Source organism: Malania oleifera, chromosome 3, assembly GCF_029873635.1.
Source record: "Malania oleifera isolate guangnan ecotype guangnan chromosome 3, ASM2987363v1, whole genome shotgun sequence".
Lineage (NCBI taxonomy): Eukaryota > Viridiplantae > Streptophyta > Magnoliopsida > Santalales > Ximeniaceae > Malania > Malania oleifera.
This window is the reverse complement of record NC_080419.1, coordinates 48,928,573-49,000,661: the sequence shown is the minus strand read 5'-3', so window position 1 is coordinate 49,000,661 and position 72,089 is coordinate 48,928,573. Positions and strand designations below refer to the sequence as shown.

At 35.2% G+C, this 72,089-nt stretch overlaps 1 protein-coding gene across 8 annotated transcripts; it reads right to left on the bottom strand.

Annotated features, from left to right (window-relative positions):
- Window positions 1-15,511: 15,511 nt before the first annotated feature.
- Window positions 15,512-41,979, bottom strand: LOC131152083 (high mobility group B protein 15). 8 transcript variants are annotated; one of them, XM_058103709.1, is made up of 7 exons: window positions 41,851-41,979; window positions 40,148-40,409; window positions 27,535-27,613; window positions 17,723-17,885; window positions 17,535-17,645; window positions 16,419-16,816; window positions 15,512-16,332 (listed from the first exon to the last, which is right to left on the bottom strand). In XM_058103709.1, exons 2-7 carry the CDS (start codon window positions 40,375-40,377, stop codon window positions 15,886-15,888), a joined length of 1,428 nt encoding a protein of 475 aa, XP_057959692.1. In that variant the 5' UTR covers window positions 40,378-40,409; window positions 41,851-41,979; the 3' UTR covers window positions 15,512-15,885. The 8 variants fall into 8 exon arrangements, with proteins under 8 accessions (XP_057959692.1, XP_057959689.1, XP_057959690.1 ...); XM_058103706.1 differs by having other exon boundaries at window positions 41,669-41,857; XM_058103707.1 differs by lacking the exon at window positions 41,851-41,979 and adding an exon at window positions 41,406-41,580.
- Window positions 41,980-72,089: the final 30,110 nt, after the last annotated feature.

The window sequence follows — 72,089 nt, the reverse complement described above, 5'->3', positions numbered from 1 at the left end:
AAATTCTTTTGACTTTCATTGTTTTACTGTTAGTTCCATTATTTGTTTTCCATTCTCCTTGGACGTTAACATATTTTTTCTTTAATGGGCAATTAAACATTATATGACCTTTAGTCTTGCACATATAGCAAGTGGTGTGTTAACGTTTGTTATTTGATGAAGTGCTAGCATAAAACCTCGCTTCCTTATTAAAGTATCCCATGTATAGCTTTTTATTCTTTTTATTTGTTTTACCATTGTAGCATATTCCTTCTTTGTTTCCATGAAACTTTTGCTGTCCAATCATCTTTTCAAAGTTCTCTTTACCTTTAGTAAAGTTATAGATAATCTTTTCCTTATCCTTAACTATCTTTTTGAGTTCATTTATTTCTAAATCTTTCTTATTCAAACCATCTACATGAGTTGTATCTAATTCTTGTTTTATTTCTTCTTCCAGCTTCTTAATATAAGTATTTCTTTCTTCTTCAATAACTTTGAATGATTCTAGTTGCTTTACTAGTTCTTGTTTCTGATCTTTCAAAGTTATATTTCTTTTATACACTTTTATAAATCTTTTATGTAGTGAAAATAATTCAGTTTGTAATTCCTTGTAAGAAGGCAAACTGTCACATGACTCATCACAAGACACTTTTTGAGATTCTGTTGAAGAGTAATAAGAATTTACCTCTTCATCATTTGCCATGAAGCATATATTTGTCATCTCTTATTCACTTGATTCAGTTTCAGTTTCACTCGAGCTTAAATCGTCCCAAGTAGCTTTCATTGCTTCCTTCTTTTCTTCTTGTCCTTCTTGAACAATGGACACTCTGGTATAATATGTCCTGGCCTTTTTTGCAGTGATAACAAATTGGTAATTCATTCTTACCTTCATTTTCTTTCTGACTTGTATCTCCTTTTTCAGTTTTCTTTTTGTAGAATTTTCTAGGAAACCTTTTATTTCTTCTATAGAATTTTCCTACTCTCTTAGTAATGAATGCCAATTCATCTTGATCTAGGTCACTTGTTTCGCTTTCTTCTTCACTAGAGCTATGGCTAGATGCCTTTAGAGCTATGGATTTTTTATGCTTTGGTTCGGGGTTTCTTTCTTTCACTGCCATTTCATATGTAAGAAGTGAACCTATAAGTTCATCCAAAGACATAGTCTTAAGGTTTCTACCTTCCGTGATAGCTGTGGCCTTTGGTTCCCAAATAGAGGGTAGACCTCTTAGAATTTTCCTAATCATTTCGTATGTAGTATAGGTTTTCCTAAGGCACTTAAAGAGTTTATTATGTGGGTAAATCTAGTGTACATGCTTGATATTGTTTCTTCAGAATTCATTTCGAAGGCTTCGTATTCACTTGTTAGCATATCTATCCTATTGTTTCTAACATCGACGGTTCCTTCATAAGTTACTTCTAACTTATCCCAAATTTCCTTAACTGTTTTGCAAGCCATGACTCGATTAAACTCATTAGCATCTAATGCACAATATAACGCATTTATAGAACTTGCATTTATCTGAAGCATTTTATAGTCTAAGTCTATCATGTCTTTCTTTTCTTTTGGAATGTGTTTTCCATCAACTAACTTAGTGGGAATAAGATTTCTATCCATAACAACTTCCCAAGCTTTCTAATCCATATGTTAGAGATATATTTCCATTCTCTTTTTCCAAAAAGTGTAATTGTGTCCACAAAAGATTGATGGACGGGTTGAGGATTGTCCTTCACCAAAGGGTGCTACTCCAATGTTTGCCATTAGATCTTTTTAGAGTTTCTTGTTAAGAATTTCTATAACCTGGCTCTGATACAAATTGAAATAAGGAATAACTTCCCAAGAGGGGGGGTAAATTGGATTCTTTTTAAATTTTAATGATTTTTAAGCTATTGAATTTAATTACCCAGAAAACAAGATATATAAACGATAACTACACTTAAAAATACTGAAATTTAAATTCACAAGTCAATTAATGAAATCAACGTAATTCAATCACTCAACCAAAAATATTAAAGCTTTAGTTGATTTTTCTGTAAACTCTTAGTATGCACTTTACTTGATCAAGATTTCCACAGATTAATCAACGTACTCCCTTTTTGGGTTTCCACAAATGATTAATCAAAACATACTTTCTAAATATCAGGTACCTTTGTTTCTTTTTCATTTAAGAATCTACAACCTACACATTTAAATCATATCACAATAGCAAGTAAATAATATAAAGTAAAGCAGAGAGAAAGACACAAGATTTTTACGAGGTTCGGCTTCAACACAGCCTATGTCCTCGCCTTTGGCAAAACACCAAAGGATTCCACTATATCAATTTCGTTACCTGGTGGAACAATACCAATTTACAACCACTCCTTCTGTCAGGCTAGAGCCCGCCTCTCCAAACAATAACCCCTTGTTTGGTCCAACGATTCAACAACTCTGAATCGTTTAAGAATGATGATAAAGAAATTTGTGTACGAAAGAGAACTCTCACAATAGAGTAGATTAGTACAATGATCAGCTCACTTATACTCCAAAGTAATTCAAATATAAGAAATTTGAAGCTCAACGCTTAGTATGAATTACCAAATGATTTTTAAAGAAAATGAAAGATTCTGATTTTTTAAAGCTTTGTTTCAAAAATATAAATCAATATCAGATCAGAAAGTTTAAGCACAAGAAAATTTTAGATCCTTTGAGAAATTTGAATATTTGAAGATCACTTGATCTAAAAACCTTTGAAAAGTAGCTTGATCTAAAAACCTTGAAGGTTGCTTGATCTTAAACTTTGAAGATTGTTGGATCTGAAACTTTGAAAATTTATGGATCTGAAACTTTTGAGAATTGCTTAATTTCAAAAACCTTTCAATATTGCCTCTATGATCATTATTTTAAACCTTTGAAGCTTTTGACTATTTATAGATGTTTTTAGAAGCCATTCATTACTCCCAAAGATTCCTAAAATTCAATTCCAAATATTTTGAAATAAATATGATTAAAAGCATGGTTTAAAAAAATCTTCTCTTCTTAAGCCCTTTTTATTTATAAAAAAAATACTTTTTAGAGTATATATGTTTAAAAAAAATATTTTTGATTTTCTATGAGCTTCAAACCACTTTATATTTGAGTTTAACCTTTGAAGTACTTACATTAAGAACATCCTAAAATATAATTCTTTAATCTTCAATCTTGTTCTTCCATCAACTTTGTTGTTTCAATCTTTTATTTGAGATTTTCACTAATATAATTTTATTCCTCATGCTCTTTGTAATCCATAAGCTTTTCTTTGTGTTTTTCAAGGATTCTTTGTAATCCATAAACTTCTTTATGCACTTGGGCTTTGTCACTTTCCTGAAAAAATTTTACTTAAAACATATTAAACATATCATTGATTTGTTATCATCAAAATAAGAATTGTAAGCCTTATTAGGCCAACAATCAGTACTTGGACCAGTTTATTGTTGTATTCATTGATGATATACTGGTCTACTCGAGGAATTTTGAAGAGCACGAGCATCAATTGAGGTTGGTATTGCAAACATTGAAAGAGAGAAAGCTATACGCAAAGTTCAAGAAATGTGAATTCTGGCTGAGGCAAGTTTCTTTTCTCGGCCATATGATCTCTGAGGCAGGTGTATTAGTTGACCCAAGTAAGATAGAGGAAGTAGTGAGTTGGGTAAGGCTAGGGAATGTCCAAGAGGTTAGAAGTTTTCTGGGTTTGGCAAGCTACTATCGACGCTTTGTAGACGATTTTTCTAGTTTATCAGGTCCAATAACGCGACTTACGAGGAAAAATGTGAAGTTTGAATGGATTGATGACTGTGAGTAGAGCTTTCAGGAATTGAAGCAAAGGTTGGTCACTGCCCCAATGTTGGCTATTCCATTAAGGGAGGACGGGTTTGTTATATATAGTGATACATCGTTGAAGGGTCTTGGATGTGTGTTAATGTAGCATGGAAGAGTCATTGCATATGCATCTAGACAGCTTATCGAATATGAAAAGAACTACCATGTGCATGATTTAAAATTAGCTACTGTGGTTTATGCTTTAAAGATCTGGAGGCATTACCTATATGGTGGAAAGTGTGAAATCTTCACATATCACAAAAGTTTAAAATATTTCTTGACCCAGAAAGAGCTGAATATGAGGTAGAGAAGGTGGCTAGAACTCATTAAAGACTATGACTGCACTACTAGTTACCATCCAAGAAAAGCAAATGTGGTAGCAGATACTTTGAGAAAGAAATTAATGAGACCAGCATTGGCAGTTATAGGGGTTCAGCATTCGATCCTGATAGATTTGGAGAGACTTGACATAGAATTGGTAGAGGATAATCCTCAAGCATTTATTACCAGCTTGGTTGTGCAACCTACACTATATGAAAAAATTAAGGCCTCTGCAGAATTAGCAGAGGTAATAGCCAGAGTATGGGATGGTCAGGGAGAGGAATTTAGTATCTCTGATGATGAAGCTCTAAGGTTTCACACCAGGTTGTGTGTGCCTATAGATGATGATATTAGAAGAACAATTTTCAAAGAGGCTCACAAATCACTATACACAGTCCATCCCGACAGTACTAAAATGTACAGAGATCTGTGAGAGTATTTTTGGTGGAGTGGAATGAAAAGAAAAATTGTCAAATTTGTACAGCAGTGTTTGACGTGCCAGCAGGTTAAGGCTGAGCACTAGAAACTGGCAGGGCAGTTGCAGCCACTCTTTATTCCAGAGTGGAAATGGGATCACATTTCTATGGATTTTATTATTGGGTTACCACCAGTGCAACAGGGGCTAAATGCTATTTGGGTGATCATTGATCATCTGACAAAAACTACTCATTTCATCCCGATTAAAGTTGGTTATTCCATGGACAGATTGTCAGCAATATACGTTTAGGAAATAGTTCGAGTCCATGGTGTACCGGTATCCATAGTCTTAGACTGAGATCCTCGGTTTACTTCACGATTCTGGAAAAGCTTTCAAAAGGCTATGGGCACACAGTTTGCATTCAGCACTGCTTTCCACCACTAGACGGATGGTCAAACTAAGAGGACAACTCAGACATTAAAAGATATGCTTCAAGCATGCATGTTAGATTTTGGGGGTAGCTGGACCCAGTTTATGTCGTTAGTTGAGTTTGCTTACAATAATAGCTATCAGGCCAGCATCGGCATGGCACCTTATGAGGCACTATATGGTAGGAGGTGTTGTTCTCCTCTTTTCTGGAATGAAGTAAGCGAGAGGCGAGTTTTGGGTCTAGAGATAGTACAGCACGCATATGATAAATTTTGGCTAATTAAAGAAGGAATCAGTACCGCTCAGAGTCAGTAGGAAAGCTATGCAAACACTCACCGCCAGGAGTTAGAATTTGATGTAGAAGATCGGGTATTCTTGAAGATAGCTCCTATGAGAGGGGTTATGAGGTTTGGGAAGAAGGGCAAGTTAAACCCTAGGTATATTGGCTCTTTTGAGATACTAGAGAAAGTGGGGTCAGTTGCTTACAAGTTAGCTTTGCCACCAGCTTTATCTAGAATACACGACGTATTCCATATAGCTTTGTTGAGGAAATACATCCTAGACCCATCCCACATAATTAGTTATGCAAAAATAGAGCTTAAAGATTCATTAGCCTATGAGGAAGTACCAGTAAAGATCTTAGATCATAAGACATGGGAATTGCGCACCAAAGAAATTCAAGTGGTGAAAGTTTTGTGGAGAAACCATGTTATAGAAGAAGTTTCATGGGAACTTGAAGAGGAAATTAAATAGAAATATCCACACTTATTTAATGAACTATAGTATTAGTCAGTATGGTTAGATAAAAATAAAGTTTGTTTAGTATAAAGAGATATTATATGTTTGTAGTTTAGATTATAGGATAGGTAATGTTTTGGTTTTGGGAGAATTTTCTTTTTAAGTATATGTGTAATCTCCCAAAACTTAAAATGTAACCACGGTATTCCTCGACCATGAGTGAGGGTAAGTAATAAAATAAGTACACAATTTTTCTTTAGAGAATAATGTATAGTATAAATAGTAAATTTCGAGGACGAAATTTTTATAAGCAGGGGAGAATGTAGAGACCCGAATAATTATTATAATTTAATAATAGGAGGAGGAGAAAAGGAATTAAAATTGGAAAAATTAAATAGAGTCTCATCAACAAACACAGGGATTCATCGATGAGCACATATGAAGGTCTCATCGACGTCGACGAGAAGATACTAAGAGGATATATCTCAATTTTGAATTTTGTCAACGAGGGTAAGCATTCGTCGACGAACTTCCTTCTTGACCTCGTCGACGAAGTCCAGTGTATAAATAGCCTAAACTTCATTTTTCAGCTGGAAATTCACGCGCAGAATCCCTTTTCTCTCTCATGTTCATCTTTTCCACCTTCTCTCTAAGTTTTCAGGCTGAATTCTTGCCGATTCGACAATCCGAGGCCACCACAACACTCTTAGGGAAGTTCTCTTCAAGTCTGCTAGAGTGGATCGTTGGTGGGGCTGCCTTGAATTTCAACCTAAATTCAAGGTAAGATCTTTTATACAATATTTGGCTTTACCATAGTTATAAGAAATGTAGTACACAGAGAAATACTAAAGTTTTGTTCTGGGGGATGTTGTTTTCAGGATGTTTAACGGGAAACCCTATGGGTGTAGGGCCAGTCATATTTCCAGTAGTCAGGTAAGGGAAATATATTATGTTAGGAATTTTTAGCAAAGTTATCAAAAATGTTATGTATACTTATATATGTCAGTTTATTATCCAGTTTTCTAGAATATGAGTTTTTAATATTTGTGTGGCCTGAGTAGATATTTGCCTAATACAGAATTTATATAGTTTTTTTCTAGAATATCATAGTTTACAATATGTACAGATATAGATAGATATTTAACAGAAAAATGTTATAGATATTTCTTCCAGATCAGTATGTTGCAATAATTATAGAATGTCATGTTTCCTAAAACCATAACACTCAAATTTACACATTATACAATCAGATATACAGTTATAACAATCAGTTACTACAAATATGTTATACAAATGTTACAGTGTTTCTAATTCAGATTCATAGTGTTATGATTACTTTGGAAACATGATGAAAATAGTAGGAAGATTATAGTAGTATATATATATACAGTATCAGATCCCTAATGAAATATTTCAGACAAATTTAGTTAGCAGAGCACGGTACCATTGCTATTTACAAATCTGAGTGCAACCATATATCTCAGATAGTATGTGGATTCCGTCAACAGCGCTCGGAGAGCTTGCAGGCTCCCCAGAACTCTGGGTTGAAGGGATCCTGTTTGACGAGGTAGTTTTTCCAATCATGTGCTTAGGAGTGGATGCATTTTGGCCAGACTAAGAAAAGGTAGAGTATAGTGACTTACCTGGTAGGCCAATCAATGTTAAATCCAGCCTACGAGCCACACAACCCAGTTATAAGGGGTCAAATCATGACATACAGTTTTCCAAGGAAAAGTCTCAATTATGTATATGTATATAGATTATAGCATTTAATGAATATAGTATGATATTAGAAGAATGAATGGTAGAAAACTCAGATGATACAGATATGTTTTAAAGTACGATGGATGCAAATAATACTTTATATTAATTTACCAGCTGATAAAGTTTTGGATATTATTATAGTATTTATACAACTCGGTCGCCACACACAAGTAATAACATATTTCTACTTACCGAGCGTCGTCTTACCCCATTACTCTAACATTTTTCAGGTGATCCAAATAGGCGAGCAAATCAGGCTCGCAGATAGAGTGACCTTTTTATTTTCCCTGTTGATAGGGTAGTGTATTTTGAAGTTTATGTTTTGAGTAGGTGGTATCAATGGGAAGTGTAAGAATGTATCTATGGTTTATAAACACTAGATTCTGGTATTGTATTTATTTATATGGGAGTACAACTTTATGTTTTCCACTGCATAGGTGTGTTTATTATGTACAAAAATACCTCAGAGCTCTTTGGGGTATGAGATGCTATAGCAGGGGTATTAGAGTAATCTACCCAGTAATCTATTTTTTTTTTTTTAAATGAATGTAGTTTTTGGGTTGTTACAGATATGTACTACAATATAGTCTTGATAAATATGCACTTATAGATGATAGTAATTATGCTCAAAGCAAATTAAGTGTGCTAATCACTCAATATGGTATAAATACACAATCAAGTCCTAGAGTGTATCTCCAAACAAACTTTGAAACAAAGTATCAATATTAATCAATCACAGCAGGTTTCAAAGAGTTTCAACAAGAGTATTCAAAATATCTCAGAAAATATTTTCTCAAAATATTTGCTCAAGAGATATTTGAAATATCAATAAGCTTGTGAAAAAGATTTAACACAATCAAAAACACACAAACTTGATGAGCCTTTCAACAAAGAAGTAGAGACTCACTAGCTAAAAAAGTTTTCCCACATAGAGATTTATTAGTAAAAATCGGTGAAAAACCTTATGCTTAACTCTCTATCCAAAAATCAAATATACAATTACAATGAGAGTTTCTTAGCAAAGAAAACAATGTATAGCCACTCAAAGAACTCTCACAAGGATTGATTTATCAAAGGAATAGCAAAGGGAGAGTGTATGTGGGTTTGTATATGAAAAATGAGCTCTCAAAATTTCAGAGAAATTTTCTCTTAATGATGATACTAATCACTCATTAATTGTGCAAATGAACCCATATATATAGAGAAGACCAAAATTATAACCATTGGGTTCACATAGGAAATTATTAAAATTATGTAAAATAATTTAAGAAAATTAACCCTGTTTAACCTCAATTAACTGTGGTAAAAATTTGGTCAACCCAAGAGTTTTGGTCAACCGAGCCATAGATTTGGTGGCCCAAACAGACACAGCAGGAAAAGTGAATTTTGAACTTTGGGTGCCTAAATAAGGGTTCGATTTTCTAACCAAAGCGATTTTCCAATTTGTCCAAGGTTTGAGTGCTTGGTCTCAAGTTCAGTTTACCGAATTTGAACATTCACTCGTCCGGGGGTATTTTGAACGTGAAGTTCGGGAGCCCAAGTTGTTGGAAAAAGTAAGGGCTTGAGTTCGGTTGACTGTGGACACTCAGTTCATTTGAGTTTGGTCACCCGAAGTCAGGTAAACTTTTTGACCATTCAATGGTTTGATCGACTGAGGCAATTAGACTTGCATGGTTCGGTCACCCGAAGCCCTTATGATTTAAGCCTAAATTCCATTTTTTAGTTTAAATTTTACCCCTGATGAGATGTGAGTGTAGTGGGGTCTTGTGCACTAAATGTATAGGAACCTAAGGTCAATCTAGGGCAACCTGAGCATAAAGTCCTATCATGCATGATGCAGTTATTACAGACCATATTGAATTACAAACCAATGAAGAATATAAAAAATATAGTTACAAGTTAAGCATATTATTCTTTAGCCTTCCTTAGAGTCACCATATGCCATCATGATATAGAAATCTTTTCAACCTCGTGCGTAGTGTGAACCTACATACAAGCTCAAGGCAAACATCAGTACCAATGTCTTTGTCATTATCAAAATGGGATATGTCCAATTAGGTCAACAGGGTCTTATGTATTGTTTAAACTGCAATGATTTGTGAATATTTCTAGTTTGACCTGGTTTGTTATGTCATTTTAAATTTAAATGACCAGGTATACTATTTTGTGTATTCAATTGCCATATCTTTTTAAAAACACTTATATTTCTATATTCCCAAATGTTGTATGATAAAGAGAGAATTTTTCTACACTTAAATGTTAAAAAGGGGGAATGTTTTTCAAACAGGGAAGTTTCTTTTAAGCTAAGTTTTTTTTTTTAAATGACCAAATTTGTTTCACTTAGCTTAACCATTTTACTAATGAAAAAAGAGGGAGAATTTATGTGAGCAAAACGTTAAATCTTTCTTTAACCAAAAGGGGGATTTTGTTTAAGGTAAATGTTTTAATAGGGTAAATATCTGAGCTACATGCATGTATGCACTTGGGTTACAATGATAAAACTAAATGCATATTATTTGAGATGTCTTCTTTTGTGATTATGCTTGACCTATATTGTTTATTTTCAAACTATGCATATTCTTAGGGGGAACCTTTTCAGGCTTATCCCATTTTGATTTTAGGTGTTTGTCATCATCAAAAAGGGAAAGATTGTTGGCTTTTTGAGTCCGATCTCTGCTTTAATTCTGACGAAACACCAGTATCTTATGTGTATATTTAGTATGTGAACATGTTTAATTTTAGCACACATAACGAAAGGGAAAATGGAAGTTAGAATAGAACTTAAAAACTCACATCATCTAGCATATTCCAAGAAGGTAGTAGAGCAAAGATGAAAAAGAAGACTTATGTTTTTAATTTGAAATGCATTTTATTTTATATTTGGTCTGTAATAATGCATGGCATGCATGATGTGAATGATAAGCTCAACATGACCATAGATTGACTTTAGGTCCCCAAACATCACATGACAAGGCCTCTATAACTTTGAAATTACAATTATGTGAACAATGGTGACTTTAAATGTCAATTAGGGCTTAAATGCACATTTTTAGTGTGTTCGGTTGACCGAACCCAAACTTACATAGAATATTCGATCGACCGAACCTCCTAGGGTCAATAGGTTGACTATTCGGTCAACCATTTTTAAAATGAACTTCAACTGTCTGGTTAATTGAATTGGCACGTGCCTGATTTCCAATGCCCTAGTCAACCGAACTTCTGGTTGAAAAATGAGCTAGTCAACCGAACCTCTAAATTTGGTTAACCGAACATACCCTGGTCAACCAAACCTCGGAGGGTTCAAAATCATCTTAATATGGTCGACCAAAACCTTAGTTCAAAAATGCTTCGGTCGACTGAACTCAATAATATGGTCGACCAAACCTTAAATATGGTCGACCAAACCTCTCAGGTTGGTCAATTTTTTTACCATAGGTAAACGTAGTTAATTTTAATTAAATTTCATTAATCTTTTTTTCTAAAATGACCTCTATATCCCCAACAGTCATATTTTTCCCTAAGTCTATATATATCCCTACATTTGTCTTAATTAGGAGCTTATTAGCAAAATCTTTAAGAAAAATTCTCTCAAATTTTTATACTTATTTTTTATCCTCTCTTTATTATTACTTTGAAAAATCTACTTTCAAGAGAGCATTATATTTATCTTAGGCATTTGTTTTTACAGATCATATTGTTTACTCTCATATCTTGTTTATTCTTTCAAATCTTATTTTTTTTAGAGTAAATCAAAGTTTTCTTCATATATATTCATTGATATATATCTTTGGAAAAAACTTGTTTATTACTTGTGAATCTTGCACACATATTACAAGACTTCAAAGGCTCATATATTTTTCATTACAAAATTATTTTTGTGTAAGAATCCTAGTTCCCCTAAACTTTATTTGAAAAACTAGTTTTTGGGAAAACTCTTGACATATTGAAAAGAGTACTTTGAGCATATTCTTATTTTAATATCTTTACTTGGAAGGTCTCTTACTCTTGTCAGTAAGAAAATCATTTTTCACACTCGGTCTTTATTGAGAAATATTTTTTAGTGAAAAATACACATTCTCACATTGAGCTTTAATTCATATCATACGTGAATGTATTTCTAAGCTTATTGTTGTACACATCTGCTTGTATTAAAAGCACATTTGTTTATATGCAAAAATTTATTTGATTATCTATTGTATTCCCAAATGGTGGTTGGAAGAGGGAGACTAGCCCTATGAATAGTCCCGAACTAGTTCAGAACCGATTAAGAGAATTAAGTGCATCATCCTGGTAAGGTGTTGTATTAGGTGTCGTTCCACCCATTAAGTGAGTTTTAGTAGAATCCTCTTGCTTGTTAGCTTGACCCGGGGACGTAGGTAATATTGGCTGAACCTCGATAACATTTCTTGTGTCTACTCTTAAATTCTGGCACTTTAATTTCCTGCACATATATGGTTAAATTTAACTAATTATGAATGTGTTCATGATTTAAATATTGTGAATGATTGGAAAATATTTAGACAGACCTTAGGTTGTGGTATACTGTTGTTGGATTAGTTCAACCTATGCATGATTTGAATATTGCAAATGATTGGAAAATATTTAGACAGACTTTAGGTTGTGGTATACTATTGTTGGATTAGTTAAACCTAGGCATAAATTTATAAATACCCAATTCACCCCCCCCCCTCCCTTTCTTGGGAATACACCATGTTGATTAAGGTGTAATCCTAAGAGGGGGGGTGAAATAGATATTAAAAAATAATTCACTTAATTTTCTGTTACACACTTCTTATAAGTTTACCAACTACTTCTAGTTGCTCAATTATGTGTGAGTGTGGCAATCCTATCTATGCATGCAATATACTCAATTTAAATATAACGCGGAAAATAAAGAGTAAAAGGAAGAGAGATGACAAACGCGATTTTATGAGGTTCAGCCGACTTGGCCTACGTCCTTACCTTGAGCAACCACTCAAGGATTCACTAATAACCCTGCTCCTTAAAGTGGGACGGAGCTTCCCTTACAAACCGCTGCTTACAAGAGGTACAGCTCCCTCCTTATCCACTGCTCACAAGAGGTACAACTTCCTCCTCACATCCGGTTCACAACCCGAACTGTGTTTACAATGAAATATGAAAATAACACTCAAAACAATGCTTTCAACAAAAGCTCGTGAGTACAATTCAATTTCCTAGTACATTATCATATGATATACCTTGAAGCTCAAGAATGTATGAAAAACAATACAATCGTTTGATGTATGATATATGTTAACACACAAATTCGTATTTAATCAAAAAACTCCCAAGTGAAAAAATATTTGGAATGCTTTGGAGTTCACTAGGGTTCTTGATTCACTTTGTAAAGATGGTCAAGTATATTTGAAGTGAGCTATTTAACAAAAATTTGACTTGAATACAACTCAATCAAAAATCACAAAGTTTTCCTTCAAGTTCCAATATTTTAATCAAAGTAGGTTTTTTTTAATAAAAAGCCCAATGAACAATATATATAAATATGTGTTTATCTACTTCTTGAAGTTCAAATCAATCAACTAAGCTAACAAGTTTTTCTCAAAACATGATCTTCCCGAAATTCAGTTTTTATATATGAATACACACTCAAGATCAAAACCTCTTTCTAACGATAAACAAGTAAAGAGATGAGAAATTCTCGAAAAATTATAACTTGACAGATCAAACCTTAATACTGGATCAAAGTTTAGTTGGATAAATGAATGCTCTTTTGATTTCAGTAGAGATTTTCCCAAACGAAGATGGAAGAAGATTGAAGTGCAGCAAACCGGCTCTAGGGTTCAAATCTTGCAATGAGAAGTATGTCTTTCTTGTTGTGTCCCTTAGCTTATGTTCTAGGATTTATATATTCATAATATATATTATGTTTATTTCATAGGATGTAAAGAGTGAAGGTCTTAGGTGCGTGAATTAGATCAGCATGAGTTTGACATCTTTAACACTTCTTAACGACGTCGTGACAATCCTCATCCATGGTAGGCCAGTAGTCACCTTGCCGTAGGATTTTCTTAGCATACCCCCAACTCCCTATAAAGCCTCCACAGACACCAGCGTGGGCTTCTTTACCCTTAGAATTAATCTCAGCCGTTGGATCAATAAGATACTTTGCGTGTCTTTTTAATAAAGAGCTTATTTTTAGGCTTTCCCGTGAGTTCAGGCAATTGAACTCGACTTCAGACTCCTGAAGTGTCAACTTCAAGCGCCTGAGGTTCCAAGGTCAGGCGACCGAAGAGCCTCGGCTAGGTTCTGTCTTCTCCATTTAATTCTTCAAACGACTGAACTTAATTTTCAAGCAATCGAAAAAATTCTTCAGGTTATTGAAGTTTGAGTTCAGGCGACCGAACTACCCATTCTCTCAAATGTTTATTTCTAACTAAAAATCTGCTTGGCTTTTTTTTTTTTATCTTTCATAAAATATATTTTTCATGATTTTGAATACATTTCAAGGTCCATGAGAGTTTCCTAATGATGTACATGAAATGTATGAAACCTAAAATCATTCTAAATTATAATGAGCTTCAAAATAAATCATATGACAATGTAAATACATAAGCTCTAAATACCCTCTCCCATGATATTCTTGAACTTTACCGCTTGCTTCTTGATTCCCGTACTCTTCGAGTTCCATGGATCTTGCCAAGATTTGTTAACTTTCCGTGCATGCTTAGTGTAAGTCCTGTTCACAAACTCAATGCACAGATCAAATATCAAGTGATTTGTCATTATCAAAACAAGATTGGACTCGTAGAGTCAACACACCAATTCTAACAGAGTTTTTCAAATAATTATTAAAAAATAAGATTCATATTAAAGAGTAGAAAGCAAAGAGTTTATTTAAATGTGCAAAATATTTTTTTTATTTTTTATTTCTAGATTTCAAAATAATCATAGAAAAGAGACAACCTGTTTACTAATTTTTTAAAATTTCTATGATTATATTATATTTAAAATTATTGACTTTGAAGCTTGAATTGGGATCCTATGGATTTAGTAGAAACTTTATTCATATTCCACACAAATTAAAGTTCAAAATCCGAATTCAATACTCTCATACATAAAATAAGAATTAGAAATATAGAAAAAAAAAATGAAAAGATATTTTCCAACTTCTCTCTATACAAAAATTTTGAATGAAAAATAAATAGCATTTTTTAATTATTTAAAAAAAATAATATTTAAATTTATATAGAAAGTTAAAAATATATATCTTGTTATAATTTTCTAAATTTCTAATTTCTTATTGGAATTTGGAGCGGATTATATAGACTTTCTCTCAAATCCAGTCTATATCCCAACATAAAATTCATGATCACAAACACTCCCTTATATATCTTTTAAAAACTATTAAAAAAAAAATTTGTTTTACAATTTTTAAAAATCTAGAAATAAAAAATAAAAAATCTATTTTGTGTGACTAAAACTTTTATTTTCACTAAGAAAAGGGAAAAAATAAAAATAAAATAAAATATATTTTCCACAACCATAAAGAATAGAAAAGAAAATTTCCACTCATGTCCTAATCATGGCAGACCAAATATTAAGATATCCATTTTAATCCCTAAAACCAATCCAGCAAATTCCACCCACGCGAGGGTTCTAGTAGGGGGCCTTGCCTGCGGAGAAATTTTGATTTGGCCTGTTCTTCAGGGTTCGTAATTATTTGAAAAATTAGAAATAAAAAAAAATAAAACCGTTTCCACAAGCAGTAACTTTTTATTATTTCTATTTTTATGAAAATGTAGTAAAACAGAAAAATTATCTAATTTTTTTGTAATTCTTGGTAACAACTTAAATAGAATGATGGACAGTTTTTCAACGACGCCCCTAAGACTTTGTAGGTATACAGATGGAAAAAGAAAAAAATCAGCTCATGATCCCATTCTGTGTCAGACAAACATAGGACAAGGCAACCATTCAATCCCCACCCAATCCTACAGAATCCAATTCTACAAACACAAACACATCCACAGCTCTAGATGGTGCCTTGCTAAAGAGTGAAGTTAGGTTCCTTGAGTTTGCACATAAATTCGATCTGTTAATGGGCTAGTTGGAGTTGGGCATAACAAAAATTAGCTGTCTGTGATGGGTCAACCAACTGCAAATGATTGAAAAAACCTAGTCGTAGTGCTTTAATGCATCAAATCTGCACTTTACTACAAAAATGCCAGAAGCAGACTCAACATAGGAACCATTTCCAGAATAGAAAGGAGACTACTTGTAACAGCATTGCGGTTCCACAGAGAAGCAGCAGCATATTGCTGGAAAAAGTATGAACTACCATATTCCAATGCTCGTGGTTAGACTAGCTACAAAGAACAGGAAAGAGTACCAACCATGCACCCACCTCTTGCAATATATAATTTTATTGATCTTCACTACGCACAGATGGATCTTTCTGGGTCTCTACCAACAGACTGCCCAGGCTTTCTTCGCCCTCATCGCCAACCTTATGAACCCTCTTCCTCAACTCGAAAGACTCTTCCTCAGCCGAAGTCTCCATTCCAGCAGCGCTAGAGTCGACACCAACTCCCAAATCAGGAGACATCTCCATCTCTGAATCCTTATCCATGGTCTTATCCTCCTCAGTATCAGTCTTCCCATAGCTACTCTCATTTTCTGGAGTGTGAGGAGATTCTCCTTCTCCAGTTTCAATCTTGGCATCTGCTTCCGCCATTTCCACATCCAGCTCAGGAAGCCGCTGCTGAATTGGCACCGCATCACTGATAACTTGACCCCTCAATCTCTCCCTGTAACCTTCCATTTCTATTCTGTATCTTTCTTTGTCTTGAATGGCTATCTCCTGATAAACCTGAATTCCACAAATAAAAGCAGGGTTGAAGATCATAAAGTAGGTTGAATATACAAACAAAATAGCAAATATACTATGGTTCCTACCGCCTTTTCATTTTCTTTTAGTTTGGTCCACAATTCACCAATCATCCTACTAATCTCCCTGTCCTTCCCAGGATGAAGTGGCTTCAGTCTGGCATGCTGCTCAGCAAAGAAAAAGTTGTACCCACTTCTATTAGGCTTTGGATGAGCAGGATCCCTCCTCTTTATCTCAGATTTCCTTCTACGCCGACGACGGGTCACACCCCTTGTTGAGATACTGTCATTATTATTGACAAGAACACTAAAATATTGTGGCACTTGGCATGCTGCATTCTGTGAAGGAGCCTGATAAAGGACGCCTTTTAACTTTTCTGAGCCAATTGTAACGGTAACAAGATACCCACTCTCAAATTTGCCATCAATAACACCTATCACTGGTGAACCTGCAGAAGGTAGACTCGCTGCGACCATATAAGAGGTGGCATTAGTTACACTACCAGTCAGGAAACAATAATATCATGCATATACTCCCGTTACACAGATACGTGTCAGAATTCCAATACAGTATGGCCAATAGTCGAATAGAAAACCCAAGAAATATATGAGAAACTGCATAGTAGATACAAATAAGACGCATGGAAAATTTACATTAAGCTACACAATAGAAGATTAAATATGAAATTCCGATCAATTGCGGAATAAGTATGAAAATTAATGCAAAATTAAAGTTCATTCTCATTAGATTTTACAGCGAATTGTTTGAGTGGTGGTGACATAATTCCACATATTCTTTTATTTCCCAGGACTCCCTGTGAGCCAAACAGTCATTTTGTTGAACTAGCAATAGAAAACCTGGAAGTTCACTTTCTTTTGAGTAATAAAATTATAAATGACAAAAAGAAGAAACCTTCAAATACAACACTTACATTTCAATCAGAAAAATATATCAAATCCCAGTAAATTATCATGCCTCATATTATAAGTGTGCCAATCATCTAAATCACAAATTTACAAGCATAATTGTATCAAAAATACTCCATAAAACAAACATGTTTTGCTCAGCAAGAAAGATATATGTATTCCCCAACTACACACATACATTGTAAACAATCTCAAACTAAAGATGACAAAATGCCTCTCTGAGGGCAAAGAACAGGAAGAAGACAAAAAAGAAGAGACCTGCAGGCAAAAACTCTCTAGTTTTTATCCTACGCTGTTCTGGTGATGGCACTGCATGTTCAATGGGCACATGGGCTGAAGTTGGTGTTACACATGGATTCTGCAAAGCATCTGCATAGGGATTGGGGAACAACATGAATAGGCTGACAATATTAATAGAACAAGTGTTCATTGTTCTCTACACGCACCAGCAGTAAAGGGAGTCCAAACCCGGGCCTTAAAATAGTAAATTTGCTCATAGTGGTGAAGCAAAGAACCATAGTATTTGCGCAGCACAAACGATGCATTTGTTGCAGTAGAGGGGAAGCTGAAAACAGCAGTCACTTCTTTCCATCTTCTCTCTCTAATAATCTGTTAACATGGCAAGAAAAAGCAGAGCCATAATGGGGGAGTCCGCATTATCTGTAAATATTTTAGAGAGAGAGAGAGATGAAAGTTCTCACATATACATATTCCTCCCCCCCCCCCCCCCCCCCCCCCCCCCCCCCCCGCCCCCTCTTTTTTCTTTTCCAAACTCAAAAGATAAAAAAAAAATCAAAATATATGAACAGGTTCAGAAAAACAAGGACAATTAAAAAATTTTTGATAACTACTGCAACTCCAACTGTAGTTAGATTCCAATTTTTTTGTTTCTTGTCATCAACCTCATCAAACACACCCGCACAACTCACACCACGAAGGCAAGCTAATTTACTCTCATGCCTGCTCACTAACTTTACAATGCTGGGAAAAAAATATTGGAAATGATAAATTTCCCAAGCCCAGAATAGATACAATAAAATGAGAAAAGTTAAATAGAGTAGAGAAAATGACACCAAAGAATTTTTACGTGGAAAACCCATAAAGGGAAAAACCACAGGAGCGTAGTCCACTTTAAACTTCCACTATGATGATAATTGGGTTACAAAACTTCATCCTAAGGTGGATACCACTCACAATACAAAAAATTGTATTCTTCAATTTGTGGATAACGACCCTCATAAATTGGCTACCTCACTATTTATCTTTAAGAGTATACTGAATACTCTTAGCTTTCTCTGAATTTCTCTGATGCATATGAAGCATCCTACGTGCAGAAGCTTCTGCTTTTGTCAACAGTGGTGGGTTGTTTTCTTCCTTCCCACCATGATAGGTATGGTAGGTGCTGGCTCACCCACCATGATAGGTGGCAGTGGCTCACCTACCATGGTAGGTGGCCGTCATTCACCAACCATGGCGGTCGTTCAAATTGCTAGCCATCATTCACCAACCGTCTGCTGCTTTTGTCAAAGTGGGTAAGTTGTAGAAGTTTTTCTTCTTCTGCAATTTGTCAAAAGAAAACAATTCTCCTACCCTATTCTACCAACTCTTTGACACATAATGGCCACCTTTACATGAAGGGACCCATCAAATCTCCCCCTCCCGACTATGTGGAGGGTTCCATCAGTCCTGTAGTAGCTTTGCAAATTTCCAATTTTTCTCTAGGTAGAGATTTTGTCATCATTTCAAATCCGTTGTCGTTGGTATGAATTTTATCAAGTTGTAATAGCTTGTTCTCCAACACTTCATGTATCCAATGATACCTGACATCAATGTGTATGGATCTAGAAAAGCTGGATTCTAGCTGAGATGGATTGCACTTTGACCGTCACAATATAGGACATACTTTTCTTGGCATTGTCTTAACTGTTTTAGGAACTTTTCATCCGCAAGATTTCCTTACAGCCTTCAGTAATTGCGTTGTACTCTGCTTCTGTGGTGGATAGAGCAAAACACTTCTGTAGTCTTGATTGTCACAAAACTGCTCCCCCTGCAAATGTCATTAGATATCCAGATGTGGATTTTCCGATATCCACATCAACAGCCATATATGCATTTGTGAAACCTTCAAGTAGAGAATTAGCTAGACCTGGAAAAATGGGTAAAAATCTGTTAATCCGGACCAAATTCGACCCGCTTTAACCAACTATAATCGAACCGTTTGTTAAATGAGTCGAATATGGTTTTCCATTTATATCCGCCCCCTTAATGGGTCGGGTCGGGTTTATCCGACAGATATCCACCAACTCGCTTAAAAGCCGATTAATGATTAACCCATAAAGCCCAACACCCCCCCAACCCACTTACCCACAGCCAATTCTCAGCACAGGCCACAGAGAGCACACAACACTAACGTGACTACGTCTCACTCATCTGAATCTTTTGATTCTTCTCTCATTCTCTACGTTCTCACTTCCCAGTTCCCATTCACTTACGTTTAGGATTTCATACTTTCATTTTTCGTCGCCGTCGTCGATTGTCGCCCATCGCTTGCTCACGGAGCCTTGTGAGTATGTAACAAGCCTCGCCTCGCGGTGTTGCCGTACCTTGGCCAATTCGTTGTTGACCCATCGCTCTCTCACTCGAATCACTCGCCGTTACAGTGTACACTCTTACTCTGTGTACACACTACACTGCACAGACAACACTTTACAGTTTGAAATCTGAATCTTCTCTCATTCTCTGCACTCTCACTTCTCATTCACTTTCGTTTAGGGTTTCACTTTCATCGTCGTCGCCGACTACCGCCCATCACTTGCTCGCTACTTCAGCTTCGCGAACCACAAAACTAGGTTCAACTCTCTCTCTTTTGGAGAAATTTGTCTCATGAGTTCTGACTTTTGAGTCGTTTGTTGGTTTCTGATTTTTTTTTTTTTTATTTTTCTGATTTTTAATTTTTATTTTTGGTTTCATTTCTATAATTTTTGACAATAATACCAATCAGCCCATAAAAATTGTCTTAAGTTGTATTTGAGGTAATTGATTTCGAGCTTTGTACTTGGATGGTATTCAATATAATTTCACACAAAATACAAATTTGACATCCAAACTTTATGGTTCCAAACATGTGTTTAGAGTTACGTTATTGTAAAAAAATAGTAAAATTATGTTTTGAAATTGGAAAATATTTGGACAAAAAAGGGAAAGTCAAAATATTTTACTTTTTTTATGATTGGTTATGATACTGTGTAGAAGAGGAATTAGCCATATAGTTTGGTTCTATTTTGAACTAGGGAAAAAATTTAAAAATGAAAGAAAATATGAAAGATTCTACTTTTATGTATTTAATCACAGAGAAATTTGAAGAAAATACAATAAAATTTTGAACAAATTTCTCATTTTAAATTTTATCTTAGTTTTTAATCTTATTTGAATAATCTTTATTTTTAATAGTATTAATATAGAGAGAAAATACAATGAAAAAAATTATTTTCTTATTATTTTATTTTCTTTTCATAGAATCCATCTACTTTTTCAATTATTATTGTTTAATATATTGAACATAACAATATTTTCTATTGGTACAACTCTTTTAAGTCACCGATAACTCTCCTTTCTTCCATTAAAATTGAGCCTTAAGTGTCTATTTTGAGTTGGATTGGGACTAATTTATTATGTTTTAATGCTTACAGTTTTACTTACATGAATAAGAAGTTGTTAATTAGTATAAACAATTGAATTATTGATATAGTTACTAGAAAAGTTAATACACAAACTAATCACAAGTTGTCGTATACAACTTAAATTATTATGACACAATGTAAATTATTAATAAAATTATATTTGAGAATGGCCGATTATCCGCCCATCCGCGATGAATTATCCGACCCGAAACCGCCTAATCCGCCACTTAAATGAGTCGAATATGGATTATGATTTTTTCACTCGATAATCCGCCTTATCCGCCATGGATTATCCAACCCGATCCACTTTTCCAGGTCTAGGATTAGCATTACCAAAACATAAACATTGATTGGTTGTACCTCTAAGATACCTAAGTATCCTTTTGACAACTGTCCAATGTTCCTTATTAGGATTTGAAAGGAACCTACTCATCACACCAACTGTGTGAACAATATCTAACCTTGTGCATACCATGGCGTACATCAAACTGCCAACTGCCGATGCATAAGGAACTTTTGTCATTTCTGATTTTTCCTTCACATTTGAAGGACACTGTCTAACACTCAGCTTGAAATGACTAGCAAGTGAGGAACTGATAGATTTAGCATTGTTCATATTGAACCTTTCAAGAACCTTTTTAATATATTGTTCTTGAGATAACCAAATTTTTCGCTTCTGTCAGTCAAGACTAATTCTCATGCCGAGAATCTACTTAGCTGGCCCCATGTCTTTCATGGCAAAGGACTTGCTTAGCTCCCTTTTAGCTTGTTAATTTTGCTGACATCATGACCAACAATTACCATGTCATCAACATATAGTAGCAAAATTATAAAGTCACCATCAGAAAATTTCTTGGTGAAAACACAGTGGTTTGTAGTTATTCTGTTGTACCCATTTTGCTCCATGAATGAGTTAAACCTTTTATACACTGTCTTGGTGCCTCTTTCAGTCCATATAGACTCTTTTTCAGTCTACACAAGTTTTTCTTTACCTTTAGCTTGGAACCCTTCAGGTTGGTCCATATAGATCTCCTCATTAAGATCACCATGTAAGAAGGCATTTTTCACATCAAGTTGTTCAACCTCCAAGTTTAGGTCGGTTGCTAAGCCAAGAACAACTCGAATTGAAGGCATTTTTACCATGGGTGAGAATATCTCATCAAAATCAATGCCTTTCTTTTGACCAAAACCTTTTACAACCAACCTTGTCTTGTACGACGGTTGTAAATTGTTTTGTTCATTTTTAACTTTAAATACCCATTTGTTCTTTAAAGCCTCTTTACCTTGGGGTAACTTTACCAGGTCAAATGAGTGGTTCTCATGCAAGGATTTCACCTCCTCTTGCATGGCTTTTACCCATTCATTTTTGTGTTTATCATTAATGGCTTCCTGGTAACTCTTTAGTTCTCCCCCATCAGTCAGCATCACATACTCACTAGGAGAGTATCGACGACTTGGTTGTCGCTCTCTAGTGGACCTTCTTGGTTGTGGTTCTGTTGGAACCTCTTCTAGGATTGGTTCTAGTTTAACACTATCATCTGTCACAGTATGATCATCAGATTTTGATGTTGCTCCCCTGTCAACAGAACTTGTAGGTGGGGATACGGGCTCCAGCTTGACTGGAGCTTCATCTATCTGTGACTTCTCTGGTTTCTCGAAATATTCAATTGTCTGATCTTCTAGAAACACCACATCTTGACTTTTGATGATCCTTTTGTTGATAGGATCCCAAAGTCTATAACAGAACTCTTCATGAACATAACCCATAAAGATACACTGCTTGGCCTTTCCATCAAGCTTTGACCTTTCGTCCTTTGGGAAATGAACAAAAGCCCTGCAATCAAATACTTTCAGATGTTTGTAAGAAATATCCTTGCCTGTCTAGACTATTTCTGGTACATAATAGTTCAATGGAACTAATGGAGAAAGGCTGATTAAATCAACCGCTGTCCTCATTGCCTCTCCCCAAAAAGGTTTTGGTAGTTTTGCATTTGAGAGCATACACCTAACTCTCTCACAGATGATTCTATTCATCCTCTCTACAACACCATTGTGTTGAGGTGTCTTTGGCACTGATTTCTCTAGTTTGATTCCAAAGCTTCTACAATATTCTTCAAATGGCCCACAGTATTCACCGCCATTGTCTGCACGTACACACTTTAACCGCCTACCAGTTTCTCTTTCAACTTTTACATGAAATTGCTTGAATACATCTTGCACTTGATCTTTAGTTTTCAAGGCAAAGGCCCACACCTTTATAGAATGGTCATCAATAAATGTTACAAAATAGATAGCACCACCAAGTGTTTTGGATCACATTGTACATACATCAATGTGTATTAAATCTAGAATATTAGCTTTTCTCCATGGTGCGGTGCTACGAAAAGCAACTCTGTGTTGTTTCCCCCATGATGTAATCAACACAGGTATTTAAGGGTGTACCTTTGATTCCTGGCAAGAGTTCTTTCCTAGAAAGGATTTTAATCCCTTTCTCGCTTATGTGAACGAGCCACTTATGCCATAGCTAGGTGGGAACTTCCTTTCTTGCTGTATTTACCTCTCCTCTAGATAGCTTATTTTCTGTAATATAGAGGGATGTGTCTTTCTTGCCTTTGGCTACCACCAAATTACCTTTTGTGAGTTTTCACTTGCCTTCACTAAAGTAATTACTGTAGCCGTCATCATCAAGTTTTTTGGTCGAAATCAAGTTGAGGCGGATGTTAGTAACATGCCTCACATCTTTCAAAAGTAATCTACATCCAAGGTTAGTTTCTAAATAAATATTGTCGATTCCGAAAATTTAAGATGTACCTTCATTTCCCATCTTCACATGTCCAAAATCACCGCTAGTGTAAGATGAGAAAAAATCCAGCCATGGGGTTACATGGTAGGAAGCACCTGAGTCAACTAGCAATGTTAAATCTTGACTTGCAAGATTGACACTATTGTCATCTCATACAATGACAACTTCATCAACGATGGTTGTGGTGTCATTTGTATGGGGCTCATCTTTGTTATTTCGGTCCTGATTTTTGGACCGTTCCGCCTTTAATTTCCTACATTCTCGAATGAAGTGTCCAGGCTTACCGCAATGATGACACTTCTTGTCGCGTCTGAAGTTTGACTTTGATCATCCCTTTGGACTTTGGCCACAAGAATTTTGACTTTTTACTTCTATCGCGCCATTATGGCTTTTCTTGATTTTCTGTGACAAGCGCGTCAAACTCGGGAGTACATCCCTCGTCTATTCTCTAAGACTCTTCGTTCAATATTTTGTCTTTTACCATTTCCATGATAAGTTTGCCGTCAGGAGCTAAGTTGCCGACAAACACAACTAGTGTCCCAACTCTTGGTCAAAGAACTTAGCAACAATAATGCCTGCAACTCATCATCTACCATCATTTTCATAGAGTTGAGTTGATCTACAATACCTTGGAACTCACTCATGTGTTCTAAGACATTGTTCCCGTCTTTGTACTTTAGGTTCACAAGTCGTTGCATTAGATTTGCTTTATTCTGTGCGGTTGTCCTCGCATACATTTTCTCCAATTTTTTGCCAAAGAACGTAATCATCGTGTTTGTTGGCAAAATTTTGAAAAATGCTCGTCAATCCATTGGCAGATTTGAGCGGTACAATTCCAATTTAGCACCGCTCAATCACGGTCTGCAGATGATGGAGGTTTGCTACTAGTATCGATGACGACCAGCATTGTTGATTTGTCACTGTCCTCCAAATTGCATAGTTAAATGCTGTTACGATGGGCTTCCACGGATCTTTAATATATAAAAGATTCTCCATCTTTGGCCTCCAAATTGCATAGTTAAATGCAATCAATCTGATTATGTTGTCGGTGCTCTCCTCCATTTAATTTGTAGAAATTGGGAACCTCGCTCCGATACCACTTTGTTGGGAAAAAAATATTGGAAATGATAAATTTCCCAAGCCCAGAATAGATAAAATTAAATAGGATAAAATAAATATAGAGAAAATGACACTGAGAACTTTTACGTGGAAAACCCGTAAAGAGAAAAACCACAAGACCATAGTCCACTTCAAACTTCCACTATGAAGATAATAGGGTTACAAAACTTCACCCTAAGGTGGATACCACTCACAATACAAAAATTATATTCTTCAATTTGTGTATACGACCATAACAAATTGGCTACCTCACTATTTATCTTTCAGAGTATAATGAATACTTTTAACTTTCTCTGAATTTCTCTGATGCATATGAAGCATCCTATTTATAGGCAGTGTGCCTACGTGCAAAAGCTTCTGCCTTTGTCAACAATGGTGAGATGTTTTCTTCCTTCCCACCATGGTAGGTACGGTAGGTGGTGGTGGCTCACCCACCATGTTAGGTGGTCGTCATTCACCAACCGTGGCCGTCATTCACACTACTGGTCATCATTCACCAACCGTCTACTGCTTTTGTCAAAGTGGGTAGGCTGTAGAAGTTTTTCTTCTTCTGCAATTGTCAAAAGAAAACAACTCTCCTTCTGCCAACTCTTTGACACATATTGGTTCCCTTCACATTGAGGGACCCATCATACAATTCCATGTCATTTGGTACATTTGCTTTATTTTATAGCATGTAATCTTAAAGCTGCAGTCAGAATTTAAAGTAAAGCATGAATTTGGAATTATTTTTAATATGCATTTCACATTAACAATTGAATTGTTCCTATGGCTCTCAAACTAATGAACTATATTTCTCAATTGCAACATCATCCATGCAATTTTTTATTAAAATTTTTCATACAACTCCGATTATGAAAATCAATGCAATTTTTCATTAATGACTTCCAGTCACATTTATCTGGACCCATCAAACAATTCCATGTCATTTGGTACATTTGCTTTATTTTATAGCATGTAATCTTAAAACTGCAGTCAGAATTTAAAGTAAAGCATGAATTGGGAACTATTTTTAATATGCATTTCACATTAACAATTGAATTATTCCTATGGCTCTCAAGCTAATGAACTATATTTCTCAATTGCAACATCATCCATGCAATTTTTTATTAAAACTTTTCATATAACTCTGATTATGAAAATCAATGCAATTCTTCATTACTGATTTCCAGTCACATTTATCTGGAACAAGGAAAAAAAAAACTAGTAATTTTGGTAGTTTTATGAAAACCTCCTGCAAAACAGTTCTGGGGACTGACAGATGAAATTTATTGTTTTCCATAGAAATTCATTGAAGATCTCCACTCCTTAGTACATACAGACCATATGGTTTACTGGGTATCCTGGGATCACACTGCATTCAAATTTACCAAGCTGAAAACTCTTTGAATGAATCATGTTTTATTCCAACAAGCTCGACAGGCAGAAAACCGCAAAAGTGGAATTTTATCTTCTCATGGAAGATGGAAAACATGTCCTGGCCTTCTCCAGCCTCCAAAAGCAGCAAACTCTAGAAGCTAGGTTCAGAGATTGAACATTCTAAGCAGAAACCTGCCTTAGGGATTGATTGTTGAGGTGGACTCAATACACTAATAAATAAATGTGTACTAAACAATCAAGCCTACAAACTGTGTGCAAAGTCATACAACATAAAACACAAAATCAGACTATTTCATTTTCGTGGGACATTTTACTGCTGCATACATTTGTCCTCATATGTGATGAACTTCAGATGTCAACACATTTTTCTAATTTACACATTATCCACATGCATCCACTGAAACTTCTCTACTTAAGCTTTAGGAATAAACATCTTTGCAGCTCTCCCATGGAGAACTAGGTATCACTCTCTTCCCAATTACATTTATTCCTCAACCACAGTTGCATCTCAGAAAATGTTGAAGACCCTAAAGCACAAAGTAAATCAAAACGCAATCCATGTGAAAATCCATACAACATGTAAATTGTACTCAGAACTCCAAAGTTCCACCACAAAACTTGATACCAAGCTTCGAACCCAGTCATTATCTTGGCAAGGTCGAAAGGTAGAATGCACAGGGCTGAAATTTTTTCTATAAAATAGCTGTTAACAGCTAGAATGCTTGATTCAACACATAGTATTTTCTGCCTTGATACTCTGGCATGTCATGCTTCTATGTTAGAGACATTATTTTCCATATCTTGACATCTTACCACCTTTATGTGAGTATCTCCCAGGATCAACCAGCCAAAAGCTAAATATACTATCTATGACTAATTCACCTCACTCTGCAAATGCAGCAAATACCACTCCATCTCCAGTAACTTGCCATGGATCAGGAGAAATACTTCCTATAACAAGTTGAAAACTTTCAAACAGGATGCATGGAAAATCACCTGCTGCTTTGCACAAAATGAAAATCTACAGCGAGACTCCCTAAGCAATTAAAACACTAAAATGCAATTTTTTATTCTATTCTATACTTTAAAATGTTTACATACTTTTTAACGCACAGATATTGTATGACTTCTTTTTGTTTGTAAGAGAAAATATCAGGCATAGCCATTGGCATCCAATTCCCAAGTACTTATGGCAGCAACACTAAATCTTTTTCTTTCCATTTGCCTCAAGTATAATGTACCACAGAAACTGATCAAAAGAGAATAACAGTCTAACCTTCTCAATGCCACCACGAGAAGTTACCTCCACAAAAAGCCGATGCAAGTCTAGTTCCTTCCCCCCTATTATAGGAATCCTGCAGTTGCCAGAACAAAATAATAAATGTCAGAGAAAGCATGGACTCAGATATAAGAACAAACCCAGATGCTAACACACTACATGTAGTGTTGCCTCTAACAGTACTACCATCATATAACAACACACTACATGTAGTGTTGCCTTTAACAGTACTACCATCATATGACCCTTCTGAATTCATATAGATCTTGCTGATGGCTTTAATCAATATTGATTGATAAAGGAAGTTTAGAAGAGTTCAGTGTGGGATGAAAAAAAATCAGTAAAACGATATTATTTTCCCACAGATAGAACCTTTCTGCTAAATCAAAATTAAACTCCTCACATATTTCTCCTCTCCTTTGGGCTCCTTTCTGCTAGCAGGGGGAAAAAAAAAAGAAAAGAAAAGAAAAGCCTTAGATAAGAAAATCTTCCACCATTAACCTAATTTTCTAACAATGAAACTTAGGAGTCCCAAGCACATCCACTGATTTTCAACCTTTTTCTCCCCATATGCAGCAAAGATGCCAAAAAAAAGTCATATTGCAAAGCATCTTTGCATCATTGTAACAGCCAAACAGAGATATGAAAAATAAGCTTAAGCATCCTTCATGATACCCCTGTTTGAATCATTCAAACTACAGGCTTCAGACGAAAAAGGACCAAGTAATAAAATATCAGAGATAGATGATCAATAGATCATCAGTGCTTGCACATTATGACATTAGGAACATATGAAAATGAAATATGTCCCACTTGCCTTAAACATGTCACATATAGCAAACATTAACTATTAGAAAGTCCACAATTTACAAATGTATTCAATGTTAGGGCTATAAAAAAACAGATAAGCACATCAATAAATGATGATTTTCGGATATTTTCAAGAGATGTAAAAGAATAAATGAAGAAACATTTGTAAGAACCATTAAACTGGACATAATTTCAATTTTTATTTTTGGATAGTTGCCTCTTAAGTCAGCTATTAAAAAATTCATTACTAAGAATGATTTCAAAATTCCAAAAGTGACTGGACTTAACATAAAAATTAAATGTTCCAACTTAAAAATAAAAGTAAAATATCAAATGAAAGCAAGATAATTTCAGGTCCAGTAAAACATTTTTTTGCCAAAGCTAAATAAAGACATTATAATTTCATCTCTAACTTAGTCGTATCAAATGAAAGCAAGATAATTTCAGGTCCAGTAAAACATTTTTTGAACAAACCAAATTAAAAACATTATAATTGCATCTCTAACTTAGTCGTAAAATATAAACAGATAAATGGAGTGCTAAAGAAAGGTCTGTCTCAAAGAACAGTTTCCAATGAAACCCAGTCTAAAGGAGCAGCAAAAAAAAAGAATCAAATCTTGAATGTGTCAACTGCTGAAAGAGGAAAAGAATGAGAAACAACCTTGCACATGCATTGATGTGTCTCCTTCCACAACACTGGCAAGCAGCTGAAGGAGACACTAGGTTCTCCAGAATCCAGATTATATTGTCCAAGGGAAAAAATGTGGACGTGATTGATGGAGAATCAACTCACGCCAAACAAAAAATGTGAGGGTGGTTGAGGGAGAATCAACTTCACCAAACCAACCATAAGAAAAATATAACTGAAAATGCATTGCAGTCAGATATGCATCTAAAAAACAACTAACATAACTGCACAAGTTCAATAAGCACCACACTCAACACACCAATCATAAGCACAAAAACAAAGCTCGTGCTGGAAAATTCATAATCACCCAAAATAAAATATTAGAATGATAGAGCCTATTTTACTTTTGTAAATGCGCAAAATTACCACTTTGCCCTAAATTATCAAATTGATCAATGTCAAACATGGATGCACATATTAATCAAATTAAGTGTTAATTATATCATGTTTGCATTCTTGCAAGAGGTCAATATTGACCATAGAGACACTTGGCAAGGTCTCTAACAATCCTGGTCTTGGGGCGTTCCAGAGAGTCTTGGCTTGGTGGGCTTAAGTCAAGGTTCCCTAAGTGGGTCCCTACCCACTTAGCCTTCTCCTAAGTTGCTCAAGCCTCCGTGCGTCAATAATGACGCGTTTTTGTTTCCTTTCTTTCTTCTCATTCGAACCATGTGTCATTGCCAGATTCATTCAAATAAAATATCTTCTTTTTCATTAATTGAGATGCTTTGTGTCAATCCATTATTGGAATCCTTAGTCCCACTAAGTAGGGTCAGCTATATGAATCCTTTTCTGCCAACTTATGCGATCGTGTACCATTTCTTTTGATAGATTCAAGGATATTAAATCCTTACTCACTATCTCCTCCCAAATTATTTTAGGTTTACCCCTACCTCTTCTGTTGCCCCCCACAATAACTATGTCACTCTTCCTCACAGGTGCACTATGTGGCCTACGTTGCAAGTGTCCATACCATCTGAGTCGTCCCTCCCTTATCTTACCTTCTATAAGAGCTACACCTAACTTACCACGAATATGTTCATTCCTTAATTTATCTTTCAATGTTATACCACTCATCCATCTAATCATTCTCATCTCGGCAACTTTTACTCTTTGGATATTATGTTTCTTCGTCGCCCAACATTCCTATCCATATAGCATAGCTGGTCTTATAGCTGTCCTATAAAACTTCCCTTTCAATTTTAAGGGTATTCTACGATCACATAGCACACTTGAAGCACTTCTCCATTTTACCCAACTTGCTATAACTCTATGCATTACATCTATAACATGTTTGCATTCTTGCAAAAGGTCAATATCATCTGCGCATGCTAGGATTGGCCATAGAGACACTTGGCAAGGTAATCCCAGTCTTAGGGCGTTCTAGAGAGTCTTGGCTTGGTGGGCTCAAGTCAAGGCTCCCTAAGTGGGTTTCTACCCCCTTAGCCTTTTCTTAAGTTGCTCAACCATCCGTGTGTCAATAATGACACGTGTTTCCTTTCTTTCTTCTCGTTCGAACCATGTGTCATTGTCGAATTCGTTCAAATAAAACATTTTCTTTTTCATTAATTGAGATGCTTTGTGTCAACCCATTATTGGAAAATAACATCTTGTGTCAATTTGTCTCCCCTCTACAAATAACCCCTCACGGGGGACTTTTTTTTTATGTTTTGTCTCTCTCCCTTGATAATTGCGTCGTTGTGCCTAGCCTGTGACGACTCTCAGCCACATGGATAATTAGTAGGTTCAATTCCTATTGGATGCACGCCCTCTCTCTCTCTCTCTCTCTCTCTCTCTCTCTCACACACACACACACACACACACTCTTTGGATTCTTAATAGTTCCCCTACAGCAATCAAAATATCTTCATCCACCATAATCTAGGCTTCAGCTTCTCAGGAATTTCCCTAGCTCTCCTCTCAAGGCCCTCTCCAGAACTCCATTACTTGTGCACAACAAGCCTCTCCTCCCTTCTCAAGAACCACCTCCACAACTTTAACGTACAAGATGAGTACAACATGGGTGTTCTTTTGTAGCACATGATTGACCTAATTCTCTTTCTTGATCTTAATTTTGGAAAATTATAATTTCATCCTAATTCATTATCTAAAATTAAAATAGTTATATCAGATAATAATTGCAATGGCTTTTTTCAAAACACTCAACAGAACAGCACTATGACTTTGCTTTATATATTTGAATGGGACTATGGGTGGAGGCTTGTACTTGAAGTCTTAAACAGTTAAGACCCCAAAAATAGTCCATACAATAAGTAGACATGTTGTTGCAATTTACTTTTCCCTTTCTGCCTCGTGTAATTAATCAAAATGCTGAATTCCACATGCAGAACTTATATTTGCAAGTATTTTCCAATAAATTTGCCAAAGATAATATAGTTCCATTGCAATGCTACAAAACATGCCACTTTTACCATCACTCTTTCATTTTATGCAAGGCAACAAGGAATAAGTGCTGTCCACCCCACCCAGATCTTAATGTACAGTAACACGCCCAACTGGAGAAAAAAAAAATGACAAATACACAGACGCCATTTGTGCTAAAACTTTGCACAAAACATGTATGACGTCCATTATGATCATTAGGGAAAAAAAATTAAGCTCACAGCCACTCCCCAAAATAAATGTTGTTATGTGCAATAGCAAGAAACCTTTCACCTACCATGACCATTTCCATTGGATCAAAAGGTTTAATCTCAACAGCAACCTCAAAAAAATCATTTTTATAGAAAAACCTCTCCATTGGCAAGGCAGGTCAGGCTAAGACTTACTGAAAACCATGTAGAATATCTCCAAATTAAGTAATATAAAGTTGAATAATATTTGTTCAATACTATCTTGCTACTATAAATTTGTTTATGAACCTTGTCACAAACTAATTTACAGTTTATGCTAGAAAAGAAAATGTAGAGGAAGAACTGTCCTTATTTGTGTACATCTTGTGACAGCTTAGATATTCGTTATAGCATGCATCAACTATCAAAATCTAATTTACTTTGTTTCTTGTGCAAGTGTCATGGTCCCACATAGTAGGAATTATAAGGATGGTTCAGGCTCCCAATTATGTGAGGCATCTTTTTAAGGACAAAACTGCGAGGCCAGCAGCCCAAAGTGGACAAGCAAGATGGGAGAAGTGAATTTGTTGACTTAACTGGAGTTTTCAATCCTATTTTGATGATAACAAAATGAAGGATGCTTTAACATATGATGTTAAGTGATGTGTTTTAGGTAAAAGAACTCTCAAGGTTGATAAGTTGAAGCTCAATGTTAATCTAGTGAAAGCACCTCAGAATATTGAAGGCAAGGAATAACAAATGAAGAAGCTTAAGGATAAGCAAACCCAAAGTCAAAAGTAAACCTCAAAAGGTTGAAGGAGGCTGAAGGATTTAAGAATACCATAATTAGAAGAACTGTTGTAAGTACTTCAAAACCAAATGTCATTTAGATATGTGAAGCTCTTATAAAATCAAAAGAAACTAAGAAACACTTTGTTTTAAAGAGCTTAAAACATGTTTTTGAAATTAAAGTAACAAAGGCCTTAACGGAAGGAAAGTGTTCAAAATAAAAAGTGAGTTTCTGATAAGCAGTGCACCTGACAGATAACTGTCTGTCTATGGACAGACGACTGGCAAGTTAAAGGGTTTAATAAAAGTATTTTGGGTTTAAATTTTAACTATGATAGATGACTACTATGTCAATAAAAGTATTTTGGGTTTAAATTTTAACTATGACAGATGACTGCCATGTCATGGCAGACGACTGTCACGTGGAGCAAATTTTAAATCTCAAAGGGAAGCTTCTTTTAAAATTTTGAATTTTAAAGTTTAATCAACAATTTAATGTTTTTTCAAAGTTAACCTAATTTGATATGGACAACATCTTTCAAAGTTTTGAATTTCAAAATTTAATCAACAATTTAATGTTTTTTCAAAGTTTACCTAATTTGATATGGACAACATCTTTCAAAATTTTGAATTTCAAAATTTAGTCAACAATTTTAATGTTTTTTCAAAGTTTACCTAATTTGATGTGAATGTTGATCTTTCAAAATTTTGAAATTCAAAATGAAATGTTTTTTTCAAAGTTTACCTAATTTGATGTGGAAGTTGATCTTTTAAATTGCCTATAAATACCTCGTTGGGTAATGAAAAAACACAAGACTAGAAAACACAAGAAAAGAGAGAAATCAGACAAAATTTGAAATTCATCTTGTGCTGAAATTCTTCTGAAGCTCTTCTTTGCTCACATCTTTTGCTAGAGAGGAATTCTACAACTTTGGTAGATTGAAAAAATCAAAGTTCGGTTCTGGGTTGCAATTCCATTTCTCTTTTAAACAAACCATTGGTGACTTCTAAAAACTTTAGAGCTTCATATATTCTATTTTGCTTTGGTTTTTTGAAGTACAATTTACATTTCAATTTGTACAACCTGCTTTAAATTTTGGGAGTATTTTTTGTACGCAGAATTTATATTATATTCTTGTAGATTGTGACGATTCCAGGTTTGCTGGATCGTTGGCTAGGCGAGGGATTATTGCTTAGAGAGGTGCTCTAGCCTTCTAAAGGAGTGTATAAAAGTATTGTTCCACCCGGTAAAGGACCAGGTTTAGTGAATCCTTTGGTGGTTTTACCAAAGGCGAGGACGTAGGCTGTGTTGAAGCCGAACCTCGTAAAATCCTGTGTCTCACTCTCTCTTTCCCTTACTCTTTATTTTCAGCATATTTATATTGCGTGGATGGTTTAAATTTGAAATCATATACACTACGTTTATTTGGAAATCAAACAAACTTAAAGTTTAATTTTGATTTGGGTTGCGGAAACCGAAAGGGAGTACGTTGGTTAAACCATACTTTGCGGAAACCATACGGGAGTACGTTACTTGGTTAAAACACCTAAAGAAAATTAACTAAGAGTTTATTTGAATTCTGAATTTTGGGAAGAGTGTGGATGTGTGGTTGTAAATCATATAAAAGAAGCAAATTTATTTTAACAAGCATATCATTCAACTATAAGGCTTGATTCATATTTATAAGGCATACATAAACAAATAACCATCCTAATTTCTTACTACTGTATATCTTAATTTTGGTTTGGTTGTTTGCCTTCAAATTGTGTTTGGTTAGTTTGGATAGTGTGGTTAATTGAAAGGTTGATTGGTGATTTAGTTGTTTAAGTGCTTGTGTTGTTGATTCTATAAAAAAAAACCAAGTTATTGTTTGACAAATTAAACAAACAAGTAAAAGAATTAGATAAACAATAAAAGAAGTTAAGTATTCTTAAAAGGAATTAAAAAAAAAATTTTTAAATTCCCAATTCACCCACCTCTTGGGAAGCTATCCTAATTTCAGAATTCATATAGTGGACCCCACATAGTGTGGGCTTATGACTTCATAGTTGTTATGGGAATGATGAAACCATGCCTTAAGACTCCACAGAGGTAAGAGGAGCCACAAGACTTCAAAGAAGACAATCATACTCGGTCAAATAATCACATATCACTTACTAGTCAATCAGAAATTTTAAATCTCCTTAGTGTTAGCTGGCATATTCTAGAGTACCAACAACAGAGGATATGTCTATCCACATAAATGCATATATGAAATTAGTTATCTGATCTGCATAATAGAATTTTGAAAAAAGAGTGAAGAGAAGGAGCGTCAAGTGATTTTATCCAAAATATTTGAAATTCCATTGCAGAGAAAATTTTCATGGGAGGAAAATAAGTACCAGAAACATTTTGAACAACACAAGGCATTCAATATGTATCTAACTTATAAAATAATGAACGCTGGAAATGCCTCAGTATGGTCAAAGCTACGTAGGCCTTTTAGTTTGGTCAAAATTTTCAAAGAACCATGATGTATATTTAAGACCCAAATGGCTTAAAACTCAGCTTATTATCCAAATTTGGTCAAAATTCTCAAAGAACCATGATGCATATTTAAAACACAAATATCTTAAGACTCTGCTTATCATCCAAATAAACTTAGAACACTTGTGTCTGTCATGTTAAAATATAAAAAGGTAGAAGGATCAGGCATTTCATTTGCAAACCAATAGGAAGGTACTAAAGAGAACTAAAAAAAATTAACTAAAAGATAGAAAACATAAACAATAAAGAAATAGATAAAATGATTTGAGATTCCTTAGCAATATTCATGCACATACTGATTTCTTGCAACTAGATACAAACAATAAAACTATAAGCCACAACAGTCTTAAGCTTTTAGGAAGATCTTACGATAACTAAACAATGTACCATTCATTTCCAGATAGAAATAATGGATATACAAAAACTGCCAGGTACCATGGGAAACAACACTAGTAGAACTTTTTAATCTGTTTTCATATTCAAATTCAACTAAGCAAGTTGTTATCACATTATTTGAAACTGCAAGCAAATGGAATCCTGAAGCTCTCAATAACTACTAGGAAATGAACAGAAAATAGATCCATCGTTTGAAAACAAATATGGAATTCTCATCACAGTAATCACATGACAGATTGAAACCATCCAAATGTAATTATCAGTAGTTAACAAACATAGCTGAAATCCCATAATAACCAACAAATTCCATATTCAGCACAAACACATATAACTAATAGTAGTCCTCCAAATTTCATTCACTAAAGCTAGATAAACTTTTCCATAATAACCTATGCTTTCTTAGATATTATATCAACTGGAAAAAAAAAAAAAAGAGTTATTTATAACACAAATAAACGAAGGAAAAAAAAAAAGCCTAATAAGCAAATTTATTAGCAGCTAGCCTACAAAAAACCGACTCAAGAAACAGTGGCAAAAGGCTAAAATATTCATTGGTGAAACATATGATGTTCTTAGCAAAGTTCTTAGCACTTGATATTGCAGTTCTTAGTACATCATAAAAAAGGATAAAATCTTTGTAAATCTGTTTGGGATAAAATCTCTGTAGTTCTGTTTGCAGTATAAATTTTAGATGAAATTAACAAAATAAAGAAAAATATATACCCAACATTTTACTCCCATGTAAACTAGATTAAGAACACTACAAGGTGATGCCATGGAGACATGGGACAGCCAGTGGGCCGAAATTCAATCTTTACCATATAAAAAAGTACAAATAATGTAAATTATTTTGCAGACAAAAATATCAATATTTTTTAAAGCACAACAAATAATACAGAAAAAAATTGAAGTATAACTAGAAGTACATAAACAGAAATTACTTTAGACAGCAATATGAAGTATGGTATTCATTGGAATGGGTGGCACACTAAAGGGGTGGAATTGGTTCTCAAACATATCCTGGAAATTTGTCTCTCAGGTTTGTGGCTTTTTCTTTCCTCTCCCTCATTTTTCTGTTGTTGTTGGGGATAGGGATTGCTTTTGGGAAGATATATACGTGGGTGAGACTTTGTTCAAATACCTTGTGCCTCAATTGTATAGACTTTCATCTAAGAATAATGCTCCTCTTTCTGAATTTTTTTTCTTTGAGGCGTATCTTGGGACTTCCATTTTCTCAGGAGTCTCAATGAGAGAGAGATAGAAGAGTTCACCTGCTTGTTGAGTGTTCTGAATTCATTCATTCCCAAAACCAGGGCAGGTTGTAGGCTTTGGATGGGGGACTCTACCGGTTGTTTCTCTTTAAGTCTTCTTTTGTTCATTTGACTAAACCTATTATTCCCTGTCCCTTTCATCTGGATATAGTAGTCTGGAAAGCTGTTGTTCGTTTTAAGATTCGAGCTTTCATATGGACTGTGGCTGTCAACAGGGTTAACACAAATGACTTGCTTCAGATTAGGAGGCCATATGATGCTCTCAGTCTGATGTCTTTTTTATGTGTGGCAAGAAAAGTGAGACTAATTGTCATTTATTTCTACATCGGGGAGGTGGCAAGGGTGTTGTGGAATAATTTGTTTTCCTGTAGCTGTGAGGATCGGGTGGCTCCAAAGACTACTTATGATTTCATATTGATACAGGTTGGGGCTTCGAAGGAAGAGAAAAAAGAAAAGGTATTGGTTTAATGTTGCTTTCGCTGTATTGTGGATTATTTGCCTTGAAAGGAACGCCAAGATATTCAGAGATCAGAAGACTCCAACACATTTGATTTGAGAGAGTTTCATTTTTGGCTGCATTTTGGTCTTATTCTTTTGGTATTTTTAAGGGTATTTCGCAGTCCAATATCCAGAGGGATTGGAGGTAGCATTGATGTAAGTAATTCATTTCTTTTCCTTTTGTTTTTGCTGTAAAGGAGGATCGCTTGTCTTTTTTCTATAATTTTTTCTTCTTTCTTACACTAATGAAGTTTATGTCAGCTAAAAAAATTTACCTCACAGAGGTTAAGCCTAAAAAACTGTGTATGGCTTCTATGTGCTCCCTATACCAGTCGGAAATACCATGTTTTTATGATGGTGTATTGATTATCTTTTCACACCAAATGCTTCCATGATCTATTATTCATTTTTGAACTTCAATAAGGATATGTACTAGTTATCATTCATCATTGCTATCAATCAAAATGTTTGATTCACAATTTCACATCAAAAGGTCCAAAAAATGTACATTTGGCTAAAAAACAAAAGAAGAGCAACAACAACAACAACAAGCCTTAAGTCTCACTAGGTGGGGAAAAGAAAAGCAACAATTGCACAAATTTTAAGTGGACAAGTCCACAAGATGTACCCAAAAAAAAAATGGGGATTATGTAAACCCCTCTGGAATTTTTAATGTACAACTATTGTAAAATGTCTAATATCATTCATATGAAAAATAAACTTGACTAACCTGACTAGTGGAAAATAAATATTATGAATAAAATCATATACCTCAAAATGCCCTCACAATAGAAAATGCCAAATTTCTTTAAAATTAGAACAAACTAACTAATTGACCACAAAGCAAACAAAAGCAAAAGAAATAAAGTAAAATTGTCAGTTATTAACTTGCAGAAATGTTACAAAAATTCATCATAGCAAACAAAAATACCCTGAGTATTTCAAAATGACTTCCGTATGTCTATCACTTGACAAGCTATTATATCTCTACATCTTTCAAAATATTTAAGGACCACGCAAACTGCAATTGGTAAAAAGATAATAGAATTACAAGAAATTACATGGTTCGGCACTAGGCCTGCGTCCACAGTCAATCCGGCAAGTTTACTATCTAGGCATACAGAAATTACAACAAGAGAGTGTCACTCCTCTCCCCCACCATTGTCAAAAAACCACAACCCTTTCCTAACTCAAGAAAAGAAATTTATGTTGGAAGAAGAACCCTAGGTGAACACCTTTTACAATTGACTCTCTTTTGAACTTACACTCACACTCTTAACTCTCTACCCACAGTGCAGCAAGATCCACTCCTTATATAGAGACCCTACATGCATATTATGTCCAATCACCCAATAAATAACCATGCCACCCTAAGTCAAGACATGACTGGAAAATATGCTCTAGCATCTTTGGAAAATTAAGTCAAACACATTGTGCAAGGAGTCTACAAGGAAGAAAGAACCAAGTTGCAAAAGTCAACCAAGCATGGCTTGGAAAGATGTGTCCACTTACCAAGACTAATAAATAACTCTTGAAAACAAGCTTAGCATGGCAAAGAAGCATTTATGCCCCCCATGCAAATGATCAACTTCCAAACACTCTAAATTTCTTCTTTACATTTTATTTTTATTTTTATATTTTATCATTTGTTTGGGTTGGGACCCACCACATGAGTTGGACCAAACCAACAATATTGTACCTATATACCTCTTAGTTATAGGCTTATGGCTAATTATATTTATGCATGCCTATCATGTAATCGCTCAACACTAACTTGATTCGACTTTTCTCACGTCAATTAAAAGAAAAATGGGACCTATTAGTATATGTACTATAAAATGTAAAATCGAAACAAGAGTGATAGTGACAAAGTACATTTAATATATTCAAAATATCATGTACTCGTGTGATGAAATTTCAATTTTTTTTTTTAATAACCTAGGTAAACTGTTTGATATTTTTAGGATTATAATAAAAAATTTAAAAAAAAAAAATCATTGAGATATATGTTATAAGTACCACATTTTGGGTCTGGTATGCAATGAAAAATATAAATTCCTTTAAATAATTTCCACTATGCTTGGAATAATACCTAAATAGGATTCAATTTAATTCAGTTCAGTTCAATTAAATTCAATTCAATTCAATTCATTTACCAATCCAATAATGCTAGTTGATATAGAAAGAATTAAAAGAATTCTCTTAAATTATTTTTCTGTATTGCAAATGGAAAAAAAAAATAATAATAATAATAATAATAATTGTACTCATTTTTTCCTATTAAAGAACATTTAAAGAAGGATTCATAAATTGGGCCAACAATAGTATTTCATCCCTGATTCTCACAAATTTTTACGTCTGACCACTTTTGGTCAAACTCATAACATGCATCTTTTTCAGGATCATAATTCTGGCTAACTCTATTTCTTGCATTCCAAGTACTAGATTTAACAAAAAAAGAAAATTACAAATGATGTGATCTACAGATCCTTTCATTCCAAACAATGCATCCAAGTGTGTGTAATGAAATCAGAAGCATGGTTCAAAAAAAGTAATAAATTATACTAGAAACTCCATCTCTAAAAAGTCAAATAAATTAAATATATTTTTTCCGTACTATTCATTCCCTTGTGCTAGACAATATTTACTAGCCTTCAAAAACAGGTAATACTTTCACTCTTTAAAGAGCAAAATAGCAGAAATCCAAGGGAATGCTCAAAATGAGGTAGCTACCAGCATGATGTTTAGCACACCACAACGTACAGTCCATAACAAATACAGAAACAATTCCCATATGTCCCCACTCAAAAGGATCACATCCTAATCATCAAATCAACAAGAACGTTTAGATTTACAAACGATTTTTCCTCTCTCCCCCACCCGTGCCCTCTACCAAAACACAAACATCGTCTTCTCTACATAAAAATTTGAAAAGATTCGAGGAGACAGTGGAGGTAGACAGTGGAGGTTTAGTGGGCAACAGAGATTTTAAACCAAATTAGCCTCTTGCACACAAAACAAGAAAAATAAAAAATAAAAGAAATTCGAAAAAGAAGCTTACATGAACTTGGTTCCCATAGAGGAATGGAGCTTCTCCAATGTAGACATGAAATGTTGTGGGCTGGCAACAACATCTTCATATTTGGCGAGAGGTGGTGGGTATGGATGGTAGTATGGTACTCCTTTCACAGCCAAAGGGCTCTGGTTCACAGCAGCAGAAGATGACGCCTTTCCCAACTCCTTCCCACCACCCCCATGACCTTCCTGCACCCTCACTCCCCCTTCAATCATAGCCAACTCTACACCTCACTCCTAATTCCTCACTGCAATAAAACAAGTCAAATCCATTATACAATCGAAGAAAAAAATCATTCATAAAGAAGAGAGAGAGAGAGAGAGAGAGAGACAAATGGGATGGAAACTATCAACAGAACCATTAACAGGTCCAACCAACAACATGTAATGGCATAAAAAGGCCAAGAGGAAGTTGCGGATAAAACAAAATACGCATCAAAGAAAACTGCCGGGAAAATCTAAAAATACAAGAGCAAACAAAAAAATAATTTACTACCTCTGTGCGGGATCAAGAGGGGATGGAAAAGGATCAAGAAAGGGGAGAGGAAACAGACAAAAGAAGAAAGAAGATGAAGATGGAAAAATAAACCACAACAAATAAAAAAACAGAGGAAGAAACGCCAGTCTAGGCAGAAAATCAACATGCAAATTGGCAGAGCATTGAAAAGACAAGAGAAACCACCTTGTCATGGATTTATGAAGGAACAGAAGATCAACAACCTCACTAACAACTCCTTGTAATGTAACAAAGCTATAGAAGGATTCAAAGCCCAAGAAAGGCATAGGGTACAGCAAAGCTGTCACGGCCATGAATTGCTTCAGAGTACAAAGGATTGAACGGGAAGACCCCATCAAAGCACACCCCTTGCAAACCAAAGCCTATACAACACAGAGGCCCTTTTAGGCTCTGCAAATAAAGAACACACAGATGCAGAGTCTGTGCCCCCCACAACCCCAACCCCAACCCCAACCTCAACCTGTCTCTCTCTATCTCTCTCTCTCTAGGGTTTACAGGTCTACTGGGCCTATGATCTTGCCTGACATTCCAAAGATACGACATCCAATGGGTACTCTGTGAAACTATAAATTTATATCATTAACAAAGTCCAAAGCTGCCATTTCCTTCCCCATTGGCTCTGCTGTAGAGGAAGATTTATAGACGATACCATGGGTGCGGCTTGCTTGTGGGGTACCCGCCATCAATCATAAAAGGTTATTCCATGAAACACCAAAAAAGAACTCACCTTTGTCGAAGACCCACATGACATTTCATATCAGAACTGTCCTTCCCCACTCATGGATGACAATTAGAGAAGTAAACTAATCATAATATAATGCAAAAATATTATTATTTTCCCCCTCTCACTCTCTATCTCTCTTTTTTAAAAGCGCATGGGCGCTGTTAAATGAAGGAAAGAAACACAAGAATAAAGGAAACTGAGATGAAGGAATGATAGGGAGCAAGTGAATATTATAACTTATAAGTGAAAAAGAAAAAGAAACTTACCAAGAGAAAGGAAGCTAGGGGTTTGGGTTTGTGCAATCAAAGTGGAATGGAATGGAATGGAATGGCATTACAGAAGAAAGCTTTAACATTCCAAAGGGCAGTTTTTCACTTTATAACAATTTGGTAATGTTTGTGATCATGATTAAGGTAAAGATAACCAAAACTAAAACCCTAATATTCACCTTATCCAAAGAGACAACTTCACCCTCATCCTCATTAAGGTGGTAGGAATTCATAACGCAAGTGACAGCCCTCCCCCCTAAAGGGCAGTATTGATTTTTCACTGCCTTTGGGAGGTGAGCCCCTCCCCCCTACACTAATAATGGGTAGGGATATGTATAGAGTACCTTTAAATGTGACTAAGATTTATTATCATAATATTATTATTGAGATTTTGATGGAAGAGGAGAGGAGTGGGGCGTGGGAATGAGGAGGACACGTGGCATTTGACTACCGGTTTCAAAATGGGATGAGATATGGATGCCGTAACAGAAGCTGGTGTATTTATTATAGGCAATTACAGTTTGGAATGAGTCCCCACCAACAGCACTAGTCCTCTTTTCTCTCCCAAACCTCCTATCTTCTATAAAGCCCTTTTTGACTCCTGATTTAGCATATTTAATTCTCTTCTATATGATCCCAACTACCCATCCTCCATTTTTACTACACCAATATGTGGGCTATGTTTCTCAACCCTTTTGGACCTTCAATTCCATCCTCTCTCTCTCTCTCTCTCTCTCTCTCTCTCTCTTCTTTTCCTTTTCCTTTTCCTTTTTTTCTCCTTTATCCTTTTTCCCATTACTCAAAGGCCTCAAGTTAAAATTATTTAAATTATTAAATATGTGAAACAAAGATACACGTGTAATTTCAAATATAAATGTCAATATATATATATATATATATATATGTTATCCCTCCTTTTAAAGTACATGAAACTACTGGATCTTATAAATTTTTTAATCATTTTTTTAAATATTTTAAAATTAAATAGTGGGTATTACTTGTGATTATATAAGCATGTTAGTATGCACATATATCTTAAGATCATTAAAAAGGCATTGACGACGTGTTTTATGTTTTAACTTTGAGCTCTTAAGTCTGCTTCTGAATGAGCCATGCATATGATTTTCAATCTTAGATCATTAACGTCATGTTTGTTGTTTTAAATTAACAACGTGTAATATTTTTTTTTTATTACATAGGAACTCCAGCCACTAATAAGTTCTTCAAACCCCCTGGTACGGCACCAAACTTACGGATTAGTGTCCTCCCCCTAGGTCTTGCTGATTAGGGTAAAGTCCGGAATACTAACACAGCTTCCGTGCATCAGTTGGACGTTCAGCCAACCCGACCCTCGAGACGAATCTTCATTACCATCCATGGTCCCTGCTAGCTCACAGAGAACTCTCACCATCCACAATTTTCGTTGGCTCACAGAGCGAACTCTCACCATCCACGGTCTCCGCTGGTTCACAGAGTAAATTTTCACCATCCACAGGTACCGTTGGTTCCGTGAGTGTATCTACCTGGAATTGAACTTCCGATACTCCTTCTTACATGCTGATGTCTTTCCACCGCAGCATGCCAGTGGGGGCAACAATGTGTAATATTGCTTATATGTTTTGTGTATGGTACACACACACATAAAAGTACATATGTACAAATCATTTTTTTAATAAAAAATTATTTTTAAAAAATAAGGCTATAATTTTTTTAAATAGTTAAATTTAATCAAAATTAGATAAAATGTGTAGTAATAAAATTTATTTTAGATGCATTAAGATTTAAACTTGGACAATTTTGTGAACAAATTGGATTTACTTCCTTTTGAGTTAGTTTTTATTTGAATTTAATAAATATCTAATTATTAACATTTATTTCCACTACCAAATGTTTTTTTTTTTGAAATACAAAGAAAATTTATTTTTTAAAAAACATAACAAAAATGAGAGTATGATAACATATACTACATTCACAATAGTATGATGAAAATCTTTATCTTTTAAAAAATAAAACAAATATTTATATGGTATGTAATTATGTAAAAATAGTATAAATTCTTTTCTAAATAAATTTTTTTAGTCCATCTCTATTATTGATTAAGTAAGTCTAGATAATTTCCAATCATTTTTTTTTATTCAATCATCTTTCTAGAAATGTCCTCAACTTACAAGTTAGCCTAAAAATAATACCAAATATTCATTAAAAAAAATAATATTTACAAGTATAAAAGTATGGAATTATTAATAGTGTAAATCAATTTGTGGATAAAAATGTCCTTGTCATTTAAAAGTAAGACCTAGCAATCCTAATAGAATTGGATTTCTATACTATCAAAAGAAGTAAGAATAGAGTAAATTATTTGTTGGCAAAAATAACTTTTTCCTCTAAAAGTAAGACCAAATAGTACTAAAAGAAAGTAATTTTTTTAGTATAAAAGGAAGGTAAAGTGTTGTGATATGGATCGTATAATGAAGATGCATAGTGGAATAAATAACAAGAAATAAATAACACAATCAATAAGAACAAGATCAACACAAAGATTTACATGGTTCGGCAAAGCCTACATCCACGGAAGCAATGATACACAAATTTCACTAAGGAAATCAAAATGTATATAATACACTTCTCAAATGATCATTCTCACTCTCAAAATATGTCCAAATGACATATATAGAGTTTTCTCAGAAGTTTCCCCCCCATTTGCCCAACCACCCAACGTTCAAAATTCAAAAATTCAGAAAAACTACCACAGCCCAAACGCTTCTCATCAACGCACACAGGGTTTTGTTGACAAGACCAAGAAGAACCTTCGTTGACGAATACAGGGCTCTCGTCGATGATGTCAGAAGCCTAAAATTTCCTGCTCTCAATAATTATTCCTCGACGAGCTTCAAAGCCTTCGTCAACAAACCTATGTTGTACCCTCGTCGACGAGCATAGGCCCTTCGTCGATGAGTCCTACTAAGCTGCCCCTTCATATTTTTCCCTCTTCCTTCTTTACTTACTAAAAAAACTGAAGTATAAAAGTCACAAACAACAATCTCCACCTTGGCGATTATACGCCCCTTAGGAGAATCTCGAAAAACATGAGCTGCTCCACCTTGAACTTGAAAATGTTAGATTTTGGGCTCATCTCCCTTCTAACACTTGGAGACAAATACCAAGTCCAAACAATACTGTTTGAACTTACCAATGGCAACTTCAGCTTCTACCATCAACCCCAATGCAGTTGTAGATTCATCACCCGAAGACTTCACCCTAGGCTTCCAACAAAGCCTTCCAACAACAGTAAACAAACACTGCTGCAAGTCTTATATTACCAAAACCCCCTACGTAGTTTTCAACAAATCTCACAACTGACGGTCTACTTTATTGCCTACTGAAACACCCCATTTACACAATCATGGAGGACCTTTGACATATCTCAAACATCACAACCCGTCCTTGGGTACTGAGCAATAGACATTTCACAATGATTCTCCACAGAACCCCTTAAGACAGCAAATGAAGTCTCCTTACGGTTCCATCCACAAAACCACCATGAGATAATACCAATATCCTTGCAGCTTTGTCTCTGTAAATCAACAAACCAAGACCCATCTTGGTCGTACCCAACACATTCATGTCAAAACTTTTCAATAGAGTTTTCAACTGAGTAAAGTCTCAGTTAAAGCATTTCAGCCAATAACATGTCATTCATACATAACAAACATATCACTTCACTGCATCTTATCACCCTCTTCCATATTGGAAGTCTCACCACCTCACACACCTGAGTGGTGATCTGATAGTGCACATGAGCTTACCGTGATTCTGTAGGTCTCCCGAGCTGAAACTCCCTGTAGTATGACCAATGCCATCTCTGCACTGAGTCTGTTGCTCCATTTGCATCACAAGCCCATTTAATCCGTGATATTGTAAACCCGAGTTAGAACTCCCTACATTTTTTCCCTAAGTCCCTAACTCCACCTGAATAACACGATTGCTGCTGCTACAGTTTTCTGGCATTTTTGTTTCTCTTCCTTTACCTAAGTATGCTGCCCCATGACTTTATCAACAAAAAGTCATGTCCTCGATGACCCCTTTGTTTGCCATAAGATCACTCATCTTGCACCCTCCTTTCTTGGTGAATAGAGAAAGAGGTACTGTCTTGACAAAACACCAAGCCTAGATCCTTCATCACTAGAATAGTGCACCAGTGGACATCCACTTACAACCGAGTAGTCTACCTCAAAAACATGCCCACAATTCACTTGCAACTTTCCCATCTAAAGATACCTTTGGGGATCAATTACTCGAGAAATGCGTCATACTCACTAATTTCATCAAGAAGTACCCTGCAAATAACCTGCCCTGCTCACAAAAATTCTTGAACAAAACCAGTGTACTCAGTACCCTATGTCTAACAGAAAGGATTTCTTTCCCGATCTAGTTCTCCACCTAAGCCACTACATGAAGTACACCAAGACCCTTTGTGATAAATATACAAAATACAAATGTCTCTTCTTTGATGCTATCATCATCGGTTCCCAAACATCTGAATATATGTAGTCACCTATATGCTTCAACTGCATATTCCACGAAGTAACTGATTCAGATTCAGCGGCTGCATCTTCACCTACAACCGTAACACCCTGTAGTACATAGATATTTTCCTCTATCTTTTCTCCTTTCATCACTATCGAATCGCCTTCACACACCTTCATTTCTCCTTTTTCAGAATCATAACTATACTCATTACAGTCTAAAATACCCAATGAAATAAAACTCTTTCCTAGACCCTCCATATGCCTTACATTATAAATAATTCTTATAACACCATCATACATTTTTAATTTTACATCTCCAATACAGTATTTTGCATGAAATATTATTTGCCATCAAAACACAACCAGTATTGACTGGCTTGTAGGTGTCAAACCAATTTCTGTTTGCTGTCATATGATAAGAGCATCCGGTATCTTGAATCCAAGAGTCTTCTGTGAGGCACTCTGTGTCACACCCCAAACCCGGAAATGGGACCTAACATGTCCCTGTATTATACAAATATCAACGATACAGCACAATGAATGAGGGTCTGACGCCATGGGGTTCCTAGGCACCCTATATGCATCCACATACAACCAGGTACACAATGGAAAAATGGTTTTTCTATACATATACAGTACCATACCAGATTCTATACAAAAACGGATTCCAGGCTCCATACATACAAAACATACATTCGGGTGCCAAACATACCCCAAAATGGCAACCCGTGAAACAAAATTCCTAGCACTTACCCAAGCGCTACCCGCAGTACATCGGCCATTGCGCTCCCAACATCAGGATGCTAGTTTCGATTACTCGAAGGACTTATAAAAATATGTACGTACAGCAGGGGTGAGACACCTCTTAGTAAGGAAGAATACAAGTTATATAGGTGTGTGGCATTCGAGTGTTATCATGATACACAACACATACACAGTTAAATGCAGTTCTAGTACTAATTTCATAGCAGTGCATACAAGCACACACACATATGATCAAGCAACCTGGTGTCGTCACACCCTTCGGCCTGAAGCCGACCCGCGATATCCGCCGTCGTTCAGTAGTCGACCCGCGATACATGGCACCACCGGAATATGGCGTAGCCCCAGGCTCCCATAGCATCGTATCGGCGCAAACTGGTGGATCCACACCCTTCGGTGATCAGCCGGTAAGGCTCACGCCCTCGGATATAGAGCCGAGCACTCTTTCCAAACATGGCCTAGCAATTTCATACGCCCATGGATATAGAGTCGGAGACTCTTAGTACCTAGAACAACTCAGAACCCAGTTCCAATTGCATCCACAAAACACAACTATGCATGCTCATATAACCAAACATACCATATCCATTTGGTAATCTACAATCATGGTTTTCTAAACATATATAGTTTAAATAAAGTTAAGGCACGGCCATCACTTTTACACAGTATAAATCATCATATACATATGGTTTTTCCAACAAAACTAGGGATACAACCCAATACCCCCTTTTTCCTAAAACTATAAACATGAAAAACCCACAGTTTTACCCGTTAGATTCCCCCAAATGAGTAACCAAGAGGCACACAGGACCGTGGACCACAGTTCCATCGAGTCCTATTTCAAAAATAACCGACATAAACTAAATCCCCTTACCTTTCCCCCAAAAGACGAATCTCGAACTCTACGACTCCTAAACAACGAACCGAGTTCTCAAAACCTATGAAACACAATACAGAAAATACTCACTACTCCGTTCTCTACCAAACTACCGAATCAAAAAAGAAAACCGAGCCTTACCTCGATTTTACACCAAAACCCGAAAATGCCCGGAACGAGTTTCCGATCCATAGGTTTTGTAGAGAATCCTTCCCTGATCCTCATGGTAACATCAGATTATCGAATCAGATGATAAACGACGAAGAAGCCTAGAGAGAGAGAGAGTGCCCTTCGAGTTCTAGAGAGGCTAACTTAGCAACTAAGCAACCCCAAAATATCTTTTATAGCACGTTTGACTCGGCTGTCCTCATCGATGAAATGGCGACCTCGTTGACGAGGCACTAAAGACACCTCGTCAATGAGATGGTGACCTCGTCGATGAACTTGAGATTTCGGATTTCCCCAAAACCCCTCGGCCTCCTCGTCGATGAGCCTCTGTACTTCGTCAACGAGCAGCACAAGGCCTTCATCAACGAAATCGGGCTTTGTCGACGAAGCCTGCTCAAATTCCAATTTTACCCTTCTCTTAATTATTTAAATTCATATATTACGGTTCAGGTTCTTACACTCCGAACCCAATGAAATACATAGCATTTCTCCATCACTGCATTCTAAATCTCTTTCCACTATATACATGGATTTTGACAAACCTTGCTGATTTTTAGAATTCCCTTTCTTCCACTCTGGACATTCTAGCCTTGTGTGCCCGATTTCACCACACTTAGAGCATTTCACGTCCTTCTTCTTCTTCTCGGACTGCAACTGAGATTTACCTTGGTACTTACGTCTTCCCATTTTCTTGATTACCTTTTACAACAAGTCCTTTACCATGTGAACCTTCATTGCTAATCACCATTCTTTGATGAAAACCAAACAATGCACTTGTCACTTCTTCTAAATTCAAATTATCTTTGCCCCATGTAAGAGTTGTAACCAAATTTTCATAAGTTTGAGACGTAGGAAGGGAATTTAATAACATCAATGCTTTATCTTCCTCCTCGAACATTACATCAACATGTGTCAAACCACTCACAATTTGATTAAAAATGTTGATATGTTGGTTCGAATCCAAACCCTCAACCATCTTAAGCCAATACAACCTTTTCTTAAGAAAAAATTTGTTTGACAAGGATTTAGACATATATCAGCTTTCAAGCTTTCGCCACACAGCCGCTGGAGAATCCTCCTCCATCACATGATAGAGAACTTCATCGGCCAAACATAAGTGTATTGTAGAAACGACCTTTGCTTCCAATTCTCTCCATGTTGCCTCATTTATTGACCTCATAGGTCACACTCGATTTTGATAATGACAAATACTCAAATATTTTATGGCTATCTAGTTTATGTGCAGGTATATAATTAGCAAATCAAATTGATGGCACATGAAGTAGAGCATAAAGACCATGAAGATCATTTTATGTTGTAATTAATTATTAGTCATTTTGGGTATGTAATAGTAATTAAGGAAAAAAGTCTGTAATAATCAATGCATTACATCTATGATTAAATAGATGAGCTCAAAAAGACCTAGAGTGACCTTAGGACACCCATGCATGCATAAAAAGTTCCCTATTAAAATTAAGTTAATCATCATATGAATAGGAAAATCATTTTAAAAATAAAAAGGACTGAAAATGCCGAAATTGGCATGTTTAATCGACCGAACTCCCACCAAGTCAACAAGTTGACTGCTCGGTCAACCGACCAGAAATATATAGGCAATGCCCTGGTCGACTGAACCCCCACGTGGGAAATGCCAACCGTCGGGTCGACCAAACTTACTAGTTCAAATTGATCTGGTAGACCGAACCACGCAAATTTGGAAAATCGCCTTTGAACCACTCATGTACGATCGATCATCCTTCTGGTTCAAAATTCTCCCAGTTGACCGAACTCAGACACTTGGTCAACTGAACCTTAAGTTCATTAGGCTGGTGCTCTAGGGTTGGCGAGAATTACCGAGGTTAGAACATGGGTAAATTTTATTAACCTCACTTAAACTTTTTTCAAAATGACTAATATGTCCTAAACGGTTATAATTTTGGGGAATTCTATATATAGCCCCTCATTTGCAAAAATTAGTCATTAATTAGCAAACTCAATTAGCAAAAATTCTCTAAAAATAAAAAATTCCTACACCCATTTTTGAGCATCCTACACTCATTCTTACTCACTATTATTGCTAAAATCTCTTTGTAAGTGTGTTTGAGTGTTCTTTCTCACTAGGCTTACACTCTCACTTGTTTGGTGTTGATTGAAATTTGTTTATCTTGAGAGCAAGCCCTAAGTGTTTCTAGGAGACTTTGTTAATAAGTCTTCCTTAGGAATACTTCATTGTGCTTTTGGGTTTTGCATTATCATTGCAATACTCAAGGAGTTCACATTGGATTTTGGTTGCTAAAATATTTTACAAATTATTTTCAAAAATATCTCTTGTGCTTATCTTTGAGAAATACATTTTGAGATATTTTCTTGAGTGCTAAAGATCTTTGTTGCTATATCTTTTGATTGAGATTATCTTCTTGATACAAAGATCAAATAGATTTTTACAAACCATGCTTGAATATCTCTTGTGTTTTATTTTGATAAAAATTATTTGTTGAGATATTTGAAGTGTGCTTGTGATCTTTGTTGCTGCATTGTGATTGAGAATATTATTTTGATACAAAAATCCTATCACTTATACTCTCATGTACTGATTGCATTATTTGCATAATTTTTTGAGAGTAGATACTAAGACCATATTGAGCTTATCTTATCATATCATTCAGTGGTGTAGTAAGTACATTAGTACATAATCTACTTAGTTGAGAAACATATTGATTGTATGCAAATTTTATTGTGAAATTTGTTGTATTCCAGGCATGGTCTGAGGGGGCAATAATCCAGTCTGATGAGGATTGTTTGTAAAGGTTGATGTTAGCCCTATGCTAATTGACATGGTTGTTTAGCGCTCCACCCATTAAGTAAGCTTATAGTGGTAATCTTTGTACTTGTTAGTCAAGGTAGGGACGTAGGCAGTTTGCTGAACCTCGATAACATTTTTGGGTGTCATATTTATTTACTGCTTTGTCGTGCATGCTTAGCTAAATTATTTGTGCCATTTAATTTTCGCTGTATATTTATATTGATTTACTTATCTACACTAGATTGATCCTAGGCTTGTGTAATACTGCTATTAGGGGATTGACCTAGGGTATAAACTTTGAAAATACCAATTCACCCCCTCTTGGGATTACGGTAAAGCTAACAATTGGTATCAAAGCCATGTAGCATAGACTTAATAGTTATTTTGCAAAAGATCTAGGATGACTCATGGCACCGTGACCCCTTTCCCTAAGGGACCCTCTTCCACACGACCTCCGATTTTCAGTAATATTAATTAGACTTTCTGGAAATAGAAGATGTGCATCTATCTTCAAAATATAGATTGGAAGGTGTGGAGGATTGTCTTTAAGGGAAGTTATGTTCCTATGAAAACTATGGGTACAACTAGAGTTCCTAAAACTGATGAAGAATATAATGATGATGATATGAAAGCTGTTTGTTTGAATGCCAATGCTATGAATAATTTGTATTGTGGTCTTGATGTGAATGAGTTCAATAGAGTAATGGCAACTACTGCAAAAGAAATTTGGGATAAATTAGAAGTCACATATAAAGGTACTAGGGATGTAAAAGATAGTAGGATAGATATGCTAACTAGTGAATATGAGGCTTTTAGGATGAATGTAGGCGAGTCCATTTAGAGTATGTACACTAGATTCACACACATTATAAACTCAATGCATGCATTAGGTAAGACCTATCCTGCATATGAGATGATTAGAAAAATCCTTAGAGGCTTGCCTCTTATTTGGGAAGCAAAGGCTATGACCATTTCAGAGGGGAGAGACCTTAAGACCATGACATTAGATGAATTGATAGGTTCACTGATCACCTTTGAACGAGCCATAAATGAGAGACTTAATGAATATAATAAGGTGAAGAAGATGACTGCATTAAAAACTTCCATTAATGCATTTAGTGAATGCAGCGAATGTGATTCAGAGGATGATATGACCATGTTAACTAGAAAATTCAGCAGATTCTTCAGAAAGAATAGAAAGTTATACAATAGATATAGGGAGTTTGTATCTGATAAGGGAGAGTCGAGTAAAAGAAAGGAAAATTCAAACGCTCCTACGTGCTATAACTATAACAAGGTTGGGCAAATCAAGCTGGATTGCCCACTACTGAAAAAGGATGCTAGGAAAAAGAAGAAAATCGGGAAAGCGGATACTTCATGGGATAAACTAAGTAGTAGTGACTCAGACTCAAACTGCAATGACTCAGAGGTTGTTAATCTGTTTTTGATGGCACATGATGATGAGGTATCATCTTCTTACTCTTTATCTTCATATTATTCTTCTGATGATTGTGAATCTGATAGCATGCCTACCTTTAGAGAATTTCAATATGAATATATTCTTGTATCTAAATTGTTGAATAAAATGACCACGGAGAATGATGTTTTGAAAAAGAAATCCAAGAATTGGTCAAAATTATTTGAAATGGAAAAAACGTCTCATGCTTCGATTCTTAAAGAAAATGATTTGGAAATTGATAAGCTTGAAAGAAAATTGGAGGATAGCTCCAAAATTGTTTTTAGATTCACTGAGGGCTAATGCAATTTTGAAAAACTACTTGGAGCCCAAAGAAATGCTCTTAGTAAAGAGGGTCTTCGTTTTAATGGCGTTGAGAATGTTAGATGACCTAATATTTACTTGGGACATTTCACACGTAAATCAAAATCTCAAATCCCACCTAAAGATCCTAAGTGTAGAATGAAATGTTTCAAATGCAAGAAAATTGATCATATTCAATTTGATTACCCACTTTGAAATAGACATGTGAAAATTAGAAAAGGTGTAGGTAGTTAAGGGTGATCCAGTCATTAACCCTTGTAGACCCAACATAATTTGGGGACTAGCATCATTTACTTAGTATATCTTGCAGGTATGTTTGAGATCGTCTTCTTCAAAGAACAGGTGGTACCTAGATAGCGGGTGCTCACGGCACATGACCGACGACAAGGCAAAATTTCCTTCAATCACTCCCAAGGATAGAGGGTACATGATGTTTGGCGACAATGCAAAGGGACGCATCATTGGCGTAGGTAAGGTCGGTAAGGATCTTTCCCTGATTATTGATAATGTTCTATTAGTTAATGTCTTGAAACATAATTTGTTGAGCATTAGTCAATTGTGTGATAAAGGATATAAGGTCTTATATGAAAATGATAAATGCATAGTTGAAAGTAAATCAAATCATAAAATTCTTTTCACTGCAGATCGCCATGAAAATGTATATACTACTACTTTTGATTATTTAGTTTCACAACAAGTAACTTGTTTTTCTGTAATAAATAAAGCTAGTTGGTTATGGCATAGGCGCTTAGGACATGCTAGCATGGACTTGTTGTTAAAACTAGAAAGAAAAGATTTAGTGAAAGGCTTGCCTAAAACACCATTTGTGAAAGATAAAATTTGTGACGCATGTCAAATGGGTAAGCAAACAAGATCCAACTTTAAGAAAAAGAAATTTATATCTACCATTAGACCACTTGAAATGCTTCATTTGCATTTGTTTGGTCCTAATTCTGTGCAAAGTCTTGGTGGAAAATCATATGCTTTTGTCATTGTTGATGACTATTCTAGGTTTACATGGGTGCTATTTCTCTCACGCAAAAATGAATCATGTAAATAGTTTACTAAGCTTTGTAGGAGAATTCAAAATGAAAAGGGCTACAAGATAACTCACATAAGAAGTGATAGCGGCACTGAATTTAAAAATGAAGACATAGAAGATTATTGTGACCTAGAGGGCATATCACACAACTTTTTTGCACCTAGGACCCCTCAACAAAATGGTGTGGTATAAAGAAAGAATAGGTCATTGTAAGAAATGAGTAGGACCATGTTAAATGAGCATAAACTACCTAAATGTTTTTGGGCTGAGGCCATAAATACTGCATGTGTTAACCTTATAGGTCATGCCCGGTTTTGATAATGACAAATACTCTTGTATTTAATGAATATCTAGTTCATGTGCAGGTCTATATTAGCAGATACATTGACGACACGTGAAAGCTTGAAATGGGAAGACCCAATATATATTGTATTTCATGGTGTAATATGATTTATTTATATGCAAAGGGTTTGTAATTGTAATTAGGATATTTGGTTCGTAATAAGCACACACAGCACATGCATGGTTTATTATGTAAGCTCAAACCAAATACGAACTAAAAGTGACCGTAGAAAGACCTTAGGGTTTACGGTCGACCGACACCGGGCTGTTTCGGTGTCTTTAATTGGACATAAATGACCCTAGGACACACACATTTGCACCTATGTTTGTTAGGAACTTGATTAAGGTTTGTGTGATTCATAAAAGGACCGAAATGCACACATTGTGCACTTTCGGTCGACCGGCCAAGACAGTTTATTTTGGCCTGGTCGACCGAACCAGACTTGGGTTAACTGTTGACGAAGGTCCTAATCGATTGAACCAAAGCAGTTCAAAACCCCTGATCGACCGAAACCCCCAGAGGTCAACAATTTGACCATCTGGTCGACGAAGCCATTTTTGTACTCCAACTACCTAGTCGACCGAGGGTCCTTGAGAAAAATCCCAGCGTCTGGTCGACCGAACTAGCTAGTTCAAAATGGCCCGCTCGATCGAACCTTGGTAAATTGGGAAATCGCCTTTGGAAAGGCACTTTCGATCGACCGACCATTCAGTTAAAAAATGCCCTGGTCGACCGAACCATATGAGATCTAGTCGACTGAAACCTTTCTAGTCGACCGGACCTCTCGGGTTGTCCTGATTTTTTTACCGCAGTTAATATTTTTAAACAAGGTGAAAATGTTTAAAATGTCATTAAACTTTTCTAACAATTCCTAATAGGTCCCCAACGGTCAAAAATCATGGGATGTCTATATATACCCCTTCATTTGGGAAATTAAGAGTAGATTAGCAAATCATATTCTCTTAAGCCAAAAATTTCCTATTGCTCATATTTTCTCTACAAACACTCTAGCTTACCTTCCAAAGTTACAAAATCCTCCGTAAGTGTTTTTGAGTGTTTAAATAAGAAGGTTTGCTCTCTCTCTTTGCTGTGAGATTGATTCATTTTTATTGAGAGCCAAACCCAAAAGGATTCTTAGGGGAATTTGCTAATAAGTTCATCTTAAGGAAACATTACTAGATCTTCTGAGATTGCATATTCGTTGCAACATCTTGAGAAGCTCGTATTTGCTTTTGGTTGCAAAATATTTTCAAAATCATTTACAAATATTTATTGTTCTTTATCTTGAAAACCATTTGAGGAGATATTTGTTTTTGAGGTGAAACATCTTTGATGCAATATTTATTCACTCACATATTATTTGCTGAAAACAAAGATTATATATATTTTGTAGTCCAAGCATATACATATTTATATGATTGAGATATTCTACTGATTGATACTCTTGAGGCTTGCTTGATATTCTGTGTGAGCACGTTTGATTGAATATTTTGAAATACACATATTGTCGTTGACACTCTCACGTACTCACTACACTGATAGAAAATACATTTGAGAGTTGAACTATTTAGACCACACTAAGCTTACATTTTAAATCATCTGTGGTGTATGTGATTGAACGCATTTGGGTACAAATCTGCTTTACATAAAAGCACTTTCATATTGTACCATTTGATTCTATATCTGAGTGATTCAAGGCGTGGCCTAAGGGGGCGGTAATCCAGCCCAGTAAGGATTGCTGTAAAGGTTGAGGTCAGCCCTGTGCTAATTGACCTGGCTTGTATAGGTGCCGCTCCACCCGTTTAAGTGAGCAAGTTATTGTGATAATCCTTGTGCTAGTTTGCCAAGGCGGGAATGTAGGCAGTTGGCTGAACCTCGATAACAAATCTGCGTGTCACCCTCTCTTTACTGCTTTCTGGTGCTTGTGTGATTGATTAAACTGCTTTACTTAATTTCTGATATATTTATATTACTTGCACTAGATTGACCATGAGATTGTGAACATACTGCTATTAGGAGGAATACCTAGGAGTTAAATTTTAAAAATACCAATTCACCCCCCTCTTAGGATCACGGTAAAGCAAACAACATGTTATGTCATGAATAGGGTGTTGATTAGACCTTCACTAAATAAAACCCCTTATGAATTGTGGAACAACCATAGGCCTAACATTTCCTACTTTCATGTTTTTGGTTGTAAATGTTTTGTGCTTAGGGATAATGAATATCTAGGGAAATTTAATTCTAAATCTGATGAAAGCATTTTCCTAGGTTATTCTTTTAAAAGTAAAGCATATAGAGTTTTCAATAAAAGAACCTTAACTGTCATTGAATCTATTCATGTTGTATTTAATGAATCTAAGCCGTTTTCTAAAAAAAAATGATGAAGATGACATTGACATTAGAAAATGCTTAGATAAGTTATCTATTGAAAACAATGCAAGTGAGAATTCAGAAATAAATGATAAATCATCTAAAGATAATAACAATGAAAATGAAATTCAGGAGTTGCCTATAAATTATAAATTCATTAGAAACCATCTTATAGATCAAATCATAGGTGAACCTTCCTGTGGTATAGCCACAAGATCTTCTTTGAAAAACCTAGTGAGTCATTTTGCTTTCTTGTCCCAAGATGAACCTAAAAATATTAAAGAAACAATAGAGGATGAGTCTTGGGTGATGTCCATGCAAGAAGAACTTAATCAATTTGAAAGAAGCAAAGTGTGGACCCTAGTTCCTAGGCCTAATGATCATACAATTATAAGAACCAAATGGGTATATAGAAATAAGAAAGATGAGAATGGGGTAGTAACTAGGAATAAGGCTAGACTAGTTACCCAAGGTTATAATCAGGAAGAGGGAATTGATTTTGATGAAACCTATGCTTATGTTGCTAGAATGGAAGCCATTCATATGCTACTTTATTATGCCGCTTTTAAAAACTTTAAATTGTTTCAAATAGATGTTAAAAGCGTTTTTCTTAACGGCTATATTAATGAAGAAGTATATGTAGAAAACTCACCCGGTTTTGAAAATCATAAATATCCAAATCATGTATACCAGTTGTCTAAAGCTTTGTATGGATTGAAGAAAACTCCTAGAGTTTGGTATGAGAGGTATAGTGGTTTTCTACTAGAAAATGGGTTTACTTGTGGCAAGATTGACATTACACTTTTCATCAAATTAAAAAATGATGATATGCTTATTATTCAAATTTATGTTGATGATATCATTTTTGGAGCTATTAATGATGAGCTGTGTAATGAGTTTGCCAAATGCATGCAAAGTGAATTTGAAATGAGCATGATGGGTGAACTTAGTTTCTTTTTAGGACTGCAAATTAAACAAGTTAAAAATGGAACTTTCATATACCAATCTAAATATGTTAGGGACTTGCTAAAGAAATTTAATATGGAAGATAATAAAATTCTTGGTACTCCTATGAGTTCTTCCATCAAACTAGATAAAGATGAGCAAGGAATCCCTGTTGATGTGAAATTGTATCGTGGCATGATTGGAAATATTCTATATCTTACAGCTAGTAGGCCTGATATTATGTTTAGTGTGTGCATATGTGCTAGGTTTCAGGCCGCTCCTAAGGAATCTCATCTATTAACAGTTAAATGAATCCTAGGTATGTAGTTGGAATCATAGAGTTAGGATTGTGATATCCTAAGCATACGACTTTTGAGATTGTTAGTTAACTGATGATGACTTTGTCTGTAGTAAGGTTAATAGGAAAAGCACTAGTGGCACTTGTCACTATTTAGGACAATCTCTCGTTTCTTGGTTCTCCAAGAAACAAAACTTAGTTGCCTTATCCACAGTTGAAGCAAAATATATTGCGGTTGGAAGTTGTTGTGCTCAAACTCTCTATATGAAACAATAACTTATGGATTTTGGGTTGTACTATGATATAATATCGATTAAATGTGATAATACTAGTGCATTCAATATTTCAAAGAACCCTATCTCACATTCACGAACAAAATACGTTGAGATTAGACATCATTTCCTTCGTGATCATGTGCAGAAAGGTGATGTGGCACTTGAGTTTGTGTGCACAAATTAACAATGGGCTGACATTTTCACTAAACCACTTCCAGAAGATAGTTTCATACAAATTAGACGTGAACTAGGTCTCATACATAGTAGAGATGCTTCCTAGATATTTGATAGAGTGCATCAACTTAGGGGGAGCTTTCTAACAATTCTTAAGTCTAACAATTGATATAACTATGGGAATCTTTCATTGGTTTAGACTTTATGAATTTATTTGTATTTTGCAATGCATAATTCTCATATCTACTGCATAATGATGATTGTATTTATGTTTTACGTCTTGATCATATTGGAACTATTTGGGTTAAGTAGTTGTGGATAAACTGTTAATCTTAAAACTCAAAATAGATCATTTTTATATAGGTATTTTTGGGAAAATGTCTTATTTTCAAATGACATACTACCAAAATTTTTAAAAAAATTTCCAAACTTATCTTGTATATTAATGCATTTTACCCAATGTCTATGGCTATTTATTTCATAGCCCTTTTTACTATTGCCAAAAGGGGGAGATAGAGATGAGGGGCAAAAATTGGGTAGTAGTAGTACTTAGTACTTGACAAACTATTTGCATTGAAAAAACTTTTTACATTATGCATATTGTCAGGGGGAGCCTTTCAAGGCTATACCCACTTTTTGCATGGTGTATTTGTCATCATCAAAAAGGGGGAGAATGTTGACCTCATAGGTCACACCTGGTTTTGATAATGACAAATACTTAAGTATTTGATGACTATCTAATTTATGTGCAGGTATATAATTAGCAGATCAAATTGATGGCACATGAAGTAGAGCATGAAGACCCTGAAGATCATTTTATGTTGTAATTCATTATTATTCATTTTGGGTCTATAATAGTAATTAGGGAAAAAAGTCTGTAATAATCAATGCATTACATGCATGATCAAATAGATAAGCTTAAAAAGACTTAGACTGACCTTAGGACACCCATGCATGCATAAAGGAGCGCCTTATTAAAATTAAGTTAATCATCATATGAATAGGGAAAGCATTTTAAAAAGAAAAAAGGATCGAAAATGCTGAAATTGGCATGTTCAGTCGACCGAACTCAATTACACTGAGATCTTCGATCGATCGACTAGAAATATATAGGCAACACCCTAGTCAACTGAATCCCCACATGGGAAATGCCAACCGCTCGGTCGACTGAACTTCCTAGTTCAAATTGATTCGGTCAACCAAACCGTGCTGATTTGAAAAATCGCCTTTGAACCACTCATGTACGGTCGACCATCCTTTTAGTTCAAAATTCTCTCGATCGACTGAACTCGGATACTCGGTCAACCGAACCTTAAGTTTGGTCGACTGGTGCTCTCGGCTTGGCAAGAATTACCGAGGTTAAAATACGAGTAAATTTTATTAACCTCACTTAAGCTTTTTCCAAAATGACTAATATGTCCTAAATGGTTATAATTTTGGAGAATTCTATATATACCCCCTCATTTGCAAAAATTAGTCATTGATTAGCAAACTCAATTACCAAAAATCTTCTGAAATTCAAAATTTTCTACACCCATTTTTGAGCATCTCACACTCATTCTTAGTCACTATTATTGCTAAAATCTCTTTGTAAGTGTGCTTGAGTGTTCTTTCTCACTAGACTTACACTCTCACTTGTTTGGTGCTGATTGAAATTTGTTTATCTTTAGGGTAAGCCCTAAGTGTTTCTAGGAGACTTTGTTAATAAGTCTTCCTTAGGAATACTTCATTGAGTTTTTGGGTTTTGCATTGTCATTGCAATACTCAAGGAGTTCACATTGGATTTTGGTTGCTAAAATATTTTACAAATCATTTTCAAAAATATCTTTTGTACTTATCTTTTAGAAATACATTTTGAGATTTTTTCTTGAGTGCTAAAGATCTTTGTTGTTATATTTTTTAATTAAGATTATCTTCTTGATACAAAGATCAAATAAATTTTTACAAACCATACTTGAATATCTCTTGTGTTTTATTTTGAGAAAAATTATTTTTTGAGATATTTGAAGTGTGCTTGTGATCTTTGTTACTGCATTATGATTGAGAATATTATTTTGATACAAAGATCCTATCACTTACACTCTCAAATACTGATTGCATTATTTGCATAAATCTTTGAGAGTAGACACTAAGACCATATTGAGCTTATCTTATCATATAATTAGGTGGTGTATTGATTACATTAGTACATAATCTGCTTAGTTGAGAAGAGAATTGATTGTACATAAATTTTATTGTGAAATCTGTTGTATTCCAGGCATGGCTTAAGGGGGTAGTAGTCTAACTCTGTAAGGATTGTTTGTAATGATTGAGGTCAGCCTTGTGCTAATTGACTTGGTTGTGTAGGTAACGCTCCACCCGTTAAGTGAGCTTTTATATTGGTAATCCTTGTGCTTGTTAGCCAAGGCGGGGACGTAGGCAATTTGTTGAACCTCGATAACATTTCTAGGTGTCATCTCTATTTACTGCTTTGTCGTGCATGCTTAGTTAAATTATTTGCGTAGTTTAATTTCCGCTGTATATTTATATTGATTTACTTATCTGCACTAGATTGACCCTAGGCTTGTATAATACTGCTATTAGGGGATAGGCCTAGGGTATAAACTTTGAAAATACCAATTCACCCCCCTTTTGGGATTACGGTAAAGCTAACATCATCCATTCCAACTAGTTGAACACCAAGTAGAGCCTTAGTCATTCCCTGTTGCACAAGAATGTCCTTTACTCTTCTCTACCACAAACCAAAGTTTATGATTCCATTAAATTTGACAACGTCAAATGTTAGAGAACACGATCCCGATGCTATAACAACAATTGCTTTGATACCAATTTGTTGTGATATGGATCGTATAATGAAGATGCTCAACGAAATAAACAACAAGAAATAAATTGTTGACTCTATGAGTCCAATCCTATTTTCATAATGACAAATCACTTGGTTTTTGGTCTGTACATTGAGATTGTGAACTGGAACAATATTTAGCATGCACATAAGGTTAGAAAGTCGTGGAAGTCATAAGGATTAAAGGATATACAACTTAGCACAATCCATGGAAATAAAAGAGTAAAAGAATGAAGATGCAAGCGGCAAGTTCAAGATCATCATGGGAATGAGTATTTATAACTGAATGTATTTATGTATTTTGTATGATTTAATTCGAAACTCAAAATATACCCTAGACTGACCTTAGGACTCATACATCTCAGGAAAATCTTTTAGGGGTTATTCATTGACTTAGAGACTTTATTTAAAACCCCAAAAAATGTTTTATGAAGAAGTAAAGCAAGAAGACAAAATTTTTTTTAAACAAAATAAAAAAAAAACCAAAGTTGGACTGCCCAGATAACTGAGGATTACCTTCAAACGTTTGAAGAATTTCCTCAAAAGACTGAAGAATTAGTTCATTCATCTGAAGAATTAATTGCTGAAACTTAGAACAGACAGAACACCTTCAGATGTCTAAACCTTCAGTTCATTCTTCTGAAGTAGGGACTTCAGAAGTATAAACCTTAAGTTCAGTCGTCTGACCCTGTATCCAGTTTAATTTTTCAAAACTTTAAGGAACATCAGACCTCTAAACCCTAGTCTTCAGTTTTCTAAACTTGCGGGAAGTTTAAAAATCAGATCTTTAGCGAGAGAACAAGCGGGTTATACACTTGATCAAGTTGATTCAACGGCCAAGACTTATCCCAAGGCCAAGATTACCTATATAATCAACCTCTAAACCCTAGTGCCCTAACTTTTTGGATAATATTGAGAAACTTGAACATATTGTAATACTCTACACTCCAACTATATTCATCAAGTTTAGGCAAATCGTCTCAGCTTTTTGAAGGGATTTCATTTACACATCTTGAAAGCAAGCTTTGGAGATTGAGGTTTGGTAAACAAGGGATTGGTTTGTTTTTTCAATATATATATATCTTGAAGATTTTTCATATCTCATATTTATATATCTATTACTCTTATTAAAAAAATAAAAATCTTGTGTTGATACATAAAAATTTATTTGTGAAAGGATTTTCTAAACATTGAATATTTGAAGATCTTCAAGTTCTTATTTTCATTCAAATACTCAACATTTTTTTATTGCGAAATCTACTTGATTGAAAAGTCTAAAGGTTCTCAATATATATTTGTGAGAAATTTTGTTGTGACAAGAAGTGTTTAAATCTTTGCAATATTCAAAGTCTTTTATTTATTCAAAGATTCAACTTCACAAATTATTTGATAGCAAGAACTTAGATCTTCATAATATTCAAGACCAATTTTATAATAAGATCACATTCGATATTCTTGCATCTAGTAAGTTGAACAAAAACCCTAAGTTCTCCAAAACATTTACTTATATAATTATTTTTGGGAGATTTGATCAAAGAGAAATTTTGTGAAGCATATCATTCATATAACGCTTACATCGTTACATACATACTAAGCTTCAAGTTTTATCATATGGATATGTGTTAGGTTTTCCTTTGTACTCACTAGCTTTGTTAGAAGCAATATTGAGTTGTTTTGCAAATTTGAAATTCTATATTGTAATCACGGTTCGGGTTGGGAACTGGGTGAAGAGGAAGTTGAGTTTCTTGTAAGCAGCAGATGTAAGGGAAGCTCCATCCCTGTTAAAGGAGTAAGGATTTATTAGAATCCTTGAGTGGGTTGCTCAAGGTGAGAACGTAGGCCGAGTTGGCTGAACCTCGTAAAAATTGTATTTGCCTTTTCTCTTCCTTTACTCCTTTTAATTTCCACAATGCATTTCATTACCTATCTTGCATGTGTGTATGTTGAATAACCTCACACGCACTTGATAATTAATTAGGTAAAATAGAATTTATTGAGATAATAATTTGAATTAATTTCAAACCCCTGTAATTAATTTTTTAAATATAGAAATAGGGATTAAGTGGTAAAATAATCTTAAATATTTTTAAAATACCCAATTCACCCCCCTCTTGGGATTACACTTGAATTAACATAAATAACACAATCAATAAGAACAAGATCAACACAAAGATTTATGTGGTTCGGCAAAGCCTACATTCACGGACGCAATGACACACAAATTTCACTAAGGAAATCAAAATGTACACAATACACTTCTCAAATGATCATTCTCACTCTCAAAATATGCCCAGATGACTTATACAGAGTTTTCTCGAAGGTTTTCCCCCCATTTGCCCAACCACTCAATGTTCAAAATTCAAAAATTCAGACAAACTACCACAGCCCAAGCACTTCTCGTCGACAAACACAGGGCTTCGTCAACTAGACCAAGAAGAACCTTCGTCGACAAATACAGGGCTCTTGTTGATGATATCAGAAGCCTGAAATTTCCTGCTCTTGGTAATTATTCGTCAACAAGCTTCAGAGCCTTCGTCGACGAACCTCTGTTGTACCCTCGTCGACGGGCATAGGCCCTTCGTCAACGAGTCTTGCTATGTTGCCCTTTCATGTTTTTCCCTCTTCCTTCTTTACTTACTAAAAAAACTGAAGTATAAGTGCCACAAACAACATAAAGTCAATAAAAATCAAATAAAATTATAGTTATCATGTGCTTAAGAGCTTAGAATTTATATTTTAGATTTGGATTTGTGTAAATTTGGATAAAATTATTGAATTGGGGCTCATATTCAAAGGGTATTCACTTGAAGGTTGTTACAAATGGGATCATGGGCTCGAGCCCTAAAGGGCTCATGAGTCTTTTATGCGCGAGACCTTCTTGTCTGCTTAAACCAAGTTAAATGGGGATGCATTATGGGGGTGCCTCGGGGGGAGGGAGGTTAAGAAGTAATTTTTATAGTATACAAAGAAGGTAAAGTCAAACAAAATTAAATAAAATTATTTATCATGTGTTTAGGAGCTTGAAATTCATACTTTAGATTTGGATTTATGTAAATTTGGACAAAATTATAGAATTGTGGCTCATATTCAAGGGGTATCCACTTAAAAACTATAACAAATAGAAGGGCTTAGGGGCCCCGCCCTTGTAGGGCCTTTGAGCCCTTTATGCCTAAGAACTCCTTGTATGCTTAAACAAAGTTAAGTGGGGGTACGTTGAGGGGTTTATCCCCCACAATACAATACAGTACGTTTGAGTCAAGTCGCAATGTAACTGTATACAATATGAGGGTATTTTAGAATTTTACATAGAGTTGTATATGTATGCATATATATGCATTGTAGTCGAGGATTGAAATTCTAAGACAATTTTTCATTTGATTGTAAAAATTACTCAGGAACTCCACAGACATAGGCACATTATTGAACCATGTAAATTTGTATTCTTATTCTCCCTTTTATTTTCTCTAATTTTCGTATCTGCAGTGTGTATAGACACCTAAAAAAAATGATAATAATAAAAATAATATGGAAAAAGGGAAATCGGTTTGGTGTAGGACCAAACCGCCGAAGGTTTGGTAAGCTCAGAGAAAATTGTCAACGATTTTGTGTTACTGTGGTCCAGTAAGGGTAAAATGGTAAAAAAATGGTTTGGTTTTTTAACCAAATCATTGATGGTTTCGCCTAGGTAGCAGGTCATATATAAAGGGATTTAAGCTCATTTGAGGGAAAAAAAATTAAAATGCTTCTCTCTCTCTCTCAAAGGGCCATGAATCTTCTCTCTCTATCTTTCTTTCTCTCTCTCTCTCTCTCTCTCTCTCTCTCTCTCTCTCTCTCTCTCTCTCTCTCTCTCTCCCTCTCTCTTCATTTTTTCTCCAATCTTCTGCCGAATTCTCGATCAGACGAATTTATGCTCATTTTAGGGAAAAAAAATTAAAATGCTTCTCTCTCTCTCTCTCTCTCTCAGAGGGCCATGAATCTTCTCTCTCTCTCTCTCCCCCCCGCCCCTCTCTTCATTTTTTCTCCAATCTTCAGCCGAATTCCTGATCAAACATCATTTATAAGGCCTAACATCGATCCTCGTCATTTTAATAGGAGTGAACTCGTGTTTTGAGGATTCTAGGCTCCACTCCAGAGTTAATGTAAGGAGAATAAAATTATGTTAGTTGTTCTAAAGATGAACCGATTAAAACTAAAGTATATGAATACAAGGTCTTATGCTCCGAACACCGCAAGCATCGTTTCAGGATCCCTGTAGGAATACCTTTGGTAAACATGACATGGCGAATTTATGCAGAGTTATGAAATGATGGCTTTAAGTTGAGTTATGATATGTTATGCCGATTTTATACCGAGACAGTTATGATATGACGGTTTTATACCAATTATGTAGAGACCCGAACTTGAAAAATAAGGAAAATAAATAAGAAAGGAAAATTTCATGAAGGGGAGCAGCAGACTTCGTCGACGAGGTCATGGTTCTCGTCAACGAAGGCCCTTATATAGTTTGTCGCCGAAATTCATAGCCTCGACGAAGAAGAGATCCAGAATGGCTGGAAAATATCAGGCTAGGGTTCGTCGACGAAGGAAGAGGTTCGTCGATGAATGGACAATTATGGTTCGTTGACGAACGGACAACTATGGTTTGTCGACGAAGGTGCCGCTTTATCGACAAATTTGACCAGGTCAAGAGTTTATAAATAGGATTTTTTTTGCTTCTTCATTAAGAAATCAAAATCTCTCTCTCTCTCTCTCTCTCTCTCTCTCTCTCTCTCACTCTCTCTCTCTCTTCGGTTTCTTTGTCGTTTGTCACCCGAATCGACGATGGGAAGTTACTACGAGGATTAGGGAATAAATATCTATAATTCTAGTTGAGCAGATTTTTGATCTCATGAAAATTCAGGATTTGATTTTTCAAGCATTCAGATTCTTTTCAGGAAATAAGTAAGGGGATTAAGTTAAGTTGGATTTTTTTAATGAAATTAAACCGTTTGAAATGTTTACGAAGTAAGTATATTCAGGTTTTCAATTGAAGTTTCTAAAACCAACCATTCAAAAGATCTGTTTTCAAACTTAGGATATATGTTATGGTATTTTCAGTAAAATGAATGGTGGAAAGCTTGGTTTTATGTTTTAAACTATATATGCTATGTTTTCATGGTTGCCTACGGACTATATTCAAAGTACAAGAAATTGTGTGGCAGGTGAATGATATGTATATACTGTTTAATAACCAAATGATGAATGTTTGTGAAATACTAGAACTGCTTGTGAGATACAGGATGATGTTTGTGGCCGTGAGGGCTAGATTTATGTTTGACGGTTGTGAGCCAGGTATGATATGATGGCCAAGGGCCAGAAATTTATATGTTAGGTTTTATAGGAAATGAATATGAAATATGGTTTAATTACTTAAATTGCCCGATATGCTTTAGGAACCTTGACGGACCATTATGTCAAGAGCACAGTACTGTTGCTAGGATCTATATATGTGACCATGTGCACCACATTGTACTGCGAGAGTGGTGTGGTGGTCTATGCCAATTAGCCTCGGTAAAGGGTGTACCATACCTAGAAGTCTGGACTTTTAGGACACGGTAAGGCAATCGGGGCTCGCAAGTAAAATTGTGGATGCCTGCGTAGTCAGAGTTATGACGCGGATGAACGTTGACTTTGTTTGGGTTGATCACCCCAGGCTTAGTCCAGCCTTCGAGTAGCACAACTCTAACCACCAAGGTTTATACATGGCATTAGTCCTAGGAGGTGTCTTTTATGCATATTTGTATATTTATGTAAATGATGTTATGAAATGATTGAACTATTTATGTCAGGAAAATGAAACAGGTATTTCCAACTATATAAGTACGTATGATGTAAAGACAACTATTTTCGATTATATGAAGAATGAATGTTTTTCTGTAAACACTAATGTATGATGCTACACACTGATATTAACTTGATCACCCTTACTAAGAAGTGTCTTACCCTAATATACAAATCATCTTTTCAGAAAATAACAGGTATCATGCTCAGCAGGGTTAGGGGGTGGAAAATAGAATAGTTCCTTTTTGAGAGTGTTTGTAAGAACTCAGATGTGAGTAGCTATGTTGTATGCCTCCGAGCTTGTATTATGGTCATATGGACCAAACTAGTCGTTCAGTTTTGGTTGGATTGTAATATGGATGTTTGCAAATTAATATGTATGAAAGGATTTAGAACTCTGGTAATGTATGTTTGGTGATTGTTTCAATACTTCTGTTGCATCTATGTTTAATGGTTATGGTATCAGGTACACAGATGTCACTAAAGTAGCACCCCAGACCCACATGGCCGGACGGGCATTATAGGTGGTATTAGAGCCTAGGTTTGCTAGGTTCTTTAGACTTGGTTAGTGATAATTACCAGAGTATAGGTTAAGATAAGTTAAGGATTATAATGGGTAGGATAAGTTGAGTCTTAGTTTGGAAACTTAGGGATGGTGATCTTTCGACAGTCTTCTATGTTTTTCCTGGAGTGACGATTTCAGGAAAACCATGGTAAATCCATTGATGGTTTAGTTTTAGGTTTAGGGAATAGAGCTCGTAAACTTAGGTTGAGAACGATAGGTTGGAAAAGTATGTGTGTAGTGTCAGCATCATGATTAGAGGTCGATACCTTGGTAGTTTTGCTGTAGAAATGTATAAGTGATTCCGTTAACTGCAAACTTATATGTTTCAACTAGTAGTGTAGAGACCTAAAAAATTATTGCAATTAAATAATTAAAGGAATGAGAGAAAAGGAAATTTCAAAACTTATATGTTTCAACTCGTCGACGAACGTTTTGGGGATTCAGTGGGGTCTCGTTGACGAGAAGTCTTCTTGGGCACGTCGACATGGACATGTGCCTTGTCCAAGAGAACTTACTAAGAGGGCTGATTTCAGGGCTTGAAACTCATCGACGAGGGTTATGTATCTATCAACAAACCTCTTTCTTGGATTCGTTGACAAGGTGTCGTGGCTCATCGACGAGGCCATATGGCTAGAGGCATATAAATAGCTGAAAACGACATTTTAGCGAGGAAATCAAAATCTCTTAGCTCTATCTCTCTCTCTAGTTTGGTTCTCCCTCCTTCTCTCTACCATTCTTGCCTCGTTTCTCCCAGATTTGATGAGTAGTAGCTGCCACATTGATCTTAGGGAGATTCTCTACAAGTCTGCTGGAACAGATTGTTGATTAGGGCAACTCTGGCACCATCCCAAAATCAGGGTAAGTAGATTATTTAGGTATTTCTAGTATTATTAGGTTTATCTAAGCCTAGATTTTGTATTGAATGAGAATATATTGATGTTTTGCGGAGTAAAATTAGGGTGTTATAATTTCAGGATTAGGGTGTTTTTGGGACTCTGCAGCCATGGGTTGAGGACCCCAGCAGATATTTTTCTTGGAGCCTAGGTAAATTATAGTTTAGGAAATTACGAGTAGGCAGGTTCAGGAAATATGAGTGTGATGATTTTTTGGGAAATTCAGTGTTTTATTGGGGAATTTGTATATATGTAATTGTAAGATTTTGAGGTTGGTACGCTAAGGGCGTGAGGGTTAATTGGAGGCAAGCCTCCTAGTTAGATAGGTAAGGGAAATATGTTATGCTAGGAATCTTAGAAATTTTATCTATAATATATATGTGTTTTGAGGTAAATTTTATAAAGTATAAAATTATCTTCATTAGCAAAAAATACAGATCTCAATACAGGGGTTTCTATTTTTTTTCAGTTGTGTGGCATGAGTTAATATTAGAATAGTTTAGAATTTATAACACTCTTTCAGAATATCTTGATTTACATTATTTTTTCATAAGAATATGCTTTACCAAATTTTACAAAATTATGAATTACAATATTTTTACAAATAGATATTTTGCAGATAGATATTTCTAAAAACAGATATTTTACAAACAGATGTTTTAAAGTATTTGTAGAATACCATGATTTTCCAGAATTTCAAAACCATAACACTCAGATACTTCAATTTATTCAAATAAATATCTCAGTTTATTTAGTCAGATATTCTAATATTTTTAGATCAGATTTTTAGGGTTATGGTTATTTTGGAATCATGTTGAAATAGTAAGATCATTATTGTTGGCCTAATTAGGTTTTTCAATCTTGTTTTGATGATAACAAATGAAGGATGTTTTAATATGTGTTGTTTTATGACTTTATTTCAGGTCTAAGTAAAATGACACTCATGGTTAATCATGGAAGTAAGCTGGAAATCAAAGTCAATCAAGTGAAAGCTTCTCAGTATACTGAAGCAATGAATGACAAATGAAGAGCTTAAAGGCTAAGCTGGACTTGAAGTAAATATTGAACCTCAAGAGGCTGCAAGACTTAGTGATTAAGGAGACCATGCTTAGAAGAATGTTTGTAAGTACTTCAAATTCATTACTATTTAGATATATGAAGCTCTTTAGGATAAGAAGACCTAGAAACCATTCTTCTAAAACCCTTGAAAATGATTTTGAAAGAGTGGTACTTGAGCTTTTCAAAATGACCTAGAGTTTAAAAATAAAAAATGAAAAAAAGAGAACTGGTCAACCAACTGACCATTTTTGAACTACGATCAATAAGTCGACTGACTCCTTGGTCTATCCAGCCGACTGACTATTTTGAACTTAGTGAAGTTAGCTAATTAACAATTTATCAGAATTAATTTTTTGAGGGACAAAATATTGTCAACCACCTGTCCAGCCAATTGACTAGTACAAAAATGACCTAGTTGAGTGAGTTAGCCAATTGACTCTACGGAGATTTTGAATTTTGAATTGTACGGGAAGTTTTTTTTAAAATTAATTCTATGATTTAATATCTTTTGAAAAGTTACCTAAATACTCCATGTCAATTTGTTAAATGAGGAAAATTTTCTTTAAGAAGTCTACAATTACCTCTCTTGCTTAATGAAAACATACGCTCAAGCAATACACGATTTCTACGCTAAAACTCTCATAAAGCTCATACTTGCTCACACTCTTGATGGGGGAACTCTACGAAATTGCTGGTTGAATAAAAAGCTTTGGTTTTGATTTGCAACTAATATTTTTATATCAATAAGAAAGAACCATTAAGTGTTTTTGTTTGCAAATTCCTATTCTTTTCTATTAGCTTTTTGATGGTTCAAGGTATAGTTGGATCGTTGCACCAAGCATAGGTTGTTGCTTGGAGAGGTTTCTTTTTCTGAAAAAGAGGTTGGTTATTGTAAATGTTTTTGTTCCACCTAGAAGGAACAAGGTATAGTGGAATCTTTAGGTGGTTGACCTAAGGCGAGGACGTAGGCTGGGGTAAGATGAACTTCGTAAAAACAACGGTGTCACTCTCTTTCCCTTTTCTCTTTAAATTCCAGCAACAATATAAACTGCGTGGGTGTGTTGGTTTAATCTTACAAATAATATTGGATATTAAATAAACCTAAGATTAAAATTGATTGGGTTGATCAACATTGATTGTGGAAACTGATAAAGGAATACGTTGGTTGATCAACACCTAAAAATCTTTTAACTAAGGGTTTATTTAAAATCCGAATTATTGAAAAGAGTGATTGAATGTTATCTTAATTTCCACAGGCCAACTACAAAACTTGCATATTTATATACAGGGCTGAATATTGCAAAGCATATATTGATTACTTGTATTGTGTTTGTTTGGTTTGAACAGTTAATCAATTGGTTCTGTATGGTTGTTGGCCTTACAAGGCTTAAAATCTTATTATCTTGTTTTGATGCTAACAAACAAGTAAAATTTAATGTATTTGTGTGAGTAATGATATTTCAGGGTTCATATATGTGAAAGTAAGGTCAAAGTACTCACAAGGATCAAATGAAGCTTAAATGAGCCAAGACATGAATTACTTGTTGAAGAACATAAGGACATGAATAAGTTGTTGAAAGCCAAGACATATTAAAGTCCAAAGATCCAAAGAAAGGCAAAGTAAGAAAGCTTAAAGAATATGGAAGCTTGAAGAAAAGATGGATTCAATCTAAGGACAAAGCATGAAGACTCAAGAACTTAGAATGTTAATATTTTAGAAGTCTCATGTAAGTGCTTTAATGTTTAAAATATCGTTTGAAATATTTTGAAGCTCTTAGGTTAACTTCTTAGACCTAGATACTTTTTAAAATACCTGAATAATATTTTTATAAGGTCAAAAATTATTTTAAAAAAGTTAGAATCATTTTTGGAATAAAGAGCACCAAAAAGAGTTTTTTCCCAAATGTTGTCAGTTTTTATATAGCTGCATTGAGGTGAATTTTTCTCTATCAAACATTCATTATTTTAAATATTGGTAAACACGAAAGTTGTAGGATTTTATCTTAGCTTTCTTTTGAAACCAAGAACACCTAATGTGGAGTAATAAAAAAAAATTTATGGCTAAAACACTAAAGCGGGGTCACTGTTGTCAGACATTTAAACACTGTTCAATGGGCAGATTTTTAAAATTCTAATTTTTTAAATTATAGCCATTTGAACCTTAAATATTCTAATAAATAGGGAAACTCTTTAAGGAAACTTTTTTAAGTTTGAAAGCCTATAAATACATGATTTTGCAAAACAAAATAAACCCAAGAATCGAAAAATCTGTTTTGAGAAGCTGAAAGTACTCTTGTTCTTCCTAAGTTCTCTTGCTCACTCATTGAAAAATTCTTTTGCTGAGAACTCTAAAGTGCTGATCCTTCTTCCTTTGAATTCCTACTACTAATCCTCTTCTAAGAAGGATATTGGTGAATTCTACACTTGAGCTTCATTCTATTTCCTATTGATATTTTACATTGAAGTATATAGTGCTGAAATTGTACTAACTTGCTCTTTGAGAGAGTATACTTGTACGCAGATTTTATCTTGTGTTTGTTGTAGTTCATTGACGTTCCAAGGTGTTTGGATCATTGGCTAAGCAAGGGGATATTGTTTAGAGAGGCGGACTCTAGCCTATGTAAGGAGTGACCGAATGAGGGACTATCGTTTGGAGAAGGCAGACTTTAGCCTTAACCAAGGAATGTTGTAATTAGTTTTGTTCCACCCGTCAACAGAACAGGTTTAGTGAATCCTTTGGTGGTTTTCCAAAGGCGAGGACGTAGGCTGGGTATAAGCCGAACCTTGTAAAAATCTTCGTCTTAGTCTCTCTTTCCCTATTCTTTATTTTTAGTTCATATACAACTGCATGGATGATTTAAATATATAAA

Bases quoted from the DNA above. Each gene is read 5' to 3' on its own strand.
- LOC131152083 (XM_058103709.1), bottom strand. From the start codon at position 40,377: ATGATTGAAGGGGGAGTGAGGGTGCAGGAAGGTCATGGGGGTGGTGGG. The intron at 27,614-40,147 runs GTAAGCTTCTTT...TGGCAACTGCAG, and splicing joins TCTATGGGAACCAAGTTCAT to GATTCCTATAATAGGGGGGA. The intron at 16,817-17,534 runs GTCTCTTCTTTT...ATATGGTCGCAG, and splicing joins TAGAGAGTTTTTGCCTGCAG to CGAGTCTACCTTCTGCAGGT.